The 72089-nt window shown below is 43.4% G+C and overlaps 1 protein-coding gene across 1 annotated transcript; it reads left to right on the forward strand.

Annotated features, from left to right (window-relative positions):
• The first annotated feature begins 2367 nt into the window (after positions 1-2367).
• LOC139545454 (leucine-rich repeat transmembrane neuronal protein 4-like) lies at positions 2368-38361 on the forward strand. Its single transcript, XM_071353241.1, has 3 exons — positions 2368-3365; positions 4960-6553; positions 35871-38361. The coding sequence occupies exons 1-2, from the start codon at positions 3332-3334 to the stop codon at positions 6507-6509; spliced, it is 1584 nt and encodes a 527-aa protein (XP_071209342.1). The 5' UTR covers positions 2368-3331; the 3' UTR covers positions 6510-6553; positions 35871-38361.
• The last annotated feature ends 33728 nt before the right edge of the window (positions 38362-72089 follow it).

The following is a 72089-nucleotide window of genomic DNA, read 5'->3' on the forward strand; positions in this document are numbered from 1 at the left end:
ACCGGCTCCGATGCTCGTCGGAGGTGGCAGGTCTTGCAAACTATTACAGACTACAAAGGGAAGCAGAGCCACGAGCTGCTCAGTGACACGAGCCTACCAGATGAGCTAAATAACTTCTCTGCTCGCTTCAAGGCAAGCAGCACTGAAGCATGCATGAGAGCATCATGCCGATGTGAGTAAGACCTTTAAACAGGTCAACATTCACAAGGCCTCAGGGCCAGATGGATTACCAGGACGTGTACTCCGTGCATGTGTTGACCAACTGGCAAGTGTCTTCACTGACATTTTCAACCTGTCCCTGACCGAGTCTGTAATACCAACATGTTTCAAGCAGACCACAATAGTCCCTGTGCCCAAGAACACCAAGGTAACCTGCCTAAATGACTACCGATCCGTAGCACTCACGTCTGTAGCCATGAAGTGCTTTGAAAGGCTGGTCATGGCTCACGTCAACACCATTATCCCAGAAACCCTAGACCCACTCCAATTTGCATACCGCCCTAACAGATCCACAGATGACGCAATCTCTATTGCACTCCCTCTGCAACTGGATCCTGGACTTCCTGACCGGCAGCGCCCAGGTGGTAAGGGTAGGTAACAACACATCTGCCACACTGATCCTCAACAAGGGGGCCCCTCAGGGGTGCATGCTCAGTCCCCTCCTGTACTCCCTGTTCACCCATGACTGCATGGCCAAGCACGACTCCAACACCATCATTAAGTTTGCCATTGACACACCGACAACGATGAGACAGCCTATAGGGAGGAGGTCAGAGACCTGGCAGTATGGTGCCAGGATAGCAACCTCTCCCTCGATGTGATGAAGACAAAGGAGATGTTTGCGGACTACATGAAAAGGAGGACAGAGCACACTGACATTCTCATTGACGGGGCTGTAGTGGAACAGGTTGAGAGCTTCAAGTTCCTTGGTGTCCACATCACCAACAAACTATCATGGTCCAAACATACCAAGACAGTCGTGAAGAGGGCACAACAATGACTATTCCTCATGAGACTGAAAAGATTTGGCATGGGTCCTCAGATCCTCAAAAAAGTTCTACAGCTGCTCCATCTAGAGCATCCAGACTGGTCGCATCACTGCCTGGTATAGCAACTGCTCGTCCTCTGACCGCAAGGCACTACAAAGGATAGTGCGTATGGCCCAGTACATCACTGGGGCCAAGCTTCCTGCCATCCAGGACCTCTATATCAGGTGGTGTCAGAGGAAGGCCTAAAAAATGTACAAAGACTCCAGCCACCCTAGCCATAGACTGTTCTCTCTGCTACCGCAAGGCAAGCGGTAGCAGAGAGGTCCAAAAGGTCCAAAAGGCTTCTTAACAGCTTCTACCCCTAAGCCATAAGACTCCTGAACAGCTGATCAAATGGCTACACGGACTATTTGCATTGTCCCCCCAACCCCCATTTTTACGCTGCTACTACTCTCTGTTTATTATTCATGTATAGTCACTTTACCTCTACCTACATGTTCATACTACCTCAATTACCTCAACTAACCCCTACCCCCGCACACTGACTCTTATTTATTTTTACACTTTTTTTATTCTTCTTAAAACTGCATTGTTGCTTAAGGGCTTGTAAGTAAGCATTTAACTGTAGGTCTACACCTATTGTAATCGTTGATAGGATAGTCTCAAACGGCACTCATCCAGTTTATTCTCCAGTGATTGCCCGTTCACCAGAATGGAGGGTAGAGGCTGTTTATCCACTCTCCGATGTAGTCTCGACAGTTATCCCTCACACCGGCCTCTATAGCGCCGTCTCTTTCCTTCTTCGAGTGTCAGGGATTTGGGCCTGCTCCGGGATAATCAATATGTCTTTCACCTCTGACTCATTGAAGTAGAAGTCCTCCTCCAAATTGAGGTAGCTGTTCTGATGTCCAGAAGCTCTTTTCAGTTATGTACAAATAAAGTTACAATCAGTGCAAAAAAATACAAAAAATTGCACAACTGGTAAAATGGCAGCTTTTCCCTCCAGCGGCATTCTACTAAATTAATTTTGCCATGCGGTTGGAAAGATAAAATTGCAGTTTAATTCAATTTTTTTTTTTAATGCCATTGGGTGTAGTTGAAATTCGACACATTTTGCCATAATTTATGTAATGTTAAAATTATATCTGCGTGAGAGTGGCTAACAAAATCAATGGGGGCCCCCTAGCGGTTGGGGCCTTGGGTTCAGATGTGCCAGTTTAGAAATAGGCCTACCTCTCATTGGTTAGTGCTCGTTGGCACTGCGCCCAGTTTGACTTGGCTACAGATATTGCCTGGTGTTGTTCTGCATACAAAATGACTAGTACATCAATGATTGTCAACATAATGACATGCTTAGTTTTACACTGAAGGAGAGGACCCAGTTGTCTCAAAATATGAGAGGTATTTTCGGAAGGTAAAAATAAAGGAATTTGAGCAACAAAAGAAATCGTGAACTGGCAATTCGTAACATTTCAATCATTTTCTGACGATGCATGCTACATTTGGATTGGTTTGGTGTCCCCAACGCACTCTGCCGATGTTCAACATTTGTACCCGGGACGGATGCGCAAGCCTGTCGGTGGATCGTTAAGCCTACATCCCTAGGAAGTAGCGTATAGTTAATTGTGCAAAAACATAGTAAAATGTTCAATTAATTTAGTTTGTGTAGGCCTATCCATCCATTTGATGGCAACACTGCTGAGGCACGCGATGTGACCGGGAGAGGGCATCCCGAATATCCTTGTCTTGCAGTCTGAGCGCACGAGCATTTGCCAGCACTCGAATAGTCATTTTCTCTCATCAGGACCAGTTGCGACTAGACTACAGAGCGAGAAAGGCGAAACACTGCAAATACTTTAGGCTACAGCAAAAAACAGTAATCCGCTTGGTTGAATCTCACGCATACACTGGCGCTTGCTGACTGGAATACACGCTTACACTGGGAATATCAGCGTATTGTGTTGCTTGTTCTAGATTCAAACCGCAGATAAAATATATAAACTTATTTTTAAAGTCTATTTTTTCATGTTAGACTATATGCGGTCAATGGGCTTTTTCCGTCGTCATCTGTTGAATAGACTACAGTGCTTTTTCTTTGCTTATATACTTTGAGTCGTGGTATGCAACTGAAATAAGGAGAGATAAGGCTACTCCATACTTACAAGACTTTGAAGCAAAGCAGTAGCTCTGCAGTGCAGTCCGTTTGGCCGAGGAGCAAAGTGGCTGCATTGGCTTCGTTGAGCGGGCTAGTTCAGCTGTGTTGGTTAGGCTATTTGTCCAACCAAGTGAGGACTGCGCGCGACATGCGGGCTTTGGAGTCAAGCATCAGAGGGCTCTAACCTATGAAAAGGAGCCGACACCACGAAACCATGATGGGTATGTTGAACATCATACAAATGTGTTGCATTTGCCCAACTACATTGCTCTCAAGGAAGGCAAGGCAACCGCTCAAAGACAAACGAATCACGACACTGATTACATTAGGCTATTGTGACAACCCATGTGTTATGTATTTCCTATGCTATTGGAATATAATTGAAAGTCCTATAATTCCCGAACAAAATACAGAAAAATCCCTAGAGGCATAATATGCCATGCAGACCCTCATGAAGGGAACACTATTATCAATCTGCCGTATGCTAATGCGAATGTGCCACCGTTGTAGGCTAGGATAGTGGCCTTTATGAAATTAGCCTACCAGGCAGACAGCATTTCTGCATCTGAAACGTCTTGCTATTAAGTTATAGCTTTGATAACTTTAAGGGTTTTCTCGAGTTTGTAACCACAACTCAATTTGCTTAGGAGGGCAGGCTATGGTGAATAGGCATAATACAGCTTTGATATAAATAAATAGTCTTCACTTTGATCAACAGGTTTCCTATGTTTTTGGTCTCATCAGTGTTCAATCTGCCTTCATGGGATGCCGTTTTGACACTGTTCTCATTAGCATAATGCAATGCATTACATAGAGACCGAAATTAATAAAGAAGTCAAAGGAATCAGGGGCTGATTTGAATTGCTTTGATTCTGTTTAATTACTAACCAGAAACGTTGCCTAGCCTAGACTCTTCTTTAGTCTTCTTCTGTCTCAGTTTTTTATTTGCTTTTATACACAACCGAGCTGTCCTATTGTCCCATGATATAGCATTACATAAAACGTCCAATTACTTCAATGAAAGTATTATGGTATGTGAGACTGAAGGTCACCACTTTTACAACAGGTTTTATGTCCCAATAGATTTGTGGCTTGAGGCTTGGCTAATAGATTCTTTGAAATTACAGATCCCCATCAATTATCTTTTAATTTACAGATATTCCTGCTTGGCCATTGTCTTAATCATAATAGTTTATTGAAAATAATTATAGAGCATGATTCCTTTATAGTTGCTATCCCTCTTGAACTACTCACCTTTCATTTTACCTCACATTACTCTCAATATCACCCACAGGAATTCAATGTTGATGGATGTAATTTCTAATTAATGTAAAAAAGCACACTAGCAGCTGTTCTCTTGCAGCATGCAGCGCTTGCATTTAGGTTAGATGTTTTTACCATACAATACCACAATCACTCTCCACTATTTCCCTAAACAACCCATAGGTATGGTACTTTAATTCAGATCACTGTTTCTCAACCTCTGACCGTGGACAGGCACCTCAGTGTGTGTCAGAAAAATCTGGGATGACACTGATTTATCTTATGTGCTAGTTTGAATGTAAGTGGTTCTCCAAGCAGGAAGGACCACAGCCTGCTGGTCCCCTAAAAAAGTTGAGAAGGCTGGTTTAAGCAAATATTGCTGAACATGTATTGTAGATAATTTTTCCCCTCCCACTTCATTCACAGTGTCAAAATGTTTATTCTCAGCATGCTCTCATTTTGAATTACATTATGCTTACTGACATAAATGTATGCACTTTTTGAGTGTCCCTATCTCCACCCCCACCCACCCCCCTCCCCCCATTTCTGCAGGATCCCTGATGCGAGATAGATGGCTCATGATCCCATTGTTGATGCAGGGCTGGCTGCTAGCGTCTCCAATCAGTGTTCGTGAGCGCCCCTGTCCTCAAAGCTGTAGATGTGATGGGAAAATAGTATACTGTGAATCCAATGCCTTTCGGGACGTGCCAAACAATGTGTCTGTGGGATGCCAGGGCCTCTCTCTGCGCTACAACAGCTTAGTGAATCTCAACGCTAGTCAGTTCTCAGGCCTCAGTCAGCTTGTTTGGCTTTATCTCGACCACAACTACATTAACTCAGTGGACAGCCAAGCCTTCCATGGGGTACGGAGGCTGAAAGAGTTGATTCTCAGCTCTAACAAGATCACACAGCTACAAAACAACACTTTCCATACTGTCCCTAACTTACGCAATCTTGACCTCTCTTACAACAAGCTGCAAGCCCTCCAGCCCAGTCAATTTCTGGGCTTGCGGAAGTTGCTTAGTCTCCACTTGCGGTCCAATTCTCTGAAAACTGTCCCAATGCGGGTTTTTCAGGATTTGCGGAATTTGGAGTTTCTCGATCTTGGCTATAATCGTTTGCGAAGCCTCACTCGAAATGCCTTTGCTGGGCTGCTCAAGCTGATCGAACTTCATTTGGAACACAACCAGTTCTCCAAGATCAACTTCTCTCACTTTCCCCGCCTCACCAACCTGCGGGCACTCTATTTGCAATGGAACCGAATTAAGTCAATAAGTCAGGGTCTAACCTGGACATGGACAGCCTTGCAAAAGCTGGACCTTTCTGGAAATGAACTGCAAATAGTGGATTCCAGTACATATCAATGTCTTCCCAACCTACAGACCCTGAACTTGGACTCCAACAAGCTTAGCAACATGTCCCAGGAGACAGTGGATGCCTGGATCTCCCTGACCACCATCAGCCTAGCTGGTAATGTGTGGTACTGTAGCCCCAGCATCTGCCCCTTAGTGGCCTGGCTGAGAAACTTTAAGGGGAACAAGGAGACCACTATGATTTGTGCTGGGCCTAAGGAGGCCCAGGGAGAAAAAGTGATCGATGCAGTAGAAACATTTAGTATCTGTAAGGTCACTCCCACCACCCCTTTTGTCTCAACCACAGCCTCCATCAACACCCCATCTCAGTCTGAGCTCCTGCCCCTTCCCACCTTGTCCAGGGTTGATGAGGAGTTGACCCGCAGTGGTACGGCCATCCCCTCCCCTTCTGGGGTCTCCCCTACCACCCCAGAGCAGGATTTTGAGTATGTATCCTTCCATAAGATTATTGCTGGCTGTGTGGCACTTTTCCTGTCGGTGACTATAATTCTCCTGGTTATTTATGTGTCCTGGAAGCGCTACCCCAGCAGCATTAAGCAACTCCAGCAGCGCTCCATGGTCAAAAAGCAGCAGAAAAAAGTGCAGGAAACAGAACGCACCCTCAGCTTGCCTCTGCAAGAGTATTATGTGGACTACAAACCTGCAAACTCTGAAACTATGGAGGTGCTGGTTAATGGGACTGGACCCTACACATACACAATCTCAGGATCCAGAGAATGTGAGGTATGATGCGTCACCCTCCTAAAATCCATTTCCACTGCGAGGCACGAGAGGTAAATTTCTCAGTGATTCTGGGGATAAAAAAATGTTTGATTTTTTTTATCCTCTTTCTGTGTCTGTTTGTTGGATAGGAAATATGAGTCAGTGCATGGTGACTTGTGTCTGCATGCCAGGGTGGTTCAGATAAACCCAGGTCTTTTTAAGTACAGTTTACCTCTCTGTTAAAAAATAAGCATCATGAATTGATCGAGAGTTAGAGAGTGAAGCTCAAGTTCAAGTTTTCTTGCACTCCCATTTGAATTTTTGTCTTACAGTGCACTGTAGGCAAAATAGAATGATGACTTCATCAAAAAAGTGAGACGTGCAAGATCAAGTCACTATGCAGTGATTCTTTTCCTATCATGTGTGTATTTGCTACCTTGCCAACGGCTTTGTTTGTGGTAAATACTTGATTCAAGTGAATCTTGATTGGTGACTCCTTTGTTTGTTTTTATACATTGCATTCAAAGAATGTTGGTATTCTCCCACTGTGCTTTCCTAATTTGTATGTAATAGTGTGAACTGAATGTCACTATTGTCTTATTTGAACTCTCTCTCTCTTACTTTCTTGATAGTGATAAATGGATTAATGGACTTAAAATGTCATGATAAATAGACAGAGGCTATATCTTTAACACCTCTCGGGTGTAATGGCCGGGGCATTACATGAAAATAAAACTCAGTTAAGGTATTGCATTATCAAGTACATAAGATCTTCAGTGCAAAACAGTCTGTTTCTTTTAAGATAAGTTCTATCTACATTACCATCTCAAACCTGGCCCTGTCTCTCTCTCTTGGTCTCTCGCTATGCCTCTGTCACTAGATGTTTCTGGTTCTAGACAAAGAGGAGCAAAGCCAGGCAGTAAGCAGAGGCCAGAAGCCATCACAGAGGCCCTTGATGTTGTAAGATGGCAGTCAGGCTGTTTTCTTACAGTAAGATGGACCTTGATTTTATTACAGTAAATTGGAAGTCTTCATTGGAGATCTGAGACTGAGCAAGAGGCCGTCAGTGTGCATTGTATCCAATGTGTAGTGAGCTACACTGAGTGATTTAGAACTGAGTCATAGAGGAATGTATACTGTAGAGGTAGAGGGGGAGGGGAGGGAAGGTTAGTGAGGAGATGTAAAGTGGAAAGAAGGTTCATGGACTTCAAATGTATTCCCAGTACTACTTCTACCCTTCAACATATCACCACTATTGTAGCCAAACACCTGTATTTCCTCTGATGTCTCTCAAAGCCTCATTTGATAAAAGAGTAATCAGATTTATTGTCATCAGTTCATTGATTTATTACATTGTGTAATAGCACCACCAGATTATTTTTTTCTGACATAGGGAGCCCCAGCAAATCACTTACTGTGAAGCCTTACAAATTGAGCATAGCAATAATGTAAACTGATATTATGTCCCTCTGGCCCCCTGAATTACAAGGCATCTAATCAGATTAACCCAGTCTATTTTGCTCATGTGCCTTTACAGCGAAAGTATTACAGTATACCGTGCAATAATACTTATCAAAACTAAAGCCATGGCATACATATTTTGACTACTGAAGATGGAAATTCATGCTGCATAGTTGCTTTTCTTTTTACACAACCATTTCTCGGGACCACAGCTACACTCTTAGAAAAAAGGTGCTATCTAGAACCTAAAAGGAGAACTCCATAGGAGAACCCTTTGAAGAACCCTTTTTGGTTCCAGGTAGAACCCTTTTGGTTCCAACTAGATCCATTTTTGGTTCCATGTAGAACCCTTTCCACAGAGGGTTCTACATGGAACCCAAAATGATTCTACCTGGAACCAAAAAGGGTTCTCCTGTGGGGACAGCTGAAGAACCCATTTTTCTAAGAGTGTAGACGCTAAGGAATTGAGAGAGGAAGTCGGACAGAAGACTAAATCATTTGCCCATTCTTAATTAGGCACTTTTACTTTTGCCCTTTATTTCTCTTATGCCATGTATCAGTCTTTCCCTGTCCTGCTGCTTGTTGGCTTTTAACAGACTGGTAGATTGTTATTAACAGGGCATGCGTTGCCCAGGGATTGCCACTTAAGAACGTTGCCGGTGAGCATTGCAACGGAACATAAAGAACGAACGACTAGGTCACTTCCGTAAATATCAAGCTAATTGAACGAATGACTGAGTCACGTCTCTAGCAACCAGAAGATGAGAAAGTATGATTTCCTTTATAAAAAAAGAAAATATAAAGGAAAGAAGTATTTCTAATGGTAAATGTGGCCCCTCGTGATGAGCGCAGATTTTTTTGTGGCTCCCACCCCCATCAAAGTTGCCCATCCCTGGCCTAAATGATGAAAACCTCAATAAAGCAAGCTCAACCCTGTGAGTTATTTTGCCCAATCGTAGTTGTTGTCTCTGTGTCTGTGTATAGAAAACCCACCTGTTGGTATAATTACTAGGTTACTGCAGTTTGACAGGGTTTTCATCCTCCCCAGGGCCAGGAGTATTTCCAGGAGTTTTTTAAAACCATATGACCTGATTAGATAAACTCTGGTCCTATCATAGCCCATATAGAACTTTTTTACAACTGATTAATCACTGTCATACCCTACTGGGTCCAGAGTAGGGCTGTTGCGGTGACCATGTTACCGCCACACCCGCAGTCATGAGTCATGAAGTCTGTCATGCTTCTGTAGTACCCAACTAATGATAGTCAGGTCACTAATGGCCTGGTACTCAGGGCTCTATTGTCCCTCCATCAGGTCCTAATGGCCTGGTACTCAGTGCTCTATTGTCCCTCCATCAGGTCCTAATGGTCTGGTACTCAGGGCTCTATTGTCCCTCCAACAGGTCCTAATGGTCTGGTACTCAGGGCTCTATTGTCCCTCCATCAGGTCCTAATGGCCTGGTACTCAGGGCTCTATTGTCCCTACATCAGGTCCTAATGGTCTGGTACTCAGGGCTCTATTGTCCCTCCATCAGGTCCTAATGGCCTGGTACTCAGGGCTCTATTGTCCCTCCATCAGGTTCTAATGGCCTGGTACTCAGGGCTCTATTGTCCCTCCATCAGGTCCTAATGGTCTGGTACTCAGGGCTCTATTGTCCCTCCATCAGGTCCTCATGGTCTGCTACTCAGGGCTCTATTGTCCCTTAACCACTCTGACATCAATGCAAATACAATCAAAAATCACATCAAACACTTATCATCAAAACAGTATTGTGATTTTAAAATGCACCTCACTGTGACGAAGTTCAACTGCAGGTTGAAACTGAGTGTAAAACATGGTTATTGTGGATGTTATTTCAAAGCCTAACACAACGAAATGGACAGCGCATTCTAAGGTGATGATTAATTCAAAACACTCATTGGCATATTAGATCTTATGCATAGGCTTATGAGACCAAGCTTGAAAACCCCCCTGAATAAAATAATTGTGCTGTTATACAGTACATAGACTACTGCATATTACGCATTGCAAAAAAACATAAAATAAAACTAATTTCAGATGTCTTTGGTACATAATTGGTCTAGCTTATACTCCAAAATGTAACACATTTGAGCAATCGGCTTTGAGTGTGGACTGTATTATTATGCATACTGGATTTAATATATATATTTTTTACCTTTATTTAACTAGGCAAGTCAGTTAAGAACAAATTCTTATTTGCAATGATGGCCTACCGGGGAACAGTGGGTTAACTGCCTTGTTCAGGGGCAGAATGATAGATTTTTACCTTGTCAGCTCGGGGATTCGATCCAACAGCCTTTCAGTTACTGGCCCAACGCTCTAACCACTAGGCTACCTGCCACTACCTCAATGGGCTGGTTACCTTATGCTCCACACCAAAATGTATTTCCACGAGTCTGGGAGAGAACATATAGCCCTGGATGATGCTGTTGGTTCATGGATTGTGCTGGCCGGCTCACAGTTAGCCTACAATTATAGGACATTTGTATTTGATTTTGATAGCCTAGTAATAGGGAATTTTTATATTTTCATAATTAATTAGCTATACAGAATATCTCACCATCCATCTCCTCTGTCTCCTTCATTCCTTACTCGAGCGCTCAGAGGGGCTGTCTACAGTTATATGTTTCATTGCGAAAAACATGTTGCTATCGATGTTCCCGAACAGATTTCACTTGGTTTCCCAAATTAAGCACTGGTTAGCTGCAGGAACAGGGTTGGAGAGCCCATGACATGCAGAGTTTGGGTTGAATATCATCTGTTGCGCAGTGAGAGCATGCTCCTCAAACAGTGGTTGATGCATGGACTGAAATAAGTGTTCTTATATTTATTTTTCAGCTGCTCTTATTAAGCACAACTCTACTTTAAAAACAAAGTAGCCTACAGGGCATCATTGAAAAACAGACCGGCGGGAAAGCTTGCAAGCTCGCTATTCGAGTGCATACGGATGACATGTCTTTTTTACCCTGTCCCTGTTTGATAACGGGCCATTCTACATTTAAACTCATTTTACATATTAGTAAAGACAAGATTAAATTGGGAATAGTCTGATGGGTGAAAATATGATCACTTGATGAGAGAACAGCTGTGCACTCTGAGGCAATGATCAGAGCTCAAGTTTTTTTTGCGACATTCTCAAATCATCAATAGCCTATAGTCGCACCATACAGCCCATATATGGTTTGATTTCTAAGACATTCTCAGGTTTGTATCATTCACAACTAGTTGCCAAATAACTCTAAATCTAGCATATATAGGACCCGTTTCAAATTATCGCTTTACGCTCAACATAGCCACTTCATATGCACACTCACACGCAGTCTTTTGAATGACAATAACTGGCTGACAAAATGTCATGACCGCCACAGCCCTAGTCTAGAGTTTTACCTGGTTAGATTACCAGAGAATTATATTTGCCCCACCACTCTGGGACCTCTGGTGCCACCTCTGGAATGTTAAAAGTAATGTCATCCATTATTAAGTGCACAGGTGCAGAACAGCTTCTAGTCTGGAGGACGTCCTCACTATCTAGCTTTCATATGAGAATGTGGTATGGGAACACTAAATGGAGGACTTATTTAGGGGTTCTGCTGGCTAGAATAACTAATAGCCCTGCAGAGGTTTTTCCTCATCTCTGTTATCCCTTGTCCTCTCTCCTCAAGGGGCAGCCAGAGCGGTTGGAAATGTAATAGGATATCTTATATGCCAAACATCACTATGCAGAGTGAGTATAAACACAGGAGATATGTCCTATTAATATGAGACAATTAAGATTTTAATGACATGTTGGGCACATTCCATTTCCAGGTGGAAACGTTTCAAGCCCCAATAGCCCTACTTTCTTGTCTCCACATTCTACTTTTGCCCTCCCTCTGGCTTTGTAATGTAAAAGCTGGCAGTTAGTGTTTTCAAGATGCTATCTCAAGGATTGGGGAGTAATTTAGTACGGAGGGAGATTTAATGATAGAAAAAAAAACAGAATTCCTCTGTCCTCTTTGGCTCCGCTGGTCTTTTTCTATCTCAAGTATCACTTTGAAATCAAGGAAAGTGTTTCTGTATTGTAGACGTTGATTCAATTTAAAGAAATGTGGTTAGAGTATGGCTGAATCAGACACAGGTAGACAGCATCCTCCAAATATTCCTCAACTGTACTCAATTACTAGTGCATGATACCATTATTCAGATGAATATTTTAATCTGAATGGAGATGTCATGACCCAGTCCTAGATACTGATCACCTTTCTTTAAAGGAAATCTATTTGACTGATAATAATGGACCCATTGTTAATTTAACCAGGCAAGTCAGTTAAGAACAAATTCTAATTTACAATGACAGCCTACCTGGGAACACTGGGTTAACTGCCTTGTTCAGGGGCAGAACGACAGATTTGTACCTTGTCAGCTCGAGGATTCAATCCAGCAATCTTTTGGTTCTGGCCCAACATTCTAATCACTAGGCTACCTGCCGTTTACAGGTGTGCGTTGTTGTCTAGCATTTTTACCTCATTTAACCTCACAGTCACAGCTTCTTACAGCCTATAGTACATCAATAGATATCATTTTTGGCAATGGAAAATGTTATATTTCCAACTCTTTTTGTAAGGAAGAATCAGAATCAGATCCAGAACTTTAATTATGGGTACCAGTAAACCTGTTGTCACTCATTTGCATTATAATTTAGTTTGATAAGGTTTTGTACATCAGTGGTGCTGACATCTTCAGCTTTTTGTGGCGCTCGGGGACCTCATGTGACTTTATTGCTCTTCTGCGCTCCATCCATGTCGTTGTCATGTGCTCCATTTAGTTTTGTTGTGACATTACATTTTGTAATGACACAAGGGCTGACCAATTCTGATCGTTTTTCCACTAATTGGTCTTTTGACCAGCCACATCTGATCTTTTCACATCAGATATTTTTCAGAGCTGATTGGTCAGAAGACCTATTAGTGAATGAAAGATCAGAACTGGACTGCCTGTCCTCCAGCCACTGTGAGAGTGGATGGAGGTGGATAGGGAGGAAAGGGAGAGAGATCAATATTGCATCTTCTGTAAAACATTCTCCGCACAAATAAATCAGTGGGTGAGATTATCCTTGGAGCAGAGAACAGATGCATTTAATCAATTGGAGATCAGAATTTTGTATCGATCTCTCTCCCTATGCATGTTGGACATTATTGAACTGCCCTGTTTCTGGCAATTCTTCTGGATCTCAGTCAATCCCTATCTCTTTCTGGGGGATTGAAGGCCAGCATCCAGGAAGTATGGAGGGCATGCTTAGCAAGAGACTGGTAGACTATCCAGTGAGAGTTAACATGAGAGTTAAGGAAGAAGTTAAGTTGTTAAAATAAATACATTTGCACCCAAATAAACAGACATAATGAAATACAGTGCGACCATCTGTGTACTAATGATCAAGAATGAGATGAGCGAGAGACAAGCTGGTTTGTGTATGTGTGCTTGCATGCGTGCATTAGCGCGTGTGTGAAATAGAACAAACAAAGGCTCTTTCATAACTAAATGAAATTGCTTAGAGATTGAACTGAATTTGACACATTTTATATATATATATATATACTGTATATAAATATTTATATACAGTGGGGAGAACAAGTATTTGATACACTGCTGATTTTGCAGGTTTTCCTACTTACAAAGCATGTAGAGGTCTGTAATTTTTATCATAGGTACACTTCAACTGTGAGAGACGGAATCTAAAACAAAAATCCAGAAAATCACATTGTATGATTTTTAAATAATTAATTTGCATTTTATTGCATGACATAAGTATTTGATCACCTACCAACCAGTAAGAATTCCGGCTCTCACAGACCTGTTAGTTTTTCTTTAAGAAGCCCTCCTGTTCTCCACTCATTACCTGTATTAACTGCACCTGTTTGAACTCGTTACCTGTATAAAAGACACCTGTCCACACACTCAATCAAACAGATTCCAACCTCTCCACAATGGCCAAGACCAGAGAGCTGTGTAAGGACATCAGGGATAAAATTGTAGACCTGCACAAGGCTGGGATGGGCTACAGGACAATAGGCAAGCAGCTTGGTGAGAAGGAAACAACTGTTGGCGCAATTATTAGAAAATGGAAGAAGTTCAAGATGACGGTCAATCACCCTCGGTCTGGGGCTCCATGCAAGATTTCACCTCGTGGGGCATCAATGATCATGAGGAAGGTGAGGGATCAGCCCAGAACTACACGGCAGGACCTGGTCAATGACCTGAAGAGAGCTGGGACCACAGTCTCAAAGAAAACCATTAGTAACACACTACGCCGTCATGGATTAAAATCCTGCAGCGCACGCAAGGTCCCCCTGCTTAAGCCAGTGCATGTCCAGGCCTGTCTGAAGTTTGCCAATGACCATCTGGATGATCCAGAGGAGGAATGGGAGAAGGTCATGTGGTCTGATGAGACAAAAATAGAGCTTTTTGGTCTAACTCCACTCGCCGTGTTTGGAGGAAGAAGAAGTATGAGTACAACCCCAAGAACACCATCCCAACCGTGAAGCATGGAGGTGGAAACATCATTCTTTGGGGATGCTTTTCTGCAAAGGGGACAGGACGACTGAACCGTATTGAGGGGAGGATGGATGGGGCCATGTATCGCGAGATCTTGGCCAACAACCTCCTTCCCTCAGTAAGAGCATTGAAGATGGGTCGTGGCTGGGTCTTCCAGCATGACAACGACACGAAGCACACAGCCATGGCAACTAAGGAGTGGCTCCGTAAGAAGCATCTCAAGGTCCTGGAGTGGCCTAGCCAGTCTCCAGACCTGAACCCAATAGGAAATCTTTGGAGGGAGCTGAAACTCCGTATTGCCCAGCGACAGCCCCGAAACCTGAAGGATCTGGAGAAGATCTGTAGGGAGGAGTGGGCCAAAATCCCTGCTGCAGTGTGTGCAAACCTAGTCAAGAACTACAGGAAACGTATGATCTCTGTAATTGCAAACAAAGGTTTCTGTACCAAATATTAAGTTCTGCTTTTCTGATGTATCAAATACTTATGTCATGCAATAAAATGCAAATTAATTACTTAAAAATCATACAATGTGATTTTCTGGATTTTTGTTTTAGATTCCGTCTCTCATAGTTGAAGTGTACCTATGATAAAAATTACAGACCTCTACATGCTTTGTAAGTAGGAAAACCTGCAAAATCGGCAGTGTATCAAATACTTGTTCTCCCCACTGTATATATGGTTGTCAATGGAATCAAGGCTCTGCCTATGCCAACGTCTTTATTGAGTCATCTTGACATTGAGTCTGGTTTCATTCACAGTTGAAGGCCAATTCTTGAACATAAATTGTTTTGATATTCGTAGAAACTATTTGATTGAAATGTATTGTTGCAGATTGGCAGAGTGTGCCACCACAGAGACGTAATGGGGCCCTGTGAGAGCCAAGGCTAAAAGGCTAATTGGTCGTTCTCCAGTGATTGATGTCAAGGTTGTCTGGACATGCCAAATTAGCAGTGCCCACGGCGAGAGGTTGGGTAATGGCTCATGAGACAGGGTGTAGCCTTGAAGCTTATACAGAATTGCTTTGGGAGAAGCAAGACACAAGATGTCACTCAAAATGCTGTCAGATACCATGAGGCTGATTCATGGAGGGACTTTTGACTTTTTGGGTATGCTGCCCTCGTAGGTTCAATTGATTTCATCACACTCAGACAGGTGCTCATGGCAACCTCATTCTCAGTTCTTTTGATCAAAACAAACTGAAGTGGGAGAGGTGAGGTTGTCTACAGTTGAATTAAACCATCTCAAACTTAAGTTGATAAAGCGCAAGTTCTCACAGAATGTTGTAGGCCTGTTCTGTTATTACATAATTATGAGTATGCATTACTGAATACACATCAGCTAGCACCCATTATATACCCAATACAGAATTCTGAGCTACTAAATCTGAAGCCTACAGTACATAGTATGGAGGAAAGATTAGGTGCTAAATATTGGAGGTAGTGTCAAGATTTAATGGCTGGCCTATACACTGGCACCTAATGAAACCAGCTGACTGAGTTGAGACTAGCCTTAAAATTGACAACCTGCCTGGGTACGACTGTAACTTCCTCAGGAGAGACTGAGTTATAGCTCCCTCCCTCTCTCTCTCTCTCTCTCTCTCTCTCTCTCTCTCTCTCTCTCTCTCTCTCTCTCTCTCGCTCTCGCTCTCGCTCTCGCTCTCTTTCTCACTCTCTCTCTTTAACCTTCCTCCCTCTCTTGCTCTCGCTCTCCTTGTGAATCAGCAGACAGGACCCAGAGTGCAGATCTACAAACGGGGGCTGGTAGCTGGCTCTGGGGAGATGCTAAGTTCATGACTTACACCGTGGCTCATAAATACTATGTGTGAGACAAGCAGGGTGTTCAAATAGGCTGAAAGCTGAGCAAACATTGTGCTTTTTGACATTGGATTGTGTTTCCGAGAGCCTGACATAAAAGGGTAAGAAAGGAGTCCTGATGCTAAATTTGTTTTTGCTCGTTTTTGTACTTGCACTTCAAAATGTGCACTTGCACTGATATTTGATACTTGGACCCCCATGTCACTGTTGCTCTCAAACAAGACTGCAATGAATACAAACCAGCAATGTGTTGTTTAGGAATCTTTTAGTTGTTTTGGCTCAATTTCATTCGCTTGAATTTACTTGTATTACATTGGCTTGGTTATTTTGATGACATTGTAAATTTGTCCTCAACGGGGGTCTGATTTTTCACAGAGGTCGTCTCATCACTGTCTCAGCCACAATGAGGAAAAAGTTCACCAGGCTGGCAGAGATGTTCCGTGGGCAAGAAGTTCAATTACTTCATTTGTCATGCAGCAATAAATGACAAATTAAGTGTCTGGCACCGGCTACTGCTTGGGGGTGGCTGCATCAGAATACTAATGTGTGTGTGTGTGTGTGGGTGGGGGTTCGCTTGGGGGGGGGGGGGGGGGTCGCTTAGCTATGATGAAATGGATCTTCAGTCCTTATCACATGTTCAATTGTAGTGTTCTCTTCAATAGACCCATTCAAATCCTTTCTGCCTCGCTAGAGTATGTACACAACACTAACAACCAGTAACTATGCCAGCCAGGGATAGCTATTCCTAACCTTTTTGAAATGTCAGTATAATGTTGGGATATTTCTTTGTCTATATAGGCTCGGATAATGATGGGGGCTTCTGTGTGTGTGGGTGTGATAGAGAAAATGTCGATTTGAGGAGAGGAGATTAATGGTCAATCCCTAATCTGCTTGTGTTATTTATTTCTGAAAGCCCTGTTGGATAATCAAACTGTGGCAAAATGGATCCATTCAACCTTGTAATCAATTACATTTAGTGCCCCCAATCCTGCATGGCTGAAAGAACAGCTGTAGAGCAGTGTTTCATCCAAACGCCAGTCAGCAGCCTGAGCCTCACAAGTACTGACACACCATAATACACAGGTCCTGAATCAGCATGTTCAAAGGGATCTTTTTGAAGATGATTGCCAGGTTCTAGCTATAAAGCCCTATCTGTTCCCTTCTCTTCTCTATTACTCTCCTCCCTTTGTCATCTGATTTACTGGTGGCTTTTACTTTTACTATGTTATGTCTATGAGACCAGGCTGAGGGGAAAGGCCCACATCTTCACGTTAGATTTGTATAATGGCAGGCCTGTGGGGATAGATTCAGTTATATGAGAGATCAGCAGTACACCAACACTGAGCTGTGTGATGATCTATCTACCTGTTGGCAACCTGCTGGCTGTGCCTTCATCTAGCGTAGTATTCGTGCCAGAATACTGATTTGTCAGATGTTTGAAGCAACACTGAAACCACAGTTCTTCAAACAGACAAAAACGTCAAAACCTTGCTCTGTTTCTGAGAACAGTGTTATTACTGGTTTGTAGCAAGTTATCTGGGTGTTGTCCTTATACTGCTGAAAGTGAGCTTCCACAGTAACCTGGCTGGTAACTCATTTCAACAGCCGTCACTGCTGATGTAGCCTGTTGTCAGTGGGAGCCTCCTTATATCAGTGTCAGACCATTCTTCTATGGTAACATTTTATCAGGCCAACAGCTGGCTGCCTCATCTCCTGTCTGCTCACATTTTCAGCCACATCAATATTGAAAGAGTGTGCTCAAGTCCAGGGCCTGTCTCATAGCACTTACACAGTTGTTTGGCCTCCTGCTCTTGCTCCAAGAAACAAGCACGAATAAGTTGCCTCAGGATCAACCAAATCTGATCTGACTGAGTGATTCATTTTCACACGTGGTCTCTGCTGCAAAATGTATTCTATATGAAATAACAGAGAAAGAGATGACAGAATGAATGAAACCCTACAATGTGAACCAGTAGCATGTTTTACATAGCAATTTATGGCAGTTTTCTCTAAAATAACTATCATCCTTTCTGAATCTTTTAGGTGAAGCTCAGTTCATCTGTGTTCAGAACCTGACGATAATTTAAGAGAATGTTAGAAGCCCATCTAACCCTCATCCCCTGTCACACATACAATTTTCTACAGCCTCAGAGTAAGATGTATGTAGTCCTGTACTGTTATCACCATGGAAACTGAAGCGTAGTGAAAGGTCTGGTAGTGTGGAGGAGCTGACAATGGCATCACAACAAGATGAAAGAGGGATTTCTTCAACACACAAACTTTTCTCCCAAATATCTATTGAAATAAAATATTGTATTCTTCGTTCTTTACAGTTATGTAGCTTACATGTCACGGTTGTCGTATGAACGGGACCAAGGCGCAGCGGATGTTGAGTTCCACATATTTATTGCAAAGTGAAACTTAAAGAAAAAACAGTAAATCAAATAAACGAACAACTAAACGTGACTACGTGGTGCACATGCACAAACACAAAACAATATCCCACAAACACAGGTGGGGAAAATATCCCCAATTAGAGACAACGATTACCAGCTGCCTCTAATTGGGAATCATACAAAAACACCAACATAGAAAATATAAACTAGAATACAACATAGAAATTATAAACTAGAATACCCCCTAGTCACGCCCTGACCTACTACACCATAGCGAAACAAGGACTCTCTATGGTCAGGGCGTGACAGTACCCCCCCCCCCCCCCCCCCCCCAAAGATGCGGACTCCGGCCGCAAAACTTGAAACCAAATGTGGAGGGTAGGGGGGGTGATTAGTGTTGGTGTAGGTCGTAGCCCCCCCCAGACCCCGGATCCGGCCATCGCGCCGGGCTGAACGCCGTGCCTGGACTGGGCATCGGCGCAAAGGAGGACTCCGGCCATGGAGCTGGGTTGGACGCCGTGCCTGGACTGGGCATCGGCGCAAAGGAGGGCTCCGGCCATGGAGCTGGGTTGGACGTCGTGCCTGGACTGGGCACCGGTGCAGAGAAAGGCTCCGGCCATGGAGCTGGGTTGGACGTCGTGCCTGGACTGGGCACCGGCGCAGAGGGAGGCTCCTGCCAGGGAGCGGGACTGGACGCCGTGCCTGGACTGGGCACTGGCACAGAGGAGGGCTCCTGCCATGGAGCTGGACTGGACACCGTGCCTGGACTGGCCACCGGCGCAGACGAAGGCTCCTGCCCTGGAGCTGGACTGAACGCCTTGCCTGGAAGCTCCTGACCGTTGACACTCGCTGGAGGTTCCGGACCGTGGACCGTCGCTGGAGGTTCCGGACGTGGACCGTCGCTGGAGTTTCCGGACCGTGGACCGTCGCAGGAGGTTCTGGACTGTGGATCGTCGCAGGAGGTTCCGAACTGGGGACCGTCGCCAGAAGCTCTGGACTGGGGACCGTCGCCGGAAGCTCTGGACTGGGGACCGTCGCCGGAAGCTCTGGACTGGGGACCGTCGCCGGAAGCTCTGGACTGTGAATACGCACTGGAGGCTGAGTGCGTGGAGCCGGTACAGGTGGGACCGGACTGGTGACACGCACTTCAGGGCGAGTGTTAGTTGGCAAACCCTAGAAGTTGGCAAACCCTAGAAACCGCTGCACTTCCTTTACCGTAGTGGGAGTCGGCCAATTACGCACGGCTGAAATGCGGTCACTCTCCATCTCCACCCCTGAAGTGGAAATGCGGTACCCTAGGAAGGAGACGGACTGTTGGAAGAACAGACATTTCTCAGCCTTGGCGTACAGGTCATGCCCTTAACAGTCGACCAAGCACCCTGCACACCAGGGACACATGCTCGGCGCGTGTAGCGGAGTATATCAGAATGTCGTCGATATACACCACTACACCATGCCCGTGCAGGTCCCGGAAAATCTCGTCAACAAAGGCCTGGAAGACTGATAGAGCATTCATCAACCCGTACGGCATGACGAGGTACTCATAGTGCCCTGAGGTGGTACTAAATGCCGTCTTCCACTCGTCCCCCTCCCGGATATGTAGAGTTATTTGACAACTTAAGCTGTGAATGATGCAAACCTTATGTCACGACTTCCACCGAAGTCGGTCCCTCTCCTTGTTCGGGCGGAGTTCGGCGGTCGACGTCACCGGCCTTCTAGCCACCGCCGATCCACTTTTCATTTTCCATTTGTTTTGTCTTAGTCTTACACACCTGGTTTCACTCACCCAATTACCTGTTTATTATTTAACCCTCTGTTCCCCATGTTTGTTTGTGTGTGATTGTTCTTTGTAGATCGGTCCGTTATTGTGGGCTCGTATACCCCTCCCGTTTATTGTGGGCTCCATACCCCTCCCGGATACCCACCAGGTTGTAAGCGCTCCTGAGATCCAATTTTGTGAAGAAGCGCACCCCGTGCATTGACCCGATCGCACTGGCGATGAGAGGCAGCGGGTAGCTATACCTCACTGTGGTCTGATTGATCCCTCGATAGTCAATACACGGGCGCAGACCCCCATCCTTCTTCTTCACAAAAAAGAAACTCGTGGAGACAGGTGAAGTGGAGGGCCGAATGTATCCCTGCCCAGGGATTCGGAGACATCACCCGCCGCTCGACCCTCAGGCAGGTGGTCGAAAAACTGCCCGAAAGTGGCGGGTGAACTCTGTGTAATGGTCCAACGCCGCGTATCCCTCACTCCATACGGCGTTGGCCCACTCCAGGGCTTTGCCTGAGAGGCAGGAGACGAGGGAGGACACGCTCTCACGTCCCGAAGGAGCCAGGTAGAGCTCCAGCTGTAGTAGGAACCCCTGGCATGGTTGCATGCTGCTGGACGCGCTCCTCTACTGCCACAGGGAGGGCGTCTGCTCCTGCTGACTCCATTGGGTTGGTGAGTGATTCTGTAATGGGGTCCTGTGTGTAGCTGGTGTAGAGAGTCAGGCGCAGGACAGCATAAATTAGTAATCAACGTACTTTACTAAAAATACAAGGCAAATATACGAGCCCACAATAACGGACCGATCTACAAAGAACAATCACACACAAACAAACATGGGGAACAGAGTGTTAAATAATAAACAGGTAATTGGGTGAGTGAAACCAGGTGTGTAAGACAAAGACAAAACAAATGGAAAATGAAAATTGGATCGGCGGTGGCTAGAAGGCCGGTGACGTCGACCGCCGAACGCCGCCCGAACAAGGAGAGGGACCGACTTCGGTGGAAGTCGTGACATAAGGTTTGCATCATTCACAGCTTAAATTGCCAAATAACTTTACATTTAGTGTATAGGACCTGTTTCAAAGGATCACTTTTATGTTTAGCATAGCCACTTGTAATGTGCATACAATGATATCACATGTTGTTCTCCACCAATTTCTATTCCCCGAATTGAGCCACGAGTTCTAATTATTTATGCTACAGGTTCTTTGGCTAGAGAAAATAAATAACTGGACAGAGGGCATCCCTGTCTTGTCCCTGTTGATAACTTCAATGGATCAGAGATTTGTCCATTTGTTCTTATACCATGCCTTCAAAAAGTATTAACACCCCTTAACTTTTTCCACATTTTGTTGTGTTACAGCCTGCATTTAAAATTGATTTCATTGAGATTTTGTGTCCCTGGCCTACACATAATACCCCACAATGTCAAAGTGGAATTATGTTTTTGCCAATTAAATAAAAATGAAAAGCTGAAATGTTTTGAGTCTTTAAGTATTCAACCCCTTTGTAAAAGCAAGCCTAAATAAGTTCACGAGTAAAAATGTGCTTAACAAGTCATATAAGTTGCATGGACAATAATAGTGTTTAACATGATCTTTGAATGACTGCCTCATCTCTGTACCCCACACATACAATTACAGTATCTGTAAGGTCCCTCAGTCGAGGAGTGAATTTCAAACACAGATTCAACAACAAAGACCAGAGAGGTTTTCCAATGCTTAGTAAAGAAGGGCACCTATTGGTAGGTCGGTAAAAATAAAATAAAGCAGACAATGTATATCCCTTTGATCATGGTGAAGTTATTAATTACAGTTTGGATGGTGTATCAATGCACCCAGTTACTACAAAGATGCAGGCGTCCTTCCTAACTCCGTTGCCAGAGAGGAAGGAAACCGCTCAGGGATTTCACCATGAGGCCAATGGTGACTTTAAAACAGTTACAGAGTTTTAATGGCTTTGATAGGAGAAAACTGAGGCTGGATCAAAAACATTGTAGTTACTACACAATGCTAACCTAATTGACTGAGTGAAAAGAAGGAATATAAATATTCCAAAACATGCATTCTGTTTGCAATAAGGCACTAAAGTAAAACTGCAAAAACTGTGGCAAAGAAATTAACTTTATGTCTTTAATACAAAGTGTTTGGGGCAAATCCAACCCAACACGTCACTGAGTACCACTCTTCATATTTTCAAGCATGGTGGTGGCTGCCTTATGTTATGGGTATGGTTCTCATTGGCAAGGGCTAGGGAATTTTTTGGGATACAAATAAATGGAATAGGGCTAAGCACAGGCAAAATCCTAGAGGAACACCTGGTTCAGTCTGCTTTCCAACAGACAGTGGGAGACAAATTCACCTTTCAGCAGGAAAATAACCAAAAACACAAGGCCAAATATAGACTGAAGTTTCTTACCAAGATAACATTGAATGTTCCTGAGTGGCCTATTTACAGTCTTGACTTAAATTGGCTTGAAAATCTATGTCAAGACTTGAAAATGTCTGTCTAGCAATGATCAACAACCAACTTAACAGAGCCTGAAGAATTTAAAAAACAAATAGTGTGCAAAACTCTTAGAGACTTAACCAGAAAAACTCACAGCTGCAATCACTGTCAAAGGTAATTCTAACATGTATTGACTCAGGGGTGTGATTACTTATGTAAATTCAATATTTCTGCATTTAATTTTAAATACATTTGCTAAAATTTCTAAAAACATGTTTACACTTTGTCATTATGGGGTATTGTATGTATACAAATCCATTTTAATCCATTTTAAATTCAGGTTTTAACACAACAAAATGTGGATTAAATCAAAGGGTATGGATACTTTCTGAAGGCACTGTAACTGCTTTGGGAAATTCATACAATAGCTCAATGTAGGAAATAAATACCAGACCAAAGCCAAACTCTTTTAAGAGAGCAATGAAATATGCCCATTGCATCCTATCAAATGCTTTTTCAGCATCTAATGATATTGCCACTTTTAGATTACAGAATATTCACTGATCCATGGAAATGGCTCAAACCAGCCGTTCTTCTAAATGTATCTCTACTGCAGGGCAGGTGGAAATAAAAAACAAAAATGCAGCAACAAATGATTTTATTTTTTCTATTCTCTCAACATAGAGGTAGGATGGCTAGAGAATGTACTCTACGAGAAAGTTATTGACCAGAGTCATTGTACCTTGAGCAGGATTGAATCCACCGAAATTGAAAAAGCAATGTGTTTGTGCCCTTTTGAAAAAGCTAGTTTTATTTGATCTGTTAAACAAGTTTGCAGTGATTATAAATACTTTGCAGATGTAGGATTCTAATTTGATTACCCTGTTGTTGCAGGAAATTTTATTTTGAAATTTGTAATTTCCACTTTAACATTTCAGACTTGATTTGCCTTAACTAAAAATGTATCAACCTCTACAAAAATGTCCGTTAATTATAATGCACACAATAATTCACATTTCTTGAAGTTGCAGGATTATTTTCCTGCTGTGAGAAACTGGTAAAATTAAGATCCTACACCTACAAATATCACTTTGTATATCACTGAGTCCGTTCCACTCACTATCTATGGTAGTTGGTTAGTTGGTAGTGGAAGTTTTCTGTGTGCATGCCTTAAAGACCCCGAGAACTTTGGCGACTACAATTTTTTTTTTAAGCCTCCCGCTTTGGGCTGGATGTGTCAATGTGTACTTCATATATGCATAATCTATGAGCACAATTACTGTTCTACCTCAATTAGCCACGAAATCCCTAGTTTGAAAGCAACTGTTTTTCACAAAGCTGTGCTTCGAGTTCTAGCCAATGAGCTTCAGCCCCTCGCCATTTGAGTGACAGCTAGCAAGATGCACACACAGCAAAGCGAGAGAGAAAGCAATGACATGGTGCACATGTCTGCACATATGTGACGTAGTACGCAATTGTTGGGGACCACTTTTGGCTCGTGAGTGCTACTTTCAGATCTACTGGCTAAAAAGTATACAAGAGTACCGGAGAATCTCTTTAAACTGTTCATTCCATTTTTTTTTGTGTGCATGCCTTATGCTAGATTAATCAGAGCATTGTAGTTTAGCTTTCTTACCCCTTTGCTCTGTAAATAATATGTGATGAGCCTGTGCCTGTCACACTGTGAGAGCACTGGTAGTGTAGCTATATGTTTAGTGCTGGTGACTCACCCAGAGAGTCATTCCTTATCCTCTGCAGCTGAAAGGGATTATTTTCTAAAGAAGGCATGTGTGGGCACCACTGTTTTCAAAATAATTTCTAGCTCTCAATGGCTTATAGTTAATCTTATCTTTTCACCTTTCTCTCTTTTCAATCAACAGCCTTTCTTGTCTCAGAGGACAGTGATGTTCATGTGGATTTCCCCAAGATATTCTGACCCATGTGTTTAGACACAGACAAGTTCATGACCTTGCCTACTGACCAACCATAGAGCCTTTCTAAGGTTTATCCAAAGGATGATTCTTGACAGTGCATCTGACGAGCTGCAGATCCAGGTTATATCTGTATACCGTATTAGAGAAGCTTCTATCATAGGAGAGATATTCCCTCATTTCTTTGAACAAGTAGAGATCATAGTCAACCACAACCAGTGCTCTTTCAGCCAGAACAGAGGGGATTGCATTAATATTATTCCTTAGAAGTTAATGTTTCTACTGGTTATTTACTTATCATTTTGCACTTACTAAAGTATCTCTGATTTGCAACATTAGCTTGATATCCCATCCAGAGACAGCCAGCCTGATAAACCATAGAAATACATTAGGAAATGAAATGGTCTGTTCCTGGCACACTAATGTGCATTCAGCTGGTTTTTCTCCATGCATACACTACAGACCTTCACCCCTTGTTTCCTCCGAAAGTATTGAAACCTACTCTCTTTCTTAGTGAGAGAGGGAGAAGGAGTACAATTTCTGGAGAATGGAAAACAAAGCTATTCCCAAACCATGTACTGTACTATTGTAATATTAGTTTCTCTGGATTTTTAAAATATTTTTTATATGCACAGCCCAAAACAAGTACCTTTATTTGAGCAATTAAATGGTTATTTGTAAAAACCAAAATAGTCAACCAAATTGTATTTGAAAATATTTATTTACTTTCAAATATTTATTTCAAATACTATTTTCAGATACCTGGGTTAAATGGATGGGTGTGTATTTGAGTCAAGTTGATTTCCAAGTACATTCCAATATTCAACTACTTGTTTTAACATTTACATTTAACATTTAAGTCATTTAGCAGACGCTCTTATCCAGAGCGACTTACAAATTGGTGCATTCACCTTATGACATCCAGTGGAACGGCCACTTTACAATAGTGCATCTAAATCTTTTAAGGGGGGGGGGGGGTGAGAAGGATTACTTTATCCTATCCTAGGTATTCCTTAAAGAGGTGGGGTTTCAGGTGTCTCCGGAAGGTGGTGATTGACTCCGCTGTCCTGGCGTCGTGAGGGAGTTTGTTCCACCATTGGGGGGCCAGAGCAGCGAACAGTTTTGACTGGGCTGAGCGGGAACTGTACTTCCTCAGTGGTAGGGAGGCGAGCAGGCCAGAGGTGGATGAACGCAGTGCCCTTGTTTGGGTGTAGGGCCTGATCAGAGCCTGGAGGTACTGAGGTGCCGTTCCCCTCACAGCTCCGTAGGCAAGCACCATGGTCTTGTAGCGGATGCGAGCTTCAACTGGAAGCCAGTGGAGAGAGCGGAGGAGCGGGGTGACGTGAGAGAACTTGGGAAGGTTGAACACCAGACGGGCTGCGGCGTTCTGGATGAGTTGTAGGGGTTTAATGGCACAGGCAGGGAGCCCAGCCAACAGCGAGTTGCAGTAATCCAGACGGGAGATGACAAGTGCCTGGATTAGGACCTGCGCCGCTTCCTGTGTGAGGCAGGGTCGTACTCTGCGGATGTTGTAGAGCATGAACCTACAGGAACGGGCCACCGCCTTGATGTTGGTTGAGAACGACAGGGTGTTGTCCAGGATCACGCCAAGGTTCTTAGCGCTCTGGGAGGAGGACACAATGGAGTTGTCAACCGTGATGGCGAGATCATGGAACGGGCAGTCCTTCCCCGGGAGGAAGAGCAGCTCCGTCTTGCCGAGGTTCAGCTTGAGGTGGTGATCCGTCATCCACACTGATATGTCTGCCAGACATGCAGAGATGCGATTCGCCACCTGGTCATCAGAAGGGGGAAAGGAGAAGATTAGTTGTGTGTCGTCTGCATAGCAATGATAGGAGAGACCATGTGAGGTTATGACAGAGCCAAGTGACTTGGTGTATAGCGAGAATAGGAGAGGGCCTAGAACAGAGCCCTGGGGGACACCAGTGGTGAGAGCACGTGGTGAGGAGACAGATTCTCGCCACGCCACCTGGTAGGAGCGACCTGTCAGGTAGGACGCAATCCAAGCGTGGGCCGCGCCGGAGATGCCCAACTCGGAGAGGGTGGAGAGGAGGATCTGATGGTTCACAGTATCGAAGGCAGCCGATAGGTCTAGAAGGATGAGAGCAGAGGAGAGAGAGTTAGCTTTAGCAGTGCGGAGCGCCTCCGTGATACAGAGAAGAGCAGTCTCAGTTGAATGACTAGTCTTGAAACCTGACTGATTTGGATCAAGAAGGTCATTCTGAGAGAGATAGCGGGAGAGCTGGCCAAGGACGGCACGTTCAAGAGTTTTGGAGAGAAAAGAAAGAAGGGATACTGGTCTGTAGTTGTTGACATCGGAGGGATCGAGTGTAGGTTTTTTCAGAAGGGGTGCAACTCTCGCTCTCTTGAAGACGGAAGGGACGTAGCCAGCGGTCAGGGATGAGTTGATGAGCGAGGTGAGGTAAGGGAGAAGGTCTCCGGAAATGGTCTGGAGAAGAGAGGAGGGGATAGGGTCAAGCGGGCAGGTTGTTGGGCGGCCGGCCGTCACAAGACGCGAGATTTCATCTGGAGAGAGAGGGGAGAAAGAGGTCAGAGCACAGGGTGGGGCAGTGTGAGCAGAACCAGCGGTGTCGTTTGACTTAGCAAACGAGGATCGGATGTCGTCGACCTTCTTTTCAAAATGGTTGACGAAGTCATCTGCAGAGAGGGAGGAGGGGGGGGGAGGGGGAGGAGGATTCAGGAGGGAGGAGAAGGTGGCAAAGAGCTTCCTGGGGTTAGAGGCAGATGCTTGGAATTTAGAGTGGTAGAAAGTGGCTTTAGCAGCAGAGACAGAAGAGGAAAATGTAGAGAGGAGGGAGTGAAAGGATGCCAGGTCCGCAGGGAGGCGAGTTTTCCTCCATTTCCGCTCGGCTGCCCGGAGCCCTGTTCTGTGAGCTCGCAATGAGTCGTCGAGCCACGGAGCGGGAGGGGAGGACCGAGCCGGCCTGGAGGATAGGGGACATAGAGAGTCAAAGGATGCAGAAAGGGAGGAGAGGAGGGTTGAGGAGGCAGAATCAGGAGATAGGTTGGAGAAGGTTTGAGCAGAGGGAAGAGATGATAGGATGGAAGAGGAGAGGGTAGCGGGGGAGAGAGAGCGAAGGTTGGGACGGCGCGATACCATCCGAGTAGGGGCAGTGTGGGAAGTGTTGGATGAGAGCGAGAGGGAAAAGGATACAAGGTAGTGGTCGGAGACTTGGAGGGGAGTTGCAGTGAGGTTAGTGGAAGAACAGCATCTAGTAAAGATGAGGTCGAGCGTATTGCCTGCCTTGTGAGTAGGGGGGGAAGGTGAGAGGGTGAGGTCAAAAGAGGAGAGGAGTGGAAAGAAGGAGGCAGAGAGGAATGAGTCAAAGGTAGACGTGGGGAGGTTAAAGTCGCCCAGAACTGTGAGAGGTGAGCCGTCCTCAGGAAAGGAGCTAATCAAGGCATCGAGCTCATTGATGAACTCTCCGAGGGAACCTGGAGGGCGATAAATGGTAAGGATGTTAAGCTTGAAAGGGCTGGTAACTGTGACAGCATGGAATTCAAAGGAGGCGATAGACAGATGGGTAAGGGGAGAAAGAGAGAATGACCACTTGGGAGAGATGAGGATCCCGGTGCCACCACCCCGCTGACCAGAAGCTCTCGGGGTGTGCGAGAACACGTGGGCGGACGAAGAGAGAGCAGTAGGAGTAGCAGTGTTATCTGTGGTGATCCATGTTTCCGTCAGTGCCAGGAAGTCGAGGGACTGGAGGGAGGCATAGGCTGAGATGAACTCTGCCTTGTTGGCCGCAGATCGGCAGTTCCAGAGGCTACCGGAGACCTGGAACTCCACGTGGGTCGTGCGCGCTGGGACCACCAGATTAGGGTGGCCGATGCCACGCGGTGTGGAGCGTTTGTATGGTCTGTGCAGAGAGGAATTTAAAAAAAATAAAAATAAAGGTTATCTGAATATTTGTTTTGAAATATATTGAAAAGTAATTGAAATACCTGAAATAGTATTTGAAATGAGGTCTGTATCAAATCATGTAAAACAGATTATCTGTCTTACATGATTTGTATCATTTTATTGTATGTTATTTTGGTATGATGAACTGAAATTTCACACGCTATTCAGGATATTAATAATATTAATAACATTAATATTCATGTCAAAGGATTTTACTTATGTCGTTCAACATTTTGTAATATCATATTAACACTTAACTCAGGAATGGTTGGCTCACGCTGTTACAGCAATAAGCCGAGAATAGATTAACAGCATGTTCTTGCATAATTTCTGAATGGCACACTGTGATTTCTCACACTCTGTTAGTGCTCAATTTCAGACAGTGAGAGGGTAGGGCAAGCACAGCATGCAGGTCTCTCTGCCCTATGTTTGGACATGAAAAATAATTAGAGGGGAAATATAATTAATTTTGTCATAGCTTGTTGGAATTGCAAATGGCTGGTAAATGTGTATGAACCCTTCTATGGGCATTGACTTTCCAGTACTGAGTATATGTTTTGCTGTTATCATTGTCCACATGGTGCGTCATGTTTGTTCTGAAATATTACATTTACATAAGTATTCAGACCCTTTTCTCAGTACTATGTTGTAGCACATTTGGTAGCGATTACATGTACGGTCTCGAGACTTCTTGGGTATGACGCTACAAGCTTAACACACATGTATTTGCGAGTTTTTCCCATTCTTCGCTGCAGATCCTCTCAAGCTCTGTCATGTGGGATGGGGTGCGTCGCTGCACAGCTATTTTCAGGTCTCTCCAGAGATGTTCGGTTGGCTTCAAGTCCGGGCTCTGGCTGGGCCACTCATGGACATTGAGAGACTTGTCCCGAAGCCACTCTGGCGTTGTCTTGGCTGTGTTCTTAGGGTGGTTGTCCTTTTGGAAGGTGAACCTTTGCCCCAGTCTGAGGTCCTAAGCACTCTGGAGCAGGTTTTTATCAAGGATCTCTCCGTTCATCTTTCCCTCGATCCTGACTAGTCTCCCAGTCCCTACCACTGAAAAACATCCCCACAGCATGATGCTGCCACCACCATGCTTCACCATAGGGATAGTGCCAGGTTTCCTCCAGACGGGACGATTGGCATTCAGGCCAAAGAGTTCAATCTTGTTTTCATCAGACCAGAGAATCTTGTTTCTCATGGTCTGAGAGTCTTTAGGTGCCTTTTGTCAAACTCCAAGTGGGCTGTCATGTGTCTTTTACTGAGGAGTGGTTTCCGTCTGGACACTCTACCATAAAGGCCTGATTGGTGGAGTGCTGCAGAGATAGTTGTCCTTCTGGAAGGTTCTCCCATCTTCACAGAGGAACTCTGGAGCTCTGTCAGAGTGACGATTGGGTTCTTGGTCACCTCCCTGACCAAGGCCCTTCTCCCCCGATTTCTCAGTTTGGCCTGGCTACCAGCACTAGGAAGAGTCTTGATGGTTCCAAACTTCTTCAATTTAAGAATGATGGGGGCCACTGTGTTCTTGGGGACTTTCAATGCTGTCTCAGAGCTCTACAGACAATTCCTTCGACCTCATGGCTTGTTTTTTGCTCTGACATGCACTGTCAACTGTGGGACCTTATAGATAGGTGTGTGCCTTTCCAAATCATGTCCAATCAAATGAATTTACCACAGGTGGACTCCAATGAAGTTGTAGAAAGGATGATCAATGGAAACAGGATGCACCTAAATTTAGAGTTTCACAGCAAAGGGTCTGAATACTTATGTAAATAAGGTATTTCTGTTTTACATTTTTTTATAAATTAGCAAACGTTTCTAAAAACCTGTTTTCACGTTGTCATTATGGGGTATTGTGTGTAAATTGACGAGGGGGAAAAAACCTTCAATTTTAGAATATGGCTGTAATTTATCAAAATGTGGAAAAAGTTAAGGGGTCTGAATACTTTCAGAATGCAATGCATATTGATGACAGACATCAGAAAAGCACACACAATGAAGCAAAGTCATCTGTCCTATAAGCATCGTTGGTCAGCTGGAAATAGGATGGACAGCATTAGAGAGAGTTCATTCCCACAGAACACTCTTTTGAATTATTTCACTGGGACCCTTTTAACTATAACAATGATAGCTGCCATGACCTGCTTAATGAAATATTTATCAGTGTTTTGAAGATTGAGACTATTTTCATTACTATTTGATACAAAGACACCAGATTTATTGAGAGTGTGTCTTTGTGAGGGTGTTTGTGCATAGTATGCTCAGTGACTTGTCTGGCTTCAGACATCAGAAAGTACCCATAATGAACCAGAGTAGCATCGATGGTCAGCTCCAGATCATCTGAGCATGCGTTGCCAACATTGATGAGCTGAAAATAGGATGAGCAGCGTTAGGGGAAGATAAATCCCTACATCTGAAGGATTATGTACATAAAACACTTCTCAAATAAAAATGTAATTACATAGTGAATTTCAAGTAAAAAAAATAGGATTTTTTTGAATCTTTAGAGCTTGCAGTATTACGATGGAAAAGTTGCTGTACTGATTTGGCTTTTCTTAAATTTTTTATGGCAAGGCAGTTTAACAACTGGATAGATGTCAGACAAAAGCAACTACAGTATTTAGTTATGCATATTACATAAAATAGAATGTCTATTAGTAGTTTTGAAATACTCAATTGATTAACATTAAAGGCTAAATCCTTACTTACTTGTGTGTGTCTTAGACTTGAACATAAATCATGCATTGATGTCAATGCATGCATGCCATTTGTGCAAATTGTTTTTTTTCTGTTCATAGGATTCAGCCCTAAATGATTATTAACAAACTATTATCTGAATTGTTAGCTGAACCATGATATCCTGTGATAGTGAAGTTACAACTTCTGTGGTCTTCCCTGTCCGACGCTGAGTCAAACTTTATCATCATCTTTCTAATTAGACTACCTTCACTTCATTATGCAGTCAATCTATGGAAGCACAGGCCCTTGGGTCATTAGCATGCCATTCAGGGCCCATGTAATGACCAGAGATGATGACAGCAGCCTGTCCATGCTCTATGTTTGGATCACATAGACCACTGAGTGAATTATCCAGCTGACGTGGAGAAGGCCCAGCCTGAGGATGTTGTTAATATGCCAACGTGGGCTCATGCTATCCACGGCAGTCTGAGATTGACGCTGGGCCGTGCTGGCACACTGCAGCTGTCTGTATCCTAATGGGAAATCATTCTTTTTCAGCCTGACCCCAATTCAGAGCAGTGCAAAGGGGGAAAAACTTGAGTGAATGCTTTGATAAGCAATCCAAACCTAATAGCTTGGAAAATTGATTTAATTGCGGTGCACGTTGACCTAAGTGTTTATAGCCTGTTCTCTTTGGTATCCTCAGCACTCGTCTTCTTACTTACGTTTGTCCGTCTTTCCAAAAAGGGACTAAGGGAGAGAGTGACAGAGAAGGGGCCTTCTTCAGGTTTTTGTATAAGTCCATTGATGGAGCTACAGAACTAGGATTCTATATTATATAATGATGATTACCTCCTAAACTTCAATTTGTTTTAAACTTTTCCTCTTTTAGCTTTTCTGCAAGATGTTTGAATCTTGGTGAACAAATCTTGCTATATCCTACCTACAGTATGCGACTTGCAGTGCTTGGATTTAGTTATTTGATATGGTTTGTTATGATCATATCGGACATATCTTGACGAATGTACTAGTCAGTGTACTAGGGGACCAGAGTAGCCAAATTGTCAGTGTAAGGAGCCAAATTTGGGGTACCCCACTCAAATAAAATAAAATTTTATTTGAATTGAAATGTCTTAAATTGATATAAAGAAAAGGAGAGGCTCAGGCTTAGAAATAGCTATTAATAGAGAGAAGTGTTTTCCAGGGTGTTCATCTATCTAGGGCTATTTATGGTTTTGCTGTGTTATAATGTGAATCAGAGAAGACTTCAGCCACGTTCTGTTGAGGGAAGACGTCAAGAAGGCCTAAAGCAAACTCCTCTGTCTGCGCTGTTTAACCTTTAATGCATAGTGTTGGCTGCTGCCCAAGCTATGCTAGCCCTATGAGTCACGCCTTTAAAAGCTCCCACCATAACAGCCAGCTCCTTCCCAATATACCTGATTAAACCTGGACGGACACGCTCACCGGCAAGCCAAAAAGCCTTTTATTTTTCAAATATTCATTACTCAGACCTGGATTTAATCCTATTTTCAGAAAGGGATTCAGGGAAGGAGATCCTCAAACTGACTACGACAATGGAGGATGTTTTCATAAGACAACATCAAATCGCTCAATCCATTACGAAGTAAAAGAAAAAAGTCTGTCTGGTCAGTGTTGTCTTGATTGTTTCTCGAATAGATCCTAGAGCTGAGGTCCCAGTGTTTTTGTGTTTGAGGACAAGAGTCAAGTGGTACAACTTAAATCCCATTTAGCTAAATGTCATTGTCATTTTTTTCTGCATTAGTGCATAGTGCTAGCACATTATGGTTGTAAACAGAGTTTGACACATGTAACAGTATAACTTTAAACCGTCCCCTCGCCCCGACACGGGCGCGAACCAGGGACCCTCTGCACACATCGACAACAGTCGCCCACGAAGCGTCGTTACCCATCGCTCCACAAAAGCTGCGGCCCTTGCAGAGCAAGGGGAAACCCTACTTAAGTCTCAGAGCAAGTGACGTAACTGATTGAAACGCTACCAGCGCGTACCCGCTAACTAGCTAGCCATTTCACATCCGTTACACTCACCCCCCTTTCAACCTCCTCCTTTTCCGCAGCAACCAGTGATCCGGGTCACGGCACCAATGTAACAGTATAACTTTAAACCGTCCCCTCGCCCCGACACGGGCGCGAACCAGGGACCCTCTGCACACATCGACAACAGTCGCCCACGAAGCGTCGTTACCCATCGCTCCACAAAAGCCGCGGCCCTTGCAGAGCAAGGGGAAACCCTACTTAAGTCTCAGAGCAAGTGACGTAACTGATTGAAACGCTACTAGCGCGTACCCGCTAACTAGCTAGCCATTTCACATCCGTTACACACAGAACACATCTAGGATTTCTGATCAGTTAGGTTAATCGCAAGAAGTTTAAGGCCTTGTTGCCAAAGTATGTTGACTCTTGCCCCCCCCCCCCCCCCCACTTTGGTGCTCTTTCCTGATAGTTGCCTCTAAACTGTTACAGTGTGGAGTACAGTATCTATACTCACAAAGCAACATGAACATTGACCAGATGCATTGAAATGTAGGTCTAATTAACACTAAAAAGTTCACAGTCCTATTGGGAAATCCAAGTTGCTGACCTGCCAGAATAGAATCGTGGCAACTTCACATACTGGGATTTGCACAATTTGAAAATTACCGGAGACCAGGCCTGTTTTAAAGAGCTGTTTTAAGCTATGGCCCCCTTCCTGTCTTGTGCTGTTGTTAACAGAGAAAGGGGGCAATTTGCTCAACACTATAGGGCCATAAGCTAATTTAAAGGCTTTCACACAGACATTTGGCTCTTCCCATTACACTAATTAGGAAACTTTTTCCTAAAACTAGTCATTCTGCTGACAATTTGTGTGAATCCTTCATAGATACAGACCCCCTACTGAATACATTAACATTCTGGGCATGGTTGTGAATATTAAGTTCCCCAAAGATTAAGCTAGGTTCAGGAGCTTGAAGACTGAAAAAGCTTGAAAACTGATTCAGGCGGTTATCAAATTATCAATAATGTCTCCACAACAACACTGTAAAGTGTATGTTCATATATTAGGTATTTTACTTCTAGTTGAAGAAGGTATGGCTTAATCCACATAAACTAATTCTGGGAACAGAGATCTCAAGCCCTCACCATAGTGCATCAACTTAGAGAGGAAATCTTATTGCAAACAAGATTATATTCTATTTATATTCTATTTACATTCAATAAACATCCAGATGTGTAAAGAAATAGTTTTGAGAGCTTAGCTGGGGAAGCGATAATCAATGCTATACAAATGTGATTCATTCAGTTTTTGGGGCCATTGCGAGGTTGACCAGCTCAGAAGTAAAAAAAATCTCAGATATAAAGCAGTGTAGGCTACAAAAGTCTCTTCAAATGATTAGCACATTTTGTTTTGTTTCTGTTATGGTGTGTGTGTGTGTGTGTGTGTGCGTGCGTGCGTGCGTGCGTGCGTGCGTGCGTGCGTGCTACTAACAGAATCAATTAAATATTGTGATATTAGTTTCAATATTTAATGCCACATTTATACCTTTTGATCTTATTTAATTAAACATAATTCACAGAACTGTAGTATATAAAAGTGAGAGAGGCTTTGAATCAGCAAAGTGCTTGCAATTTAACAAGAGCCCCCTGCTTAATGGAGTCAAGACTCCATTTAAAAGAGTAAAAGCAAGTATCTATGCACTCTTGCTTAAGGCTTTCATCTTACACACTGTATACTGCAGATCAGTTTAGCTGAGTGGGTGCCCTACTACTATTGATGGTCCTGCATGCTACTGTTAGTGTATTTTGCACTGTGGTACATACAGTACATTTGTCAATTTTGTGTTTAGACTGAGATAAATCAGTTATGACCTTGCACAAATGAGCTCAGTGATATTCATGTGTTTTGTGCAGTAGAGTACAATTATTGCATGCAATAATCCGATTTTTTAGGTTTACCAGAAAATCTGATATTAATTTCAATGGTCAATGACTAACAGATAAAGGAAACACTGTGTTGGCGGTGTTAACTACATTAAAACTGACACACCCTGCATGCTGTTCCTCTCACAGACAGTTTCATTGGATGTTGACGCAAAACCACACCTGTCCCTCAAATACACCGTAAACATTGTTTCAGTGAATCTGCAGTGTGGTTTTCCCTTGATCTGTGATTGTTTGAATTGGGACCTTATACTACTTTAAATTGGCCTAACATTTTGGGACTGTTCTCATTATGAGATTTTTGCATGCAATTTATCTGTACACTAGCCTATTTCACTTTGCACCCTAACATAAAAAGTTGAGAGGATTTTTTTTTAAACGTCTCTATCTTACTCTCTCTTTCCATCCCCCTATCCTTTTCCTTTGTTCTCTCAGGTACCACAGCAGTTGAGTGCCCTGACGTTGTACAGGTATGAGCAGCCCATAGTGGACTAGTGCCAGGCCCGTGGGGCGCTGCACCTCAACATGGGCTTTGAGCCCCCCTTCCAGCCACAGGGCTGTCTGAGGCCACCGGGTTGCAGGACAGGTCATACTGCTGGTCTCCCCTCTGCGCCCACCGCCTCACTCACGCGCACGGAACCCCAGTCCCCCCAACAGTGACCTGTGCAGACGGGGAGACCAGACAAGCACTCCCCTCTCCATCTGGGCTACTGAGCATGGTGTTGCTACAGTACTGTATACTGCTGCAGATCGTGAGGGAGAACAGCTGCAAATCTGTACTGAGGAATAATATTCTGACTGAAGAACCTGTTATTCATAGAGAGAATTAATTTTACACCATCACTAATAAAAATGAAAATATTCATTAATGGAAATTAGAGAGCACTGTTACAAGATAGCAGAGCATATTTTACCCTTTGATATCCACTATTACTGAAAATAGTCCAATACACTATCACATTCCTTCTGCTACTAAAATGGTGTCCAGCATCATGAGGAGAAATGGAAATAATTACATGATTCATTACTCTCATTGAACTTATTGACTCAGTTGCTCACAGTTTTGGAACCTTCCCTGTGTTAAGTAAGTAATTAAATACAAAATGCAATAAATATAACTGGGGAAACAGTAGGGTGAGCAATGGAACAGCAGAACAAATTAAAAACTAACAGAGCTGAAAGGTTTTGTGCTGCTTTTTCAAATAACACTGCCAGTCAGAGATCTTATGCGTTTTCAAGTCCCCGTAGAGATTTCATCTCAATAAGTGAGCCACTCAAATTAAATTATTCACAAGGAGAAGAGAAAACTTGGTAAGTAATGGGCACACTGTTTTCATGTCAAGTGTACAGCTGACATTTCTTTGCCAGAAGTATGTATTTTAATGGATATTTTTATTATGTTAGTGATTTTTATGTTCATTATAATACAATGCAATTTTGTCTTATTTATTTAGTACAAGGTGAGAAGTAGAACATTGATGAGTAATAGGAACGTTGTTTTCATGTCAAGTGTAGGCTACAGCTGACATATTTTGTCAGAAATGCATTGTTTGTACAGTATTGTGTTGATATTGTTTATATTCATCATGATCATCCATCGCATTTTCATGATTAATGAAAATGTATTTTATATTTATGTTTTTAAAACATGCCAATCCTTATTCTGATTGTAAGATCCTCTCTGTCTCTCACATATCATGTGTACTTACTGAAAGGGAAACCTTTTAATGTGACCTCAGATCATGGCATTCACCAAGAGATCAGCAGTGAACTCACTCACACTCTTAGAAAACAAAAGTGCTATCTAGAACCTAAAAGGGTTCTTCGGCTGGCCCCATAGGAGAATCCTTTGAGGAACCCTTTCCACAGAGGGTTCTACATGGAACCAAAAAGGGTTCTCCTATGGGGATAGCCGAAGAACCCTTTTGGAACTATTTTTTTCTAAGAGATGGAGAACTTTGTACAGGATGGTTTTGACTGAGACTCAGTACTGCTTAACAGCTTGAGTCAGACTTTCCAAGCCAGACCTTCCATAGCTGTGGCACAGTAGATCAACCATCTTTGATGTATCCCCTTTTCTCCCATGTCTGCTGTGACTGTTACAGTAACCATCTTTGATGTATCCCGTTTTCCCCCATGTCTACTGTGACTGTTACAGTAACCATCTTTGATGTATCCCCTCTTCTCCCATGTCTACTGTGACTGTTACAGTAACCATCTTTGATGTATCCCCTCTTCTCGCATGTCTACTGTGACTGTTACAGTAACCATCTTTGATGTATCCCCTCTTCCCCCAAGTCTACTGTGACTGTTACAGTAACCATCTTTGATGTATCCCGTTTTAAACCCATGTCTACTGTGACTGTTACAGTAACCATCTTTGATGTATCCCCTCTTCCCCCAAGTCTACTGTGACTGTTACAGTAACCATCTTTGATGTATCCCCTCTTCCCCCAAGTCTACTGTGACTGTTACAGTATTCATCAAGCAGCCTCTTTTGGATGTGGTTCATACTCATACGCCACTTCAAGGACACATATGTAAATAACAATTCCCAATGAACTTGTTCAGTAGTATGAATAGGTGTCAAATAAAGTGTCTCTGCTTTTTCATGAACACAGTCATTTCCCTATGAAGAGGAGCAGCCTTATCTGAAGGTCAGAGGAACTTGAACATGACCTGATCTGGGTCTGTAGACTGGCTATGAGAGTGTGTCTGACATCATGTGAAGTCGGGCTACTTGCAATATTGGCTTGCTGTTTGAACAAGGTGTTATCCAGATTTCCATGGATTAAACCATGTAAAATATCAGCTTTAACTGTCATCACAGGATAAAATGATATTTCAATTGATTTTCCGATCAATTGTTTTTTATGCTCATTGAAGAAGAAATGACTGTGAACATTAAAATTGCTTTTCATTTGTTTACTGGAATGTTGTTTTTCTTTTCATACCATGAAATTATACTGCTTATCATTTGTCTGGGAGTGTGGCTTTCTGCGATAATGTAGACCACCTGTAATACGATGCTGAATGAGAACTTTGTTGTTTTTCATTTTCTGCATCAAAGCACCACATATCTGAGGAATTGATGATTGTAACAAAGTAAAGTCATTATTAGCTGATGTAACACCATAACACCGGGGCGGCAGGTAGCCTAGTGGTTAGAGCGTTGGGTCAGTAACCGCAAGGTTGCTAGATTGAATCCCTGAGCTGACAAGGTAAAAATCTGTCGTTCTGCCCCTGAACAAGACAGTTAACCCACTGTTCCTAGACTGTCATTGTAAATCAGAATTTGTTCTTAACTGACTTGCCTAGTTAAATAAAGATGAAATAAAATAAAAAATCTATATATACTTAGAGTAATCATCACATATTTAAACAGTATTGTTTGCTTTTGTAAATTGTGAGATTTTTGCCTGTATAGTGAAGAAGTGTGTACATGAGGCACCTTTCCAAATCCTATTCAAACTCAAAGACTGAAAAGCACAGTGTATTGAAAATGATTTATTGACTTTATAAAGCAATCAAATACACTGATTGAGCTCATACCGTTAGCATGCTCACAGTAGCCTACATAGATCCAGAAGCATTTATTTCACAATTATTCTTTACCCTCTGAGTTATTCCCATCCCAGGGACATATTCATTGACAATGCATAACAGCTATCATCAAGACAGAAGAATCTGATTCTCTCAGTCTTAAATTCGACTGAAAGACTCTCTCCAAGGCTGCCAACATCCTGGCTTGTCTTTGTTCTCGGCAAGAATAACAGTCTTTGTCCTTCTGAGACTTGATCGTTTCCAATTTCCTCCCTTTTCTAACTGTGGACCTCATTTTTAGAAGTGCAAAGTTTGCTGCATTAGCAAGAAGAGTGGGTTGGCTTATTTTTCAACCTGCTTTTTTATTTATCTGAACAACATATTGACGCTTATGTCTATACATTGCATTCAATGGGAAAAGAAAAGTGTCACAGGGTTGACGCTTATGTCAATACATTTGCAGTCAACGGGAAAATATGAAAGTCAACTAATTGACACTTATGACAATATATTTCAAGTCAATTGGAAATGATGGTGATAAAGTTCCAATGGGTAAATTGGTGAAATACTTACACAGACAAACAGACAGACAGGCAGGCAGATAGACATGTCTCTCTCTGTTCTCTAATCCCCCCTCTCACTCTCTCTCTCCATCCCTCCCTTCTCTCTCCCACCTCGTATCTTTTTCCCTCTCTCCTCTCTATCTCCTCTCTCCCCTCTTTCTATCTGCCTATCAGACAGACAGACAGACAGACAGACAGACAGACAGACAGACAGACAGACAGACAAACCGACAGGCGGGCAGGCAGGCAGGCAGACAGACAGACAGACAGACAGACAGACAGACAGACAGACAGACAGACAGACAGACAGACAGACAGACAGACAGACAGACAGACAGACAGACAGACAGGCAGGCAGGCAGGCAGGCAGGCAGGCAGGCTGGCACAGACAGTTTTAGGTAATTTTTGTTTTATTTTTGAGACCTACTGTAGCTCTCTTTTTACAAATGCGCCCTGTATATACAACATAAATATACAGTACATTATACCCAAACTATATATATATAAATATATACAGTCACACATTAAAATTCAAAAACCTAGTCATGAGAATCACAAATACAACATATCAAATCACCCAGAAAAAAAGTTTAATTCCGCCACAAATAAGTCCCCAATCATTACTCTAAATTGCCCAAACGGCACCAGAAAATCAAGATGAAATGTATTTTGAATTGTGTTCCAGCAACACATTAAAGCTAAAAGTAGATTTCAAGTCAATAAAAAAATCCAATATCCTCTTCAAAATTCAGTATAACAATAATCTTAGTATCTATAACTGCAAGACCATTGTGTCCAATAGAGGTCAAAAATGTTTTTGGGTTGATTGCCTTCAAATTTCATATGCCGGGTCATGACAGTCTCTTGGTCACAAATATGTAACATTTGGGAACATTCAACCTTTTGGAAACCGCCCCTATGACCCCTACTAAAGTCACTTCCTGTAATCACAGGATCCTGGCTACGTTCTTAAAGACTTGAAACTCAGGGTGTTTTTGACAGTGTTTTTATGTAACTGCAGGGAGAGAATAAAGGACCAGGTTGAGGATGAATTAAGCCACTTCCGGTTGCCACAGGAAGCTAAACCTAAATAGAGGGCATCCCTATAAGGTTATGATGGTTTGTGTGGAAGAATGGTTAGCTAGCTCAATCACAGTCCACGGGGGCATCATGGTTATATGCCGGCTGTAGGTAATGCTTTTCTATGGAAGAAAATCCTTGTTTTCTGTGGGGTCAAGTTTTAACTATGAATAGTTAATTTTGCAGGCTTGTGTTCATCTGGAGTGTCTGTTGAACGATCCCATATGTGAATTTTGTTTCTAGCCTCAACCGTTCTGCCGATGTCACTCAAAAGCACATTAACTCTAGGTCAGGCTACAAGTGAGGCCTACCTTTCGGCCATGTGGTGGGGGAGGGGCGAATTAATACATTTTAATTGGATTAAGGTTAGGGTTACAGTGCATTCGGAAAGTATTCAGACCCCTTCACTTTTTCCACATTTTGTTACGTTACTGCCTTATTCTAAAATTGATTAAATAGTTATTTTCCCTCATCAATCTACACACAATACCCCGTAATGACAAAGCAAAAACAGGTTTTTAGACATTTTCAAAACTGAAATATCACATTTACATAAGTATTCAGACCATTTACTCTGTACTTTGTTGAAGCACATTTGGCAGCGATTACAGCCTCAAGTCTTCTTGGGTATGACGCTACAAGTTTGGCACACCTGTATTTGGGGAGTTATTCCCATTGTTCTCTGCAGATCCTCAACCTCTGTCAGGTTGGATGAGGAGCGTCGCTGCACAGCTATTTTCAGGTCTTTCCAGAGATGTTCGATCGGGTTCAAGTCCGGGCTCTGGCTAGGCCACTCAAGGACATTCAGAGACTTGTCCTGAAGCCACTCCTGCGTTGTCTTGGCTGTGTGCTTAGAGTCGTTGTCCTGTTGGAAGGTGAACCTTCGCCCCAGTCTGAGGTCCTGAGCGCTCTGGAGCATGTTTTCATCAAGGATCTCTCTATACTTTGCTCTGTTCATCTTTCCCTCGATCTTGACTCTGTCCCTGCCACTGAAATACATCCCCACAGCAGGATGCTGCCACCACCATGCTGATGAGCGGTGCCTGGTTTCCTCCAGACGTGACGCTTGGCATTCAGACAAAGAGTTCCATCTTGGTTTCATCAGACCAGAGAATCTTGTTTCTCATTGTCTGAGAGTCGTTTAAGTGCCTTTTGGCAAACTCCAAGCACTGTCAACTGTGGGACCTTATATAGACAGGTGTGTTCCTTTCAAAATCATGTCCAATCAATTGAATTTACCACAGATGAACTCCAATCAAGTTGTAGAAACATCTCAAGGATGATCAATGGAAACAGGATTTACCTGAGCTCAATTTTGAGTATCATAGCAAATTGTATGGAATACTTATGTAGAAGGTATTTCTGTTTTTTATTTCAAATACATTTGCATAAAATGCTAAAAACCTGTTTCACTTTGTCATTATGTGGTAGTGGGTGTAAATTGATGAAAAAAATTTATATTGAATTTTTTTTTAGAATAAATCTGTAACATAACAAAATGTGGAGAAAGTGAAGGGGTCTGAATACTTTCAGAATGCCGAGGGTTGCAGCCCTAACCATAGCTTCTTGTCCACTCCCAGCTCAACCCTAACCCTAACTCTAGATTAATGTCCACATCCCAGCTCAACCTTAACCCTAACCCTAACTCTAGATTAATGTCCACATCCCAGCTCAACCCTAAACCTAGCCTCAACCCTAACCCTATCCCTTGGTGTGATGTTTCATTATTTACTACATTATTTACTTATTCAATTATTTTTCTATTTATTTTTTGATCCAGCTTGCATGCTTTATTATTATTTTTCCTCTTCTTCTTGTTTACTCTCAGCACTTAATCAACCCTTGTCTTCCTCTCATTGAACTGTCTCGGCCTCCATTGATCCCTCAGGCAAACAACCGCCCCCTGTTCCCCCACCCTCTCCAGGCCAGACTGACTTGACATATATATATGCAGACAGAGCAGGATGTCGTGTCTAGAACGGTTATGCTTTAAAGAGTGACAATTTGAGAAGGATCTCATCTGTTGAATTTGAAGCGTTGAAAGGTAATTCTTTCAGGGTTCTAAACCGTAGTACCTCTTCTTTTCTATAATATCTATATAGATGTTCGTTTGGATTAGGTTCTGCCTGTGGCTTGGATATTGGATATTTCTACATTTCTAAATGGATTGACACTTTTACATTGCCCAATGCATGATTGCGCATGATGAATGACCTTTTACCCCATGACACGACATCTGTTTGGCTTGCTATAGTGTTTTTCCATGTAACTTGTTCTTAAATGGCATCTGAAAGCAAAAGTAGTCTATTCTTTATTACATTATTAGGTTGAACTATAGCCTAACATGGGGTTCAGTCCCATGTTGTGCTTGACTCGAATTTATATGGATTTGTTTGCTGCTTATGTTGTAGACTGTTGTCTACCTGTCTACCTGATGTTGCGTGATTGATTTTATTTTGTTTTCTGTTCGACTATTCTAAAGAACAAGGTGTAGCCTAGGCCTAATTATTTCTCCATGTTTCTGACTTGTCTGTTCGTTGCACATTGCCTTGCCAATATGTGCACTCAATGAGATGGCTGCCGTTTTACAGGCTCCTAACCAATTGTGCTATTGTGTGTGTTTTTTTCGCGTTATTTGTAACTTATTTTGTACATAATGTTTCTGCCACCGTCTCTTATGACCGAAAAGAGCTTCTGGATATCAGGACAGCGATTACTCACCTACTGGACGAAGGTTTTTTTCTTTAACGAGTCGGACGCAAAGGGTTTACTTCAGACATCCAACAAGGCCCAAATCCCCGTCATTCGCATGAAGAAGAGACAGAGATATTGGGGACGTAGGTCGGGGTGCCTTGTAAGGATCCAACGGCGAGTGAGGAATCCCCCTCTACCATCAGTCCTATTAGCCAACGTGAAATCATTGGATATCAAAATGGATGAGCTCCGATCAAGACTATCCTACCAATGGGACATTAAAAACTGCTGTACTCTCTGTTCACCCATGACTGCATGGCCAAGCATGACTCCAACAGCATCATTTAGTTTGCCGTTGACACAACAGTGATATGCCTGATCACCGACAACAATCAGACAGCCTATAGGGAGGAGGTCAGAGACCTGGCAGTGTGGTGCCAGGATAACAATCTCTCCCACGACATGATCAAGACAAAGGAGATGATTTGAGAGAAAAAGGAGGACCGAGCACTCCCCCATTCTAATTGACGGGGCTGTAGTGGAGCAGGTTGACAGCTTCAAGTTCCTTGGTGTCCACATCATCAACAAACTATCATGGTCCAAACACACCAAGACAGTCATGTAGAGGGCACGACAATGCCTATTCCCCCTCAGGAGACTGAAAATATTTGGCATGGGTCCTCAGATTCTCAAAAAGTTCTACAGCTGCACCATCGAGAGCATCCTGACAGGTTGCATCACCGCCTGGTATGGCAACTGTTCGGCCTCCGACCCCAAAGCACTACAGAGGGTAGTGTGTACGGCCCAGTACATTACTGGGGCCAAGCTTTCTGCCATTCAGTACCTCTATACCAGGTGGTGTCAGAGGAAGGCCCAAAAAAATTCAGAAGACTCCATCAACCCTAGTCATAGACTGTTCTCTCTGCTACCGCACGGAAAGCAATACCGGAGTGCCAGTCAAGGTCCAAAGGCTTCTTAACCGCTTCTACCCCCAAGCCATAAGACTCATGAACAGCTAATCAAAAGGCTATCCAGACACCTCTTTTACGCTGCTGCTACTTTCTGTTTATAATCTATGCATAGTCAACTCTACCTACATGTACATATTACCTCAATTACCTCAACTAACCGGTGCCCCCACACATTGACTCTGTACCAGTACCCCCTGTATATAGCCTTGCTTGTTATTTTACTGCTGCTGTTTGTTATATGTTACTTTCATGTTTTATTTTCTATTTTGTATTCGGTGCATGTGACAAATAAAATTTGATTTGATTTTAGTATTTTTGGGTAAGTATCTAAGAGCTTTGCACACCTGGATTGTACAATATTTGCCCATGATTCTTAAAAAAATTATTTAAGCTCTGTCAAGTTGGTTGTTGATCATTGCTACACAGCCATTTTCAAGTCTTGCCATAGATTTTCAAGACTATTTAAGTCAAAATTGTAACTAGGCCACTCAGGAACATTCAATGTCATCGTGGTAAGCAACCCCAGTGTAGATTGGACCTTGTGTTTTCGGTTATTGTCCTGCTCAAAGGTGAATTCGTCTCTAAGTGTCTTTTGGAAAGAAGACTGAAAGGTTTTTCTCTTGGACTTTGCCTGTGCTTAGCTGTATTACATTTATTTTTATCCTAACAAAAACTCCCTAGTCATTGTCGATGAAAAGCATACTCATAACATGATGCAGCCACCACCATACTTGGAAATATGAAGAGTGGTACTCAGTGATGTGTTATTAATTGGATTTGCCCCAAACATGACGCTTTGTATTCGGGATGATTTTTTTTATACAGTATTGCTTAATTGCTTAATACTGTACAGGGTGTACAGGCTTCCTTCTTTTCATTCTGTCATTTAGGCTAGTATTGTGGAGTAACTACAATGTTGTTGAGCCATCCGTTGTTGATCCATCAGTTTTCTCATATCACAACCAATGTAATTAAATGTAACTAAATGTAATCGAAAATGTAATTTACATAATCCCTAAAAGTAATTATTTATCATGAGAGGGCCATAAACAATAACTAGTAATGCTGCATACTCCAAGAAAGGTTAAAATCTCACCTTTCTGGTAAGAATAGTTACACATTTCTGAGGTGTAGTCATTTTTTGGGACACATGTACACAGTATGAATATGATACAAATATAAACTTATGAAATATTTGATATGATGTATTTCCTATTCAACAAAACAGTATGAATAAGGCTTGAAATGACTTATGTGCTTTCTAAATATAGTATAATCAAATTATAAAATGACTAACTATAAGATTTATCCTTTATAACTTTAAAACACATACTTGTATGTTTAGTGTTAGAGAAAATGTCTCTCTTGATCAAAATGTCTGCCCTCATCGTTGTGAATGTCTCACAGAGCTCTAGCTTGGCTTCCTGGACTTGTTAGGACTCGCCTTTCATATCATATTAATATTGTCCGTCTACGTCAAACAGAAAGTGTTTTTTGTTTAAAATCTATGAATTATGGATTGCAGGCATGTGCTTTGTCAGTGGCTGAGACGTAGGGTTTAGCCAGGAGTTCATGGACAGTCAGAAGAACAAATGAAATCCCATCTTCAAGTGGTTTCAGATTTCACATCCTATGTCACACAGGCTCAGAAAATATATTACTGTGTCTGTGGGAATCAGGGCTATCGCTCAATGCAAGCCGGTGTCCACAGATCAATTTACAATGTCAGTCGGAACCGGTACCAGAACCATGAAGGTTCCCTAAACGGGAGACTTTACATCTAAGAGTTATTACACTCTGTAACTGTTCTAAAATCACCATTGGCCTCATGGTGAAATCCCTGAGCAGTTTCCTTCCTCTCCGGCAACTGAGTTTGGAAGAACTCCTGTATCTTTGTAGTGACAGGGTGTATTGATACACCATCCAAAGCGTAATTAATAACTTCACTTTGCTCAAAGAGATATTCAGCGTCTGCTTTTCTACCAATCGATGCCCTTCTTTGCGAGGCATTGAAAAACCTCCCTGGTCTTTGTGGTTGAATCTGTGTTTGAAACTCACTACTCGATTGAGGGACCTTACAGATAATTGTATGTGTGGGGTATAAAGATGGGGTAGTCATTCAAAAATCACTATTACTGAGTTAAACATTTATTTAGGTTTGCCATAGCAAAGGGGTTGAATACTTATTGACTCAAGACATTTCAGCTTTTCCTTTTTTATTCATTTCAAAACATTTCTACAAACTAAATTCCACTTTGACATTATGGGGTATTATGTGCAGATCAGTGACACAAATGTTTTATACAGGCTGTAACAAAACAAAATGTGGAAAAAGAAAAGGGGTGTGAAAACTTTCTGAAAGCACTGTAACCTTGAGCCTCATATCTTAACATTGATTTCAATGTATTGACATAAGAGTCAATTGGTTGATGCTCATCTTTTCCCATTGAATGCAATGTATTAAAATAAGCATCAACCCTGTAACACTGATCTTTTCCCATTGACTGCAATGTATTGACATAAAGGTCATTAATGTGATACTCATTTTTCCCATTGAATACAATGTAATGACGTAAAGGACATTCATGTGACACTCATATTTTCCCATTGATTGTAATGTATCGACATAAGCATCAATAGATTGACACTCATCTTTCCCATTGATTGAAATGTATTGACATAAGCGTCAGTGCTGTGTCACTCATCTTTTCCCATTGACTGCAATGTATTGAAATCAGTGTCAATTTACATCCTTTTCTTCTCCTTCTGCTTCAAGGAAATTGTCCAATTGTGTGAGAGGCATCTATGAGAAGCCTGACTTCACTCCAGACGGTGAAGAAAATTCCTTGAACCTCACCTCATACCTGGACTTTTGACTGAATAAAGGAAAATGTTTTCAAGTTTTTACATTTAAGTGCTGCACTAAACCAAGAGTGATCTCCAATGCAGGTGATCCAAAGCATACTATTAAGGATGCAATCATCATAGACACATTTTGTTCAGGCTTGCACAGATTATCAGATTTGTACAATGCCTGTGCAAATGTTTAACATCTCAGGAATCATGTGAACATGAATTTGCATAGAATCTGGAACGCAACCAGTATCTAATATAGGTGAACACCAGTGGCGGTCAGTGCTGTTTAAGATGAAGGAGGGCAATTTATTTTTCATGAGCATGGCCTTATTGTCACGCCCTGATCTGTTTCACCTGTCCTTGTGCTTGTTAGGCTTCTACATGATACTCAAATTTCCCCTATACTTATCATGAGGTTGCTACAACCTAGCCTATGAATGAAAGTTTACAACGTAGGTGCACACAGGTCGAGAGACAAATTTGAGGCGACAGACAGTGACACATTGACAGACAGTGACATTCAATACTGCCTTGCACACTCTTGCCTCCATCCAGCTGATATACGGTGTAATCATTAGTCCAACAGTTGCAAACGAGAGTTTCTATTGGACAAATTCAGGTATGTTTATCCCCGTTTTGTTCCATTTAAGATTTTTCTTTAAACAGACTCGGCGGAATGAATACACCCCATATCACGCGTTAACACAGTTCACTTTCATAGCAGCCACATTGTATTCCTTCTATGCGCTCTCCTCCTCTCACCTTGTCCCTTCGCTTGTGGACTTCAATGCACAACACATGATCTGTATGTGACCAGGTGAAAAAACCTTTCCAAGCCAAACCTCTACACACAGCCTACATCATTGTCACCATTTTAGCTAAAGTAACGCCATAGTCAGCATAGCTAATAGAACTAACGCATTAGTAAACCCGCTACAATCATACAGTAACGTTAGTGCACAGTCAGTAAGCAGTTACACCGGCCGCCCCCGGTGGCAATAAATTAGTAATACCAATCTCTCTCTATTTTTCTCTTGCTTCTCCTAATTTGTTAAAAAAAATTCAACTATCTTTCGCTCTCTTTGAGTCAACTACTCACCACATTTTATACACTGAAGTGCTAACTAGCTGTAGCTTATGAGTTCAGTGCTAGATTAATTATCTGATCCTTTGATTGGGTGGACAACATGTCAGTTCATGCTGCAAGAGCTCTGATAGGCTTGAGGACATCCTCCGGAAGTTGTCATAATTACTGTGTAAGTCTATGGAAGGGGGTGAGAACCATGAGACTCCTAGGTTTGGTTTTGAAGTCAATGTACCCATAGGAGGACGGAAGCTAGCTGTCCTCCGGCTACACCATGGTGCTACCCTACAGAGTGCTGTTGAGGCTTCTGTAGAGCTTCTTTGCAGAATATTGTGTTTTAATCAATTGTTTGGTGACGTGATTATATTTAGTATTGTTTTATCTAACAATGATTATTTTTTTAAATGTTTTACAATTCAAATGTTTATGAAATTCACTGAAGAGAAAACTCGTCCTCCCCTTCCTCCTCTGTGGAGCCTCCACTGGCCAACACTCTGTTGATGTTTCCTGTTCAGCAACTTTAAATACTACATTTATGTTCTCAGGACAGAAAGTACATTTAGATGCCTGCATTACGACACACATTCCCATAAAGTATATCTCTGCAGTTGCTTCTTAGAATTACAGTTGAGGCCTATTTCACTTTTAATTTTCTTTATTTTGTTTGTGTTTGGTATCAATCAAATTACATAACTAATGAACATCTTCTTAGAAATAAAGAGACTAGATGACATAGTAGTAGTAGATCAAATAGTGATTGAGTACAGTGGGAGAGTTTAGTTTCTCTCTGCCCTCTTCTTTGTCCCTGTCTACTGGGCCTTGTCATCTTCGAAGTTGTGTTCAGGCTACAGGCAGGCCCGGCAGCTGTGAAAGCTTCTGATTTCCTTTGGGATTTTGGGGACTGCTATACCCACTTTCAGATTGCCTTTGCAATTCCAGACAGAACAAACCCAGTATGATGTTGGTCCTGCACCCAGTTTATTTTTAATCCTCTCTCCTCTAAGCAGATGGTGTCCTTTCTCTAAAGCAGTCCTCTGCCTTGATCTTGGCCTTGGTTTGAAGGGTCAAGGGTAGGCTACATCATCCCATGGTTTTATTTATTTAATCTTCTTCTCTATAAAAGCTAAGAAGGAGGTGATTCCTCTTATTATTCACTGAACCAGTGTTAAAGAACCATACATGATGTTAACTCAAGGAAACGCAAAATGCACAATGAGAAGATGTGTAACACAATGAAAGAGTAGGTAAGATCAGATTCCAATTTTTATCGCCTGTCCCTTGTTTCCCCCCAAACTGTTCCATTTTCACACAGTGAAAATATAATGTGTAGCGTGTCACTTACTCATCTGGGATGATGGAGCATAATATTTGTCTATTTGTTGACTGTTTGGATAGAACGATTCAAACTATTAAGGGGGAACAGATTGTTTAATCAAATACTTTTTAGTAAGTATTGGATATCAGCTCAGTGGATTGTACCCCTGTTGGTGACAGGCATCCTCCGTAGGCAACTCTAAGTTAGATTGCGTGCTCAGCAAGACGGGAGGTTCTAAATGAGGGTTTTTCCTGCACCATCAGAAAATAGCAGCAGCTCATTGCAAGCCCACAACAGAGCTCTTATTCTGAATTACAGCCTCACTTCCTCAGTGTTGCCTCACCACACACTCATGGGCTGTTTGGACGATAAAACCAGGGAATATAAACATGACATGTTGCCAGGTCGTACAACTGCCACAAGAAAGACACACTATTTCATAATTTGAGAGTCCACATTGCACTGTAAATGAACGGTAACATGATCCATGTGGAACTAGTAAAGCTGACTGATTAAATGCATTTGTCACAAGTGGTGTATAATGCCTACAATATGTAGGGTATTTTCTAAGTGCAGATTCCATCTCATGGTCCTTGGTGAAGGCAGAGGACACATGGAGCAGCAGTCTTTCTAAAAAGAGTACATACTGTACATCCATGTATCGTCTTAAACCTAAAGGTACACTCAGCAAAGTGAGAATCATCACTTGGCTATTACTTCCTAATCAGTTCTATGAAGTCTAATCACAGCATCAGCACTTACATACATGTTTCACAGTTTCTTATTGGTAAAATGTCCTTGACGCAATGCATCTAAAACATTACTCCAGCTGAGCTTTGGCCTGCTACCCCTATGAGTTCTCATGAAAAGAGATTTCACAGCAAGTAGTCAAAGCACATGCACAACTGCCCTGCGCTGCATAACCTACTCTAATCTACTACATGTAAATCAAAATCAGTGACTGGGCTCAATGTGGATTTAGGCATGGTCATGTCCCCACAGTAAGCACTCTAAAGACTTGAAGCAGAAAACCATCTCATCTTTATTTAATCTCTTATAATGATAAATGATTGCCCTGTGGACGTCTGAATTTATGGGATGAAATGTTAATCTCTAAATCCGATTTTTAGCCTTTATGGGCTGAGTGAGGACTGTTCCATGTGATCAACACTAGGCATGAAAGAAAATGAAAGTCAACACCAATGATGCTTGATTAAAAGATAGCAGTGATTGTAGGAATAGAGCAATATTTTCCATAATGCATGGCTCTCAATGTAACATCCCCCTATAAACAATCAGATTTCAAATCAGGCTGTGGACACAGCTGTCTCTGCTTCTATTTTTACTCTCAAAGCTGACACGTGAAAAGGCAGCTTAACGCATACTTAATGCTGCCATTTAAATGCTTTCTGAATCCATCTTGATCAATGCCAGGTTTAGTGCTGGAAGTACAAATCAAATATGGTTAACAGTTCTTTTGCTAAGCATGTTCAGTGTTGTTGCTTAGTGCTCATGTGAACAGAAACACGTTCTCATCAAGACGATTAATAGACTCAGAATGTGTTGTACAATGTCAAAAATGTCCCTCATTATTTTTTCAGAAGACAATTCTCCAGAATTGAACTTGATCCAATGTTGCAGTGTGCTGAACCTGGGAAATGAAACTCTAAATAAAACTGGATCACTTGTTGGACAGGTGTTGATTGGTTTTATCAAACAGGGAGTCGGAGGAGTATCCACCTGTCATTAATGGTTTAGAGCATTGATCCTTTCCATGCTGCATTCAGCTTCTTCTCAGACCTCACATGTATGGCTATTGTCTTAGTCAGTCAAGATTGTGAGCCTGGATACTACCATATACCTTTTACATTTTATGCTGGTGGTGTATGCATGCATTTAAGAAAGGATTAGTATTTTAAAAACCAGATACATTTGGGTTGTGTTATAGAGAGATATGACATATGTACGGCAAAATAGGTTGCTAAGCAATACAGTACATTCACTGCCAAGAAAAAGATTAAAACAGTGAATTATTGTATGAGATGTAAAGGGAAAAGCCTGAGCGAGCAAGAGCGAGAGCGAGAGAGAGGGGTGGGAGAGAGAGAGAGAGAGAGAGAGAGAGAGAGAGAGAGAGAGAGAGAGAGAGAGAGAGAGAGAGAGAGAGAGAGAGAGAGAGAGAGAGAGAGAGAGAGAGAGAGAGAGAGAGAGAGAGAGAGAGAGAGAGAGAGAGAGAGAGAGAGAGAGAGAGAGAGAGAGAGAGAGAGAGAGAGATTACCAAGGATGGTCAGAAAGAGGAAGGACAGCCGAGGCAACTGTTTAGAGAAAAACAACTTATAGTGTATACCTGTGTGGCTCGGTTGGTAGAGCACGCCACTTGCAATGCCAGAAGTTGTGGGTTCGACTTCCACGGGGTACCAATACAGGAGAAGAAAAAGTATGAAATGAATGCGCTCACTACTGTAAGTCGCTCTGGATAAGAGTGTCTGATAAAATGTAAATGTAGAGAGTCAGAAGGGGGTGTTAGCAGAGCTATGAAAGGAATGGGATGCCAGAGTGAGCTGGAAAACAGAAGCAGTGGGTGATACAAATTAGATGTTCCATATACCCCAATTATAATTTCCCCTTTACACACAATAGCTTGCAGGAGGAAAAGACTGGTGAAGCCCACCAACACTTTGTCATAACAGGGTACAGTAGATAAAGTATACATATTCTAATAGTTTCTGTTCATAGGATTGTAAATAGATTAAATCAAAATAAGCTTCTCTCAGCACTTGATATCTCTTTATCCCAATGACTTCTACATCCGCAATGTATGGGGGAAAGGGATGGGGCTTTAATATCAATTTCTCTTTGTTTATCTAACAACATAGTCTCTGGCTTTCTCTAAACCAGGTCAATTTCCCATCTGCCATACAAATACCAATGTGCTTATATGGAAATGTCATATCAGGGGATGTTCATCTATATCCTAGATAATGTAAAGTTTTAGAGAATGTAATTGTAATACAATGGTGTCAATGGCCTAAAATGAGGTAGGGAGTGAAAATTCAGGCTAGAGTGCCTGTAATACCAGTCCCCTGACACAAATACCCTGGTAAGCTGTTTGAAAGTATACTTTTACTAATAATAAAGGTCTTCGGTGCTTCACCCTGTCCAAGTCTTAGCAAGATGGCACAGATGTCATTTAGCTGTCTCTCTTTCAGGCTAATACCCAGGTGTGGCTCTGTGCCCTGTAGAGTCAAGGGGATTTATGGATGGAGAGACTGTATCTGTCATGTCCCTGCAGCAGCACCATCACTGCTCTGCCTCTCTGCCAAGGCACAGTTTGTTTTCCAAGGACTGCTCTTGCATTATAATGAGCTGCATGCAAGAAATAATGTTACAACCTCACCCCCAGGTACTTTTTGGATATGGGCTCCATCAACTGAACAAGCGCTGTGGATGTAGAAACAAAACAAATAACTCTCCTACTTTTACAGGATTCTTGGAGCCTACGAATTTGCATACTGCACTGTAAATCAAAAATCATAAAGAAAGCCATTAAGATAAGATCTATATGGTTACATCGTTAACATATACAGTGGGGAGAACAAGTATTTGATACACTGCCGATTTTGCAGGTTTTCCTACTTACAAAGCATGTAGAGGTCTGTCATTTTTATCATAGGTACACTTCAACTGTGAGAGACGGAATCTAAAACAAAAATCCAGAAAATCACATTGTATGATTTTTAAGTAATTAATTTGCATTTTATTGCATGACATAAGTATTTGATCACCTACCAACCAGTAAGAATTCCGGCTCTCACAGACCTGTTAGTTTTTCTTTAAGAAGCCCTCCTGTTCTCCACTCATTACCTGTATTAACTGCACATGTTTGAACTCGTTACCTGTATAAAAGACACCTGTCCACACACTCAATCAAACAGACTCCAACCTCTCCACAATGGCCAAGACCAGAGAGCTGTGTAAGGACATCAGGGATGAAATTGTAGACCTGCACAAGGCTGGGATGGGCTACAGGACAATAGGCAAGCAGCTTGGTGAGAAGGCAACAGCTGTTGGTGCAATTATAAAAAAATGGAAGAAGTTCAAGATGATGGTCAATCACCCTCGGTCTGGGGCTCCATGCAAGATCTCACCTCGTGGGGAATCAATGATCATGAGGAAGGTGAGGGATCAGCCCAGAACTACACGGCAGGACCTGGTCAATGACCTGAAGAGAGCTGGGACCACAGTCTCAAAGAAAACCATTAGTAACACACTACGCCGCCATGGATTAAAATCCTGCAGCGCACGCAAGGTCCCCCTGCTCAAGCCAGCGCATGTCCAGGTTCGTCTGAAGTTTGCCAATGACCATCTGGATGATCCAGAGGAGGAATGGGAGAAGGTCATGTGGTTTGATGTGACAAAAATAGAGCTTTTTGGTCTAAACTCCACTCGCCGTGTTTGGAGGAAGAAGAAGGATGAGTACAACCCCAAGAACACCATCCCAACCGTGAGGCATGGAGGTGGAAACATCATTCTTTGGGGATGCTTTTCTGCAAAGGGCACAGGGCGGCTGCACTGTATTGAGGGGAGGATGGATGGGGCCATGTATCGCGAGATCTTGGCCAACAACCTCCTTCCCTCAGTAAGAGCATTGAGATGGGTCGTGGCTGGGTCTTCCAGCATGACAACGACCCAAAACACACAGCCAGGGCAACTAAGGAGTTGCTCCGTAAGAAGCATCTCAAGGTCCTGGAGTGGCCTAGCCAGTCTCCAGACCTGAACCCAATAGAAAATCTTTGGAGGGAGCTGAAAGTCCGTATTGCCCAGCGACAGCCCCGAAACCTGAAGGATCTGGAGAACGTCTGTATGGAGGAGTGGGCCAAAATCCCTGCTGCAGTGTGTACAAACCTGGTCAAGAACTACAGGAAACGTATGATCTCTGTAATTGCAAACAAAGGTTTCTGTACCCAATATTAAGTTCTGCTTTTCTGATGTATCAAATACTTATGTCATGCAATAAAATGCAAATGAATTACTTAAAAATCATACAATGTGATTTTCTGGATTTTTGTTTTAGATTCTGTCTCTCACAGTTGAAGTGTATCTATGATAAAAATTACAGACCTCTACATGCTTTGTAAGTAGGAAAACCTGCAAAATCGGCAGTGTATCAAATACTTGTTCTCCCCACTGTATTTATTTAACACATCTCATTTATATTTATGCTGCACCTCTTCTTTACCTGTGGCAATGAAGGCAATTTCCAGAGCCTGAAATAAAAGTGTGCTCAGCCAGAAAATGCCCCATCAATTTGAGCTTGCTACATTGATTTACATTTCCCTGACAGAGGGCAATTTATGACTTGCGGAAATCCAGGATTTTTGGCCTTCTTTTTCATGGCTCAGAATCTATCATGGGTGATCTAATCAAAGTCACAATAAAGGGAAACTACGTCTCCATTGACCATCTTTTGCCAGCTCGCATGGATTATTTTAATCTGAATTAAAGAACGGAATAGAGTGCTAATGCTGGTCACAGATCCTACAGGAAGACAACAGACACACACATCTTACCCTCACCTCAGCCAATGAAAACCAATAGAAAACCAGACTCCTCATGAATCAGAACAGGTATTTATTTGAATAGTTTTATGGTGTTGTCATGAATGGGTTATTATGGTTCAGCAATACTGTACACCTTCTACTAAGCATAGCTCGTTTCTCACTCAAATGTGTGCAAACTAGGATCTCTAAAGACTTAAAATTGCTTCACTAAGGGCTCTCCCAATTATAATTCTAGACGTACCTGTCTGATTTTGTCTGGGTTTGTACATTATGTTAGCGTATAAATAGACCTACATCACTTTAATTGAATACCAGACTAAATCAATATGGCCGGTCTGTTAGCTTCTCAGTTTGAGAAGAATGAATCAGTGGGTAATGAGGCAGAGGGCTAAAAGGTAAGCTTCTCCATTTTAATGTACAAAGATACATCGTGTTCAAAACCCATAGCATATTGTTAGAGAGTTGCCAGCCATGATTCATTTACAATATTCAATTCCCATTGGCAACAACAGAATACGCTGCTTTCCTCAAGACTTCCTTCAATCGCTATTGATTTCTTGTGCTTGAATACCAATGCTATCCTGAGACACTTTATATATTTCCGTCAAATATCTGTGCTTCTCAAAATAAACTTTTACCCTGCAGCATTCACAACCTGGTTATTTTGACTCCAATCTCTATTGCATGGGAAGTATACAAGGGATTTGAATATACCCAGTATAACACGACTCAGGATAAGGCCCAGATACAGACACAGGAGGCAGACAGTTAGAATCTCGGATGTTTATTACAAAATGGGGCAGGCAATCGGCAGGTCAAGGCCAGGCAGAGGTCAGTAATCCAAGGCAGCGTGGTCTTTAGAAGAGCGGACCGGGCTCTCTTCCAGGTACGGCGACAGCGGCGGACAAACATCTGGGCCGAGGGTATGCTAAATTCTTCCTCTTGCTCAAGGAAGAGCAGGGGCTTATATCCCATGGAACACTTGAATGGCGAGAGACCAGTGGCCGAGCAGGGAAGAGTGTTGCGGGCGTATTCCAACCACACAAGTTGCTGGCTCCAGGTGGTGTGGTTGGCGGAGATGAGACAACGAAGAGCCGTTTCCAGGTCCTTATTGGCTTGTTCCGAAGACAGGCTGGCCGACGACCCAATGAAGGTGCAGAACGCATTCCAGAACCGGGATGAGAACTGAGGACCGCGATGGGAGACCATGTCCACCGGAAGTCCATGGATCCGGAAGACATGCTGCACCATGAGCCGGGCCTTCTCCTTGGCTGAGGGTAACTTGGGAAGGGGAATGAAATGGGCGGCTTTGGAAAGCCTATCCACCACCGTAAGGATAGTGGTGCTGCCATCTGATGGAGGGAGATCAGTGATGAAGTCCAGGGATATATGGGACCAGGGGCGGTGAGGAACAGGGAGTGGTAGAAGGAGGCCAGCCAGAGTTTGCCGCGGAGTCTTATTCTGAGCACACACAAAGGCCAGGGTCCGCAAGAGCCAGGATGGCTGGCAAGTCTGGAGCAATGAGCCAATTCCAGGACCGGGAATGGGCAGAGTCCGGGACAAACATCATAGGAAGGAGATGGTGGAGCAATAGAATTCGCGTTTCTCAGTTTTAACAAAAAGCTGGTTCTCCAGGAGACGCTGGAGGACCTGTCGGATGTGGAGGACATTCTCTTGAGCTGAGCGGGAAAAGACGAGGATGTCATCGAGGTAGACAAACACGAACCAGTTCAACATGTCACGGAGAACATCGTTAACCAGGGCCTGGAACACAGCAGGAGCGTAGGTCTGTCCGAATGGCATCACCAGGTATTCGTAGTGCCGCTAGCCATGTTAAAGGCTGTCTTCCACTCGTCTCCTTCCCGTATCCGCATCAGATGGTAGGCGTTCTGAAGGTCCAACTTCGAGAAGATCATAGCCCCCTGGAGAGGCTTGAAAGTCGAGGCGATGAGTGGTTGCGGGTAACGTTTTTTAAACGTGATGTCATAAGGCCCTGGTAGTTGTTACACGGGCGCAGGGTTTTGTCCTTCTTCTCCACAAAGAAGAACCTTGCGCCGGCGGGGGAGGCATATGGATGGATACACCCTGCAGCTAGGGAGTCCTCAATTAACCTTTCCATCGCCTTGGTCTCCGGACCCGACAGGGAATAAAGCTGCCCCGAGGTGGTGTAGTGCCCAGGAGAAGGTTGATAACGCAGTCGTAGGGCCGATGCAGAGGAAGCTATGTGGCACGGGCCTTGTTGAAAACCTCCCGGAGGTCCTGGTACTCCCGGAGGTCCTGGTTAATGGTGGAGAGGTCTGAGGCTTCTCCCAAGCCCGCAGGAAGACATCCTGGGGTAGGCTGCGCCGACTTCAGACAATGAGCGTGGCAGAATGAGCTCCAACCCTTGATAGAACCAATAGTTCAGTCAATAAGAGGATTGTGCCTCTGGAGCCATGAAAACCTCAAAACCAAGGGTACCTGAGGAGATTCGATGAGCATAAATTGCATAGACTCACTATGATTACCTGATACTCGCAGGTTGATAGGAAACGTATTGTGGGTGACTCTGCTAATAGAGCGCCCATCCAGTGCTCTGACATCCATGGGAATGGATAGGGGTTGAGTGGGCCGTAGAGTCAATGAGTACCAGGAAAGAATTTGACCGGTCACCCCACAGCAGCATGGCATGGAGAGGAGTACGAGTAATTGGAGATTGGAAATTCTCCGTATCGCCCACCAGCGTACTCGCACCTACTGATGAGCCTGGTCTTTTAATGGACAGGTAGAAATGTAATGACCTGTAGTTCCACAATACAGACAGCTCTTGGTGTTCAGTCTGCGTAAATGTTCGGCAGGAGACAATCTAGCTCTGCCAAGTGGCATGGGCTCCGGAGGAGGCGAGTCGGCAGACCTCGGTGATTCCCGGGGCAACTCAGGTAACCTCGGATTATCTCGGTAATGTAGACGCCGGGGACTTCCAGGATTCCAGACAATCCAGACATGCAGATTTGAGCCTCTGATTCTCACTCATTCTTTTTACATTAATGCATGAAAAATGTATTTAATTTCATTATGTCGATATGATTAGTCATATTAATTAATTTGCCTTTTACAGATAGTCCCACCAAGAGAACTCACATGTAAATGATATTTAATCAATTATTTCATATATTGCTGTCAAGTCTAGTCTATGAAAGCTGTTGGCTGCCGACATGCAAAGACAGATCTTGAAGCTTTTATTATTGTAGAAACACGATAAGGTGGATGAGGCTCCTGCTATGAGGCAGTTGCTCGATAATGTAAGCTGGTGTTTCATCTGTCTTTTGGGAAACTTCAGATGTGGCAACATGTTGTTTATGTTTGAAGCTCAGTGTGCTGCAATGCACTGATTTATTAAATTGTTTGCCTCACGGCAACCCCCCACACACACATTATAAAGGAATTGGAGATTGTCGACCGGAGCATAGCAGCCAGTAAGCGATAAATTACATCAGTGGTGATAACAAAGTTTCAAACACACACACAAATGTGAAATGCAGCTCTTTTGTATGTTTCTACCTTACTTTGCCTTCTCTGTCAAATGTGATGTAGGCCAGAGAGATGTCAGTGAAGAATTTCTGCAGCACATTACTCACACTGTCATGCCCTAACAAGCCCTAGAGCAGGGTTTCCCAACTCCAGTCCTCGAGAACCCCCATCAGCACACATTATTGTTGTAGCCTCAGACAAACTCACCTGATTCAGCGCATTGAGAGCTTGATGATTAGTGTACAAGTTTAATCAGGTGTACTTGTCCGGGTCTGGTGCCCTAGAGGGATGGTGTCAGGTGGAAGGTTAAGGAACAGGAGGATGGTATCAGGTGGAAGGTTAAGGAATAGGAGGATGGTGTCCGGTGGAATGTTAAGGAATAGGAGGATGGTGTCAGGTAGAAGGTTAAGGAACAGGAGAATGGTGTCAGGTGGAAGGTGAAGGAATAGGAGGAGGGTGTTAGGTAGAAGGTTAAGGAATAGGAGGAGGGTGTTAGGTGGAAGGTTAAGGAACAGGAGAATGGTGTCAGGTGGAAGGTTAAGGAATAGGAGGAGGGTGTTAGGTGGAAGGTTAAGGAATAGGAGGAGGGTGTTAGGTGGAAGGTTAAGGAACAGGAGAATGGTGTCAGGTGGAAGGTTAAGGAATAGGAGGAGGGTGTCAGGTGGAAGGTTAAGGAACAGGAGAATGGTGTCAGGTGGAAGGTTAAGGAATAGGAGGAGGGTGTTAGGTGGAAGGTTAAGGAACAGGAGAATGGTGTCAGGAGTGCGATTCATTTTACACATGAATGGAAAACTGAACCTCGGTGAAGAGTAAGAAAATGTCATGTTTACACCAGATTTCTGCTGGAGGAGCAAGTCCATATAAAATGCTATTATCATTTCTTGTGTTGTTTATGTCACGGCTGTTGAAGGAGGAGGACCAAGGTGCAGCGTGGTGAGCATACATTTTCCTTTTTATTAAAGAAATGTCGCCAACAAAAAAACAAACACTACAAAACAAACCGTGAAGCTAAAGGCTAAGTGCCATAAACAAAGTCAACTTCCCACCAACACAGGTGGAAAAAAGGGCTACCTAAGTATGGTTCTCAATCAGAGACAACGATAGACAGCTGTCTCTGATTGAGAACCACACCCGGCCAAACACAAAGAAATAGAAAACATAGAAATAAAGAAACTAGAATGCCCACCCTAGTCACACCCTGGCCTAACCAAAATAGAGAATAAAACTCTCTCTATGGCCAGGGCGTGACAGTAACCCCTCCCCCAAAGGTGCGGACTCCGGCCGCAAAACCTGACTCTAAAGGGGAGGGTCCGGGTGGGCTTCCTTTGCGGCGGCGGCTCTGGTGCGGGACGTAGACCCACCTCCGCATCTGGCTCCCCCCACTTTGGTGGCACCTCTGGTATGGGGACCCTCGCCGCCGACCCCGGACTGGGGACCCTCGTAGCGGGCACCGGACTGGGCACCCTCGTTGCGGGCCCCGGACTGGGAACCCTCGTTGCGGGCCCCGGACTGGGAACCCTCGCTGGGGGCCCCGGACTGGAGGCCGTCGCTGGGGGCCCCGGACTGGAGGCCGTCAGTGGAGGCTCCCGACTGGAGGCCGTCGCTGGAGGCTCAGGACTGGAGAACGTCGCTGGAGGTTCCGGACTGGAGAACGTCACTGGAGGCTCCGGACTGGAGGCCGTCGCTGGAGACTCCGGACTGGAGGCCGGTGCTGGAAGCTCCGGACTGGAGAACGTCACTGGAGGCTCCGGACTGGGGACCGTCGCTGGAGGCCTGGTCCTTGGAGGAAGCACTGGATGGACCGGGCTGTGGGGGAGCACTGGAGATCTGGTGCGTGTCCCTAGCACCACTCTTCCCGGCTGAATGCCCACTTTAGCCCGGCACCTCCAGAGCGCAGGCACAGGTCGAACCGGGCTGTGGGGGAGCACTGGAGCTCTGGTGCTTAGCACCTGCAACGCTCCTCTTGGCTGCATGCCCACTTTAGCCCGGCACGTACGGGGAGTTGGAACAGGCCGCACTGGGTTCTCCTGGCGACCTGGGGAAACCGTGCGTAGAGCCGGCGCAGGACTCACCGGGCTGTGGAGGCGCACTGGAGGTCTGGAGCGCCAAGCTGGCACAAGACGTGCAGGGCTGGGGAGGCGCACAGGAGGCCTGGTGCGTGGGGCTGGCACAGTCTTCACCAGACGGCTAGCACGCACCTCAGGTCGAGTATGGAGAGCTGACTCAGGTGACATCAACCCGAGGACACGCTCCGTAGGGCGAATGTCGTGCCTCATGCACCAACACAGCAGCTCTCTCATAGCTCTCTCCTCCAATCTCCCCATCAACTCCTTCACTGTCTCTGCTTCACTACCTTCGCTCCCCTCCAAGTTCACCCCGACTGGCTCTGGTTCCATCCTCGGCTCCGCCGACCTTCCCGTGTGCCCCCCCCAAAAAATGTGGGGGGCTGCCTCTCGGATTTCCTTGCTAGCTGAGTCCATTCGTAATGCTGCCGCTCTGCTCTTGCTGCCTCCAGATCCTCCCGTGGACGGCGATACTCCCCAGCCTGCCTCCAGGGTCCCTTACGGTACAGGATCTCCTCCCAAGTCCATGAATCCTGGACACGCTGCTCCTCCTTACCACGCTGCTTGGTCCGTTGTTGGTGGTGGGAAGTTATGTTACAGCTGTTGAAGGAGGAGGACCAAGGTGCAGCGTGGTGAGCATACATTTTCCTTTTTATTAAAGAAATGGCGCCAACAAAAAAACAAACACTACAAAACAAACCGTGAAGCTAAAGGCTAAGTGCCATAAACAAAGTCAACTTCCCACCAACACAGGTGGAAAAAAGGGCTACGTAAGTATGGTTCTCAATCAGAGACAACGATAGACAACTGTCCCTGATTGAGAACCACACCTGGCCAAACACAAAGAAATAGAAAACATAGAAATAAAGAAACTAGAATGCCCACCCTAGTCACATCCTGGCCTAACATAAATAGAGAATAAAAACCTCTCTATGACAGTTTATTTATTTGCGCATCTCTCTGTCTGGTTTTGATACAGTGACACAGGCTTACTCTAGTTCTAAAATGAGTTCCCTTGCAAAAGTAGTCTTGTAGATTGGTGGTTATTGACTTGGAGTGTGTTTGCTCGTCCATGTGTTGGTTGCGGTGAACTTTGGTAGATGATATAGCAAATAGAATTCAGGCTGGTGTAAAGCCTTCCACTTTACAACCATGGCATGTTGATATTAGACAATATTTATTGTCTTTCTTGCCTCCATACAGAGGCTTTCAGAATGTGTCTAACAAGAGGGGGAAGTCTATACAGGTCCTAGCTTAGCTGTCAGCTCTAGAGAGCACTCATACAATCTAGATGTCTGTCAGCTCAGAATAATAACTTACAGGCTGTGGGTCTCTGTGGGCACCCCTCCATCCCACACACACACACCATCCCCTCCGCTGCCACCCAGGCCCAAGTGCACATCCATCACAATTACACCCAGCAGGAATTTGAATAGCTCTTTGTATTTAGCAAGTTGATGTTTATTGTCATGCCTCTTGTCTTGGAGGCAGAACTGAGCTATTTCCCCTTAGATAGGCCAGCTGCAAAGTCAAAATTGGCTATATTGTAAAAATGTATTATGACAAGCATTTGCTTTTTGGTCTTAACTTAATGTTAAGGTTAGGCATTAGGGCTAATATTTTGGTTAAGGTTAGGGTTAGGTTTAATGACTTTGTAGCTGTATCAGCTAGTGACCATTCTGCAGAGCTGCCTCCAGAACAAGATTCATGATGAAAAAACGCAAACCTGCATGTATTTAGTAGCCAGAGAACATCATGTCAATTATCTTCTACACAGCACCTCAAGGCAAATAGTTGCCTATTATGGCTACTTCACTGACTATAAAGACATGGTTGCAGAGACCATGAAAATTAGTACTGAATTTTGAGTATGACATCATTTCAAAATTTGTACTCTTGAGTATATATTTGTACCCCCTGTGAGCTATTTTCCATATTTCTGACAAAGCCTCAAATATACTGTTTATCTTTATTCCAGCCCCTTGTAAGATATTACAACCATAAAAATTACCCTTTTCACTCATCAAAACAGCAGCTTCAAATGCTGCTTGCGTGCCAGGCCACTAACCACTCTCCAGATAGCATTTAAAATTGAAGTTGACCTATGCACAGAATGCATAAATCTTAGCTGGAATACTGCATTTGAATATGGTTTGCCTAGGCTCATTTAGAGTAGGTGTGGGTGCACAAGGAGGAAGGGTGAGGGAGAGAATGAGAGAGGGAAATAGGTAGAAAGGGAGTAAGAGTAAGAGAGAGCGAGGCAGAGTCAGCATTGCAGTGTGGTACACAGGCTGCATGTGACTGAAACCAAGCCTTGATTTATTTGTTCCATTTAATAAAACAATTCTCTATGGCTTTTTTGACTCATTTTACCTAATTGCAGTCCTACTTGTACATTCAAGAAATATATATGGAATGGAAGCCAACAAAAAAAGTGCTTATTAATGGGGCTTATAGACCTGTGCATGACAGAAAGAGAGAGCTAGAGAGAGATAGAAAGAGAAAGAGAGAGACAGAGACAAATCCAATCAAATTTCATTTGTCACATGCTTCGTAAACAGCAGGTGTGGATGAACAGGGAAATGCTTACTTACGGACCCTTCCCAACAATGCAGAGAGAAAGAAAATAGAGAAATAATAGAAAAGTAAAACATGTAATAATAATAATAATAATAAAAGTAATAACAGATACACAATGAGTAACAATAACGTGGCTATATACAAGGGGTACCAGTACCAAGTTGATGTGCTGGGGTACGAGGTCATTGAGGTACATATGTACATATAACTAGGAATAAAGTGACAGATAGTAAACAGTAGCAACAGCGTATGTGATGAGTCAAAATAGTTAGTGCAAAAAGGGTCAATGCAGATAGTCTGGGTAGCTATTTGGTTAACTATTTAACTAACTATTTAGCAGCCTTATGGATTGGGGGTAGAAGCTGTTCAGGGTCCTGTAGGTTCCAGACTTAGTGCATTGGTACTGCTTGCCCTAGCAGAGAGTACAGTCTTTGACTTGGGTGGGTGGAGTCTTTGACAATTTTTAGGGCCTTCCTCAGACACAGCCTGGTATAGAGGCCCTTGTTGGCTGGGAGCTTGGCCCCAGTGATGTACTGGGCCATCCCCACTACCCTCTGTAGCGCCTTGAGGTCGGATGCCAAGCAGTTGCCATACCAAGCGGTGGTGAAGCCAGTCAAGATGCTCTCAATGGTGCAGCTGTAGAACTTTTTGAGGATCTGAGGGCCCATGCCAAATCTTTTCAGCCACCAAATTTGATTTGTCCATGCGCCGAATGTAACGGATGTGAAATGGCTAGCTAGTTAGCGGTGGTGCGCGCTAATAGCGTTTCAATCAGTTACGTCACTTGCTTTGAGACCTTGAAGTAGTGGTTCCCCTTGCTCTGCAAGGGCCGCGGCCTTTGTGGAGCGATGGGTAACGATGCTTCGTGGGCGACCGTTGTTGATGTGTGCGGTTGTGTTGTTGCCTACCCTCACCACCTGGGGGCGTCCCATCAGGAAGTCCAGGATCCAGTTGAAGAGGGAGGTGTTCAGTCCCATGGTCCTGAGCTTAGTGATGAGCTTGGAGGGCACGATGGTGTTGACCGCTGAGCTGTAGTCATGAACAGCATTCTCACGTAGGTGTTCCTTTTGTCTAAGTGGAAAAGGGCAGTGTGGAGGGCAATAGTGATTGCGTCATCTGTGGATCTGTAGGGGCGGTATGTGAATTGGAGTGGGTCCAGGGTATCTGGGATGATGGTGTTGATGTCATGACCAACCTTTCAAAGCATTTCATGGCTACAGATGTGAGTGCTATGGGGCGATAGTCATTTAGAAAGGTTACCTTGGTGTTCAGAGACTGAGACAGAGAGAGAGAGAGAGAGAGACAGTACAGTGCCTAAAGAAAGTCTACACCCACGTTGGATTTCTTTACATTTTATTTTGTTACAACGTGGGATTCAAATGGATTTAATTATCATTTTTTGTCAACAATCTACACAAAATATTATGTAATGTCAAAGAGGAATTCTAAATATTTTTTAAGATTAATGGATAATTTGACATGAATATACCTTGATTAGATATGTATTCACCCCCTGAGTAAATACATGTTAGAAACACCTTTGGCAGCAATTACAGCTGTGAGTCTTTCTGGGTAAATCTCTAAGAGCTTCACATACCTGGGTTGTACAATATTTGCACATTACTCTTTTAAAAATTATTCAAGCTCTGTCAAGTTGGTTGTTGACCATTGTTATACAGACATTTTCAAGTCTTGCCATAGGTTTCCAAGCCGATTCAAAACTGTAACTAGGCTACTCAGGAATATTCAATGTCCTCTTGGTAAGCAACTCCAGTGTATATTTGGCCTTGTTTTAAGTCATTGTCCAGTTGAAAGGTGAATCTGTCTCCCAGTGTCTGTTGGAAAGCAGACTGAACCAGGTTTTCCTCTAAGATTTTGCCTGTGTTAGCTCTATTCCATCAATTTTTATTTAAAAAAATCCATAGTCCTTGCCGATGCAGTGTTGTGTTGTAACAAGAGTTGTAGTATGAGACCACATATTGAGTGTCTTGGTCTTGTCGGTGTCGATACAGTTGTACTCACTCAATCTGGACTCGATCTCAGACACTGGACTCGTAATTTAATTATCAGCTTCCATTCAGTCAGCACATAAAACCGCTTCGCCAGGCCAAATATATACACTTTCTTGAAACATTATCTTAAAAGCCATTATATCTATTACATACATGTTTTCACAGTGGCGAACCTATAGGCCTTTAGTGTGTGAAAGGTTCGTGAGTCTGAAAGGACAACAACCGCAAGACCAGCGCATTCATGTAGGAGAATGCATGCATTTTTTTGTAAAACAAAAAGGGCCAGTCATGTAGTGGAACCATATATCCACTTTTTTCAGTGGGCATTGCTTTGACTCACTTCTTAATCCCTACTGATGTGTATCAAAGTAGTGTAGTGAAGGTATACGATGTATCAATTACGTCGTAGTACAATAGAGAAATCGTGCACAAAGTAGCTTACAGAATCGCAAAGCACGTGAAACATATTCACATGCGCGCCGCACACATTGCCTAGTTTCAGCGGAATACCATCTGCAGGCAGCAAGAGTGCAACTCTCAGCTGGTTTTGGCATGGAGCAGCGCACAGAAGAATGACATCGGTAGGAAAGACGTTTCAACGTATGATATCTACCAGTAAATTCTGACTAAAGCAACAATGGGTATGCCAACCAGGTATTGAAAACGTTTAGTACGAAGTTTTGGTTAGTAGGCTATTTGTGATGCGTTATTGTTTGCATCAGGGGCGTAGACATTGATGGGCCTCCGTGGACAGAGGCTCACCCAATTGGGAGCCAGGAACTGACAGGCCCACCCAATCAGATTGATGTGGTTTAAGCATTGTTGTGGACTTAGACAATCAAATTGTTGTATTTTTTCTCTATAAAAAAAAGGTGGGATTTTAAGAGTGAAAGTCTGAAAAATCTATAGGTAAACTCATTGAATTTTTTTGGGGGAAATATAGGATTTTTCACACCGGGTGCCTTTCCTGCGCTGGGCGGGCCGTTTGGGAGCTTTTTGGCAAAATTTGAGTATACCCAATTCTCTAGGCACCACTAAACCACTGCATAGGGCCGATGGAAAGACAGCCGTCACACACAGCATGATGTTAAAGAATAAGCAGTCCATAAACACAGACATAATAAGCCAATAGGTCCCAATCATAAGAATACAAAACACAACCAATCGAAATTTACAACTATTAATTCCCATTGCAAAAAACATTTAATGTTTAGCACACAAAGTAACCGGTCACCTAAAGTTTAAAATGGACTTGTTCAGGGACAGAACGACAGATTTTTACCATGTCAGCTCCGGGATTCAAACTTGCAACCTTTCGGCTACCAGTCCAATGCTCTAACCACTAGGCTACCTGCCACCCAATAACTCAATGTTCCATGACGTACACTAAGGCATTGTAAGCAGAATAGATGGATACAGTTCAATGCATGATTCATATAATTCACCAGTACATTTCTTGGTAGTCCAAAAAACATTGCCATCAGGTTATAAATCACAGCTGGCCTGGTACATTGTTTGCTGCCTCCATTCGGGATGCATTGTTTCAGTTTCAATGACTCAATATTCTGGACAAAAACAAACGAATGTAACTAAGGCTGGGAATGTCAATAAAATCAAGCTAGCAGGGATAATGATCACAAGTCAGTAATAACGTGGTTAATAGGTTATCTAGCGTAAATAGCGTATCTATTTATGTAGCAAACTATAAACACAGACCCTAACTTTAGCTAGCTAGCTGCTCAGAGGTGTCATGTCATGCTATTGGAGGAGTGGGTGGGTGACTGACTTTTTCCCCTCATATCGTTTTTTCAGTGGCAATACACAGCTAGATATGCAGGTGTCATTTGGTTAGCTAGCAAGAACTTGAACGAGTGTTATACAGTTAACATATCTCTTGCGTTCACAAATTCACTCCGATTTCAGAGCACTCTCATCTAAGTGTGCCAGAGCGCAGAACAACTGATTAATTTACCAACGTGCAACACCTGCTGAATATGACCGGTGTCAGTAAACGTAGGCAAAAAAAGTACTAGTTAGTCAAGAATGCTCTAAATAACATGTAAACAGCCTAACCAGCTCTGCTAGGGCGAGTAAAATGGTGAGAGTGAGGTGTTCTCTCATTTGTGTCTGGAAGTAGCTAGCTAGCAAGCTATCCAACTTTAGCCAGTTAGCTTAGGTGTTTGGTTGATACAAGCATGCATTGGCAGGCGAGCTGCAGAAGGACGAGGAGGCTACAATTCTCCATCATGTATCGGTGCAATATTTGTCGGCCAAATAGCTGAAAAAGTTTAAGAAGGTTTATCTAATGTTCCTTTGTTAGATTTTAGCTCATATTGCTCTGGCTAGCATTAGTTGTTGATCTTGTTGTTGTTGATGTGTGTAACCGATGTGAAATGGCTAGCTAGTTAACGGTGGTGCGCGCTAATAGCGTTTCAATCGGTGACGTCACTCTGAGACCTGAAGTAGTTGTTCCCCTTGATATGCAAGGGTCACGGCTTTTGTGGCGCGATGGGTAACGATGCTTCGTGGGTGACTGTTGATGTGTGCAGAGGGTCCCTGGTTCAAGCCCGTGTAGGGGCGAGGGACGGACGAAAGTTATACTGTTACATGTGCCTAACTGAGGGAGAGAGAGCCTACCTTTTCATGGTTGTTTGATCAATAGGAATGTAAGATTCTCAAATGTAACAGGACTCCCTTGGTGTTTACATAATTACAGAAATCCATTCAGGTGTATTTTGTGGCTTTTAGCAAATATGTTCTAATGATCTAAATTCAGGCTGTTGAAACTGCCTGTAAACACACAGTCCAGTTCAAAGTGAATGATAACAGGCCCGTGTGGCAAATGGCTTGTTTGTATAAAGGTCTACTGTAGCTCTGATTGACTATAGCGCAACGGTCTGTGTAGATTCCAGTCCTGGACAAGACAGATGTTTTTATTCTGTTTTATTTACTGCAGTGTCTATTAATTTGGCGATTCCAAGATGGCGTAGCAGTCAGACATCTTTTGTCCTCGTCTTGTCGTGTCCCGTGTATATATCTTTTTATATATTTTTCTTCGCATATCTTTTTAAATATTTTTTCTAAAACTCAACTTCAAAACACTCTCCTGCAACCCGCCTCACCCAATGTGGTGCGGATCTGTTAAAAAAAAAAAGTATTATTCACCTCGGATCCGGAATCCCCCAACAGAAGCTAGCCAGCTCACTAGCTACTAGCTAGTAGTCAGCTAACCACTGCTAGCGGTCATCAGCTAACCCTTAGCTCGGAAAGCTCTCGCCAGTTTGTACAACGCGACTCAAACCAGAGCATACTGGACCTATTTTCTCTCCATATCCCCGGATTCCTACCGCAAGTTCTGGACATTTTCACCTGGATCTTCGCAGCTAGCTAGCTGCTATCCGAGTACTGGCTAACATCAGCCACTCCTGGGCTACAATACCCGGACCCCTTCTACCGCCGGTACGGGGCACGAAACCCCACCGATCCTTCACGACTGGACCACGACCTAATCTGCTCGAGGGGGTACTCAACCGGCCTCTACATCGCGTTGTCCCCTGAATGCCCATACACTAGCCACTGCCCGCTAGCTGCTATCTGGCTAGAGCATATTGGACTGTTAGCTGTATAGATCCATCGGCCAATTTCTTGGGCCACTATACCTATTTTGCCAATTGGACTTGGACCCCTCTGCTACTCGGAACCCTACTAATCCATCACGACTGGTCTATCGACGTCACCGCACACGGAGGCCAAAACAGACTTTCCTCCGTCGAGATGTCCCTCTAAGGCCCTTCTGCTAGCTTGCTAGCCCCGGTCTGCTAGCTTGCTAGCCCCGGCCTGCTAGCTGTCTGAATTGCTGTGTCTCCAGCCAGCCCAACCATTCACTGGACCCCTATTGATCACCCGGCTACGCATGCCTCTCCCTAATATCAATATGCCTTGTACATTACTGTCCTGGTTAGTGATTATTGTCTTATTTCACTGTAGAGCCTCTAGCCCTGCTCAATATGCCTTAACCAACCATTTAGTTCCACCTCCCACATATGCGGTGACATCACCTGGTTTAAACGTCTCTAGAGACAATATCTCTCTCATTATTACTCAATGCCTAGGTTTACCTCCAATGTATTCACATCCTACCATACCTCTGTCTGTACATTATATCTTGAATCTATTCTCTCACGCCCAGAAACCTGCTCCTTTTACTCTCTGCTCTGAATGCACTAAACGACCAGTCCTGATAGCCTTTAGCCGTACCCTCATCCTACTCCTCCTCTGTTCCTCTGGTGATGTAGAGGTTAATCCAGGCCCTGCAGTGCCTAGCTCCACTCCTACTCCCCAGGTGCTCTCATTTGTTGACTTCTGTAACCGTAAAAGCCTTGGTTTCATGCATGTTAACATTAGAAACCTCCTCCCTAAGTTTGTTTTATTCACTGCTTTAGCACACTCTGCCAACCCGGATGTCCTAGCCGTGTCTGAATCCTGGCTTAAGAAGTCCACTAAAACCCCTGAAATGTCCATCCCTAACTATAACATTTTCCCGACAAGATAGAACTGTCAAAGGGGGCGGTGTTGCAATCTACTGCAGAGATAGCCTGCAGAGTTCTATCTTACTATCCAGGTATGTACCCAAACAATTCGAACTTCTACTTTTAAAAATCCATCTTTCCAGAAACAAGTCTCTTACTGTTGCCGCTTGCTATAGACCACCTTCTGTCCCCAGCTTTGCCCTGGACACCATATGTGAATATATTGCCCCCCAATCTATCTTCAGAGCTCGTGCTGCTAGATGACCTGAACTATGACATGCTTAACACCCCGGCCATCCTACAATCTAAACTTGATGCCATCAATCTCACACAAATTACCAATGAACCCACCAGGTACAACCCCAAATCCGTAAACACGGGCAAACTCATAGATATCATCCTAACCAACTTGCCCTCCAAATAAACCTCTGCTGTTTTCAACCAAGATCTCAGCGATCACTGCCTCATTGCCTGCATCCGTAATGGGTCTGCGGTCAATCGACCACCCCTCATCACTGTCAAACACTCCCTAAAACACTTCAGCGAGCAGGGCTTTCTAATCGACCTGGCCCGGGTATCCTGGAAGGATATTGACCTCATCCCGTCAGTAGAGGATGCCTGGTTATTCTTTTAACGTGCCTTCCTCACCATCTTAAATAAGCATGCCCCATTCTATTTTTTTTAACCAGGAACAGATATAGCCCTTGGTTCTCTCCAGACCTGACTGCCCTTGACCAGCACAAAAACATCCTGTGGCGTTCTGCATTAGTCTGGTTAGACTGTAAACTCTCCTTCCAGACTCACATTAAGCATCTCCAATCCAAAATAAAATCTAGAATTGGCTTCCTATATCGCAGCAAAGCATCCTTCACTCATGCTGCCAAACATACCCTCGTAAAACTGACCATCCTACCGATCCTCGACTTCGGTGTTGTCATCTATAAAATAGCCTCCAACACTCTACTCAACAAACTGGATGCAGTCTATCACAGTGCCATCCGTTTTGTCACCAAAGCCCCATACACTACCCACCATTGCGACCTGTACGCTCTCGTTGGTTGGCCCTCGCTTCATACTCGTCGCCAAACCCACTGGCTACAGGTTATCTACAAGTCTCTGCTAGGTAAATCCCCGTCTTATCTCAGCTCACTGGTCACCATAGCAGCACCCACTCGTAGCACGCGCTCCAGCAGGTATATCTCACTGGTCATCCCCCAAAGCCAATTCCTCCTTTGGTCCGTCTTTCCTTCCAGTTCTCTGCTGCCAATGACTGGAACGAACTGCAAAAATCTCTGAAGCTGGAAACACTTATCTCCCTCACTAGCTTTAAGCACCAGCTGTCAGAGCAGCTCACAGATTACTGCACCTGTACATAGCCCATCTATAATTTAGCCCAAACAACTACCTCATCCCCTACTGTATTTATTTATTTTGCTCCTTTGCACCCCATTATTTCTATTTCTACTTTGCACATTCTTCCACTGCAAATCTACCATTCCAGTGTTTTACTTGCTATATTGTATTTACCTTGCCACCATGGCCTTTTTTTGCCTTTACCTCCCTTATCTCACCTCATTTGCTCACATTGTATATAGACTTATTTTTCTACTGTATTATTGACTGTATGTTTTGTTTATTCCATGTGTAACTCTGTGTTGTTGTATGTGTCGAATTGCTATGCTTTATCTTGGCCAGGTCGCAGTTGCAAATGAGAACTTGTTCTCAACTAGCCTACCTGGTTAAATAAAGGTGAAATAAAAAATTTAATAAATATAAAAATTAGCATCGAACAGCCCCCGTGATATGCAACTTTTTAGGGAAGTTAGGAACAAATATACACAGGCAGTTAGGAAAGCCAAGGCTAGCTTTTTCAAGCAGAAATTTGCATCCTGTAGCACAAACTCAAAAAAGTTCTGGGACACTGTAAAGTCCATGGAGAATAAGAGCACCTCTTCCCAGCTGCCCACTGCACTGAGGCTAGGAAACACTGTCTGATAAATCCACTATAAATTCGATAAATCCACTATATTTGAGAATTTCAATAAGCATTTTTCTATGGCTGGCCATGCTTTCCACCTGGCTACCCCTACCTCGGTCAACAGCCCTGCGCTCCCCACAGCAACTCGCCCAAACCTCCCCAGTTCTCCTTCACCCAAATACAGATAGCTGATGTTCTGAAAGAGCTGCAAAATCTGGACCCCTACAAATCAGCCGGGCTAGACAATCTGGACCCTCTCTTTCTAAAATTATCTGCCGAAATTGTTGCAACCCCTTTTACTAGCCTGTTGAACCTCTC

This window comes from Salvelinus alpinus, chromosome 19 (assembly GCF_045679555.1).
Source record: "Salvelinus alpinus chromosome 19, SLU_Salpinus.1, whole genome shotgun sequence".
Classification (NCBI taxonomy): domain Eukaryota; kingdom Metazoa; phylum Chordata; class Actinopteri; order Salmoniformes; family Salmonidae; genus Salvelinus; species Salvelinus alpinus.

Coding starts and splice junctions, on each gene's coding strand:
- LOC139545454 (XM_071353241.1), top strand. CDS start 3,332: ATGAAAAGGAGCCGACACCACGAAACCATGATGG. Junction 3,366..4,959: donor ACACCACGAAACCATGATGG/GTATGTTGAACA, acceptor CCATTTCTGCAG/GATCCCTGATGCGAGATAGA.